At 41.4% G+C, this 72089-nt stretch overlaps 1 protein-coding gene across 1 annotated transcript; it reads right to left on the bottom strand.

Annotated features, from left to right (window-relative positions):
• Window positions 1-12634: 12634 nt before the first annotated feature.
• ELF5 (E74 like ETS transcription factor 5) lies at window positions 12635-26186 on the bottom strand. The gene is made up of 7 exons (XM_059819811.1): window positions 26060-26186; window positions 21600-21605; window positions 19370-19603; window positions 17019-17069; window positions 14600-14668; window positions 13344-13539; window positions 12635-12731 (listed from the first exon to the last, which is right to left on the bottom strand). The coding sequence occupies exons 1-7, from the start codon at window positions 26181-26183 to the stop codon at window positions 12635-12637; spliced, it is 777 nt and encodes a 258-aa protein (XP_059675794.1). The 5' UTR covers window positions 26184-26186.
• Window positions 26187-72089: the final 45903 nt, after the last annotated feature.

Genomic DNA, 72089 nt, shown 5'->3' with positions numbered 1-72089 from the left:
GGAAGACATATCGAAACATATAGAAGATAGGGAGGTGGTTAGAGAGACACAATATGGTTTCACAAAGGGAAAGTCATGTCTGACTAATATAGTGACCTTCTATGATGGAGTGATTATATTAGTGAATGAGGGAAGAACTATTGATGTCATCTACCTGGACTTGTGTAAGGCCTTTGATACAGCCCCCTCACAAAATTCTTTCCTCTAAATTGGAGAGAGACGAGTTTGGTGGGTGGACTGTTAGATGGATAAGGAATTGACTGGCTGGCTGCATCAAAAGAGATACAGTCAATGTCCAAGTGGAAACGGGTAAAGAGGGGTGTCCCTCAGGAGTCTGTACTGGGACAGATACTATGTCTATGTCTTCATCAAGGACATAGATGGCGGGATTGAGTGCACCCTCAGCAAATTTGCACATGACACCAAGCTGAGTGGTGCAGATGATACATTAGAGGGAAGGGATGCCATTCAGAAGGACTTTGACAGGCTTGAGAAGTGGGCCCATGTGAACCTTATGAGGTTCAACAAGGCCAAGGGCAAGGTCCTGCACCTGAGTTGGGGCAATCCCCAGTATCAGTACAGGTTGGGAGATCAATGGATTGAGAGCAGCCCTGCAGAGAAGGGCTTGGGGATACCAGTGGATGATACCAGACATGAGCTGGCAATGTGTACTTGCAGCCCAGAAAGCCTATCATGTTCTGTGCTGCATAAAAGGAAGTGTAGCCAGCAGATCAAAGGGGGTGATTCTCCCCCTCTACTCTGCTCTGGTGAGACCCCACCTGGAGTACTGCATCCAGCTCTGGAGTCCTCAGTACAAGAAAGACATGGACCTGTTAGAGGGCCTCAAAAACGATCAGAGGACTCAAACACCTCTCCCATGAAGAAAGACTGAGAGTTGGGGTTGTTCAGTCAGGAGAAGAGAAGGCTCTGGGACACCTTCTTGTGGCCTTTCAATATATAAAGAGGGCTTCTAAGAAAGACTGAGAAAGACTTTTTACCACAGCCCATAGTGACAGGACAAGGGGCAACAGTTATAAACTCAAAGAGGGTAGATTTAGGTTGGACATAAGGAAGAAACTTTTTCTGATGAGGGTGATGAGACTCTGGGACAGGTTGCCCGGAGAAGTTGTGGATGCCCCATCATTGGAAGTGTTCAAGGTCAGGTTGGATGGCATACGACGTACTCTCTGGTGGGGGAGTTGTCTCAAAACAAAGGGCCCACCAGTGTTGTCTGTCTGCCCAGATTCTTCCAAGTGTCCTCTGGGCCATTCAGCATCCTCATGGTGTCTCTCTGTGGGATCTGGGGGCTCCAACTACCTTTCAGTGCACCCCAGTGGTTTCTGAGTATGTTTGGTGCTAGCAGAGCATTGTGGTTTTCTGTGCATCCCAGGGTGCCCTGAATCCCTTTTCCTGTAGCACCAATTTCCTTGCTGTGCTGTCTGTGGCCATCTAAATACTCTCCAGGGCAGTTCTGTGTCCTCCAAGTGCATTTCTGTGTGCTTCAGGGGCCTCCGAGTGCCTATCGGTACTGTCAGAGCAGTGCTGAGTGCCTTTCGGTTGCACTCCAGGTTCCCCAGGTGCCTTCCAGAGCAGTCCAGGGTTCCACAGGAGCCTTTTTGTGTGACCTGTACCTCTGAGTGCCTTTGTGTGCAGCTCTGGGAAAAATAAGTAAGTGCTGTCACAGTTCAAGAGCCTCCAAGTGCCTTTCTTGGGAATGTAGAATGTGCAGTCCAAAGGAAGTTCCAGGTGCTTTTCACACTGTCAAAGGGCTGCCGAGTGCCATCCTGTGCTATCCAGGGTCCTCCAAGTGTCCTCTGGAAGAGTTCTGCATCCTCCAGGTGCCTTGTTGTGCCTTCTGGGGACCACCGATTGCCTGTCAGTAGTGTCAAAGCACCGCCAAGTCTCTTTCTCTGAATTTCAGCATTCTCTGAGTGCCTTTTTTTGTGCAGTAGAGGTTCTCTGGGTGCCTTTTGGAACAGATTAGGGTCACCCGCATGACTTGTCATGTAGCCAGCAGCCTCTGAATTAATTTTGCTGGTGTTGAAGGCTCTTCAGTTGCTCTTTGATGGCTTTGGGGAGCTGCTGAGTACCATCCTGTACCGCCGGGGTCCTCTAGTGTCCTCCAGAACAGCTCTGCAATCTCCAAGCGCCTTTCTGCATGCTCCAGGGGACTCAATGCTTGTTGGTACTGACGAAGTGTCACTAAGTGCCTTTCAGTGCAATGCAGGGCCCCCTGCATGCCTTTCAGTGTAGCCTGTGGCCTCTGAGTGCCTTGCTTTCCAATTCAGCAGCCTCTGAGTGCCTTTCAGTGCAGTTCAGGTTCCCTGGGAGCCTGTCGCAGCAGTCCAGGGTCCAATGGCAGTCTTTTCATGTAGTCTGCAATCCCCCAAGTACATTTCACTGGTGTCAGTGAGCCATCAATTACTTTCTGGGTGCCGTTCTGTGCTGCCTATATTCCTCCTAGTGCCTTTGTTTTCTATCCAGACTCCTTTGAGTGGCTTCTGGGTCTGTTTGGCGTCCTCCAAATTCCTTCTTGTGAGAGCTGCAGAACATACCAGTACTTTTTGGTGAAGCCCAAGGGCCACTGAGCGCCACTGCATGCTGTCTGGGGCACTCTGAGTGTCCTCCAGGACTGTCCAGCTTCCTTTGTGTACCTGTCAGTAGGATATCCGAGTGCCTATGGCACTTGCAAGGGTGCTCCTGGTGCTACTTGTTGCTGTTACTGGGAAAAATAACAGCCCAAGAGAGACAAAGTGCCCTTTGAGGGAAGGTAGAACATCCAAGTACCTTTCAGGGCATTCCAGCTTCCCTGAGTGCCATTCAGTAAAGCATTGTCTTGAGAGCATTTCATTGATGCCAAGTGACCCCTCTACAATTCACTGTTACCCATAACAACTGAGTGCCTTTCTTTTCTCTCTGAGGACCTCAGCATGTCCTTCTGTTCTCCAGCTGACTGAATGCCCATCCCTAAACCTTACCATACACCTCGTCCTAAACCTAACCCTAACAGTAACCCACCTCCAGTGGTCTATAATGGCCCTCTGACATGCACCATGGTCTTCCAAGTGCCTTTTGTTGCCTTCAGGCAAAACCCTGAGAAATCTGAAGGGTGGGACAGGCATCTGTGTACGTTTTGCTGCTGCACAAGGCTGAAAGAGGGCTTTCAGCTGTTCTCCAAGTGCCTTTGGTGAATGCAGGCACCTTGCAGTGCCAAACCATAACGCTAACCTTGGCAGGGAGGGGGAGGACGGTTAGGTGAGGGTGAGTTAGTTGTAGAGGAAACGCAGAGCCCCAGTGTTGGTGGATCTGCCAGGGAAAACTAGGAGTAAGAAAAAGCTTTCAGTTCTGCCTGTTTCTGTGTCAGAATCCTCACTGGAGGTTTCCTCTTTTGGACCTGTGCTCTGGCTAGAGCAAGGCAGTGTGACTAGTGACTAGCGACAGTGTGACAGCGTGACAGCACTAATGACCAGCGACAGTGTGACAGTGTGACTAGTGGCTAGCGACAGAACAAGAGGAAATGGCCTCAAGCTGCGCCAGGGGAGGTTCAGGCTGGATATTAGGAAAAATGTCTTTACTGAGAGAGTGGTGAAGCACTGGAAGAGGCTGCCCAGGGAGGTGTTGGCGTCACCATCCCTGGAAGTGTTCAAGGAATGTGTGGACGTGGCACTGCGGGACATGGTTTAGTGGGCATGGTGGTGTTAGTTGATGGTTGGACTTGATGATCTTACAGGTCTTTTCCAACCTTAGTGATTCTGTGATTCTGTGAAGGCAGTAGGTGAGGGATATCGTTAGACGTCAGAACAAGCACAGAGCCCCGGTGTTGGTAGGGCTGTGAACTTGCTGCCAAAGAACATTGAGTGCTACAAACAGCCGTTATTAGTGGCCACTTCCGTGTGGGAGCCCTAGGTGGTGGCTATCTGTTCTGTTGCTGGGCTCTGGTGAGGGACAGGGTTAGGTGGTAGAGCAAGCGCAGAGCACCAGTGTTGGCGGGGTTATGAATGGGCTGCTAAAGGAAGGGAAGTGCCAACAACGTATTTCAGTGCTTGCACCTTCTGTGTTAGAAGACAGGACATTTTGTCTTTTGAACTTGGGCTCTGGCTAGGTTAAGGGAGTAAGGTTAGGGTGGGATTTAGAGGTTTGGTTTAGGAATAGGGCCCTATTGATTTTTGTTTATTGTTAGAGTCTATTTTGTTTAGGATTAATGTTAGGTTTAGGGTTAGGGCCTATTAGGTTTTGTGTTAGGGTCGCGTTTAGCGTTATGGTAAAGGTGAGAGCCATTAGGTTCAGTTTTACGGCCATTAGGATTAGGGTTCAGGTTTATAAGGGTTAGGGTTACTGTTAGAGCCATTAGGGTTAGGATTAGCCTTACGGATAATGCCTGTTAGGGCTAGAGTTAGGTCCATTAGTGTTCGGGTTAGGTCCATTAGGGTTAGAGTTAGGTCTAGGGTTAGGGCCCATTAGTGTTTGGGTTGGGGCATGTTGATTTCAGTTTAGTGCTAGGGCCTGTTAGGGTTAGGGTTACAGTAAGGTTACGGTTAGGGTTAAGGTTAGGGGAGAGTAAAGATCTGTATTTAGAAGTTTGTCTTCCTCTTCCTTCAAGATAGCACTGATGGGCCAGATTTAGTACATACATCTGGATGCAAAAGTATTGCTTGCGTTAGGGACCGTATTCTTTACAAATATAATCTCTCTACCCTTTGTAAAAAGGAGCCTAGAGAAACCGCTATTAGAGCATAGCAATAGGTAGCAGAGTCTTTTAATCATTAGTTAAGTACTTTAAAATGGTTTGATTTAAAAAACACTGAAAGATCACAGATTTTGCATGTTATTTTGAATTGGCTTGTTGAGCTCTTAAGTATGGGTGAAGTGACCTAATTTTAATCTCTCTTCTGTGAAAATTATTCCCATATATATATATAAATATCAAAAGGGATAATGAATGGGTACTATAAGGCTTGAGAACCACGTTATTTGCAAAATTTAATATTTATATTTATATTTAATTTGTGTTTGTTCAAGAATTAAAGATTATTAAATATCAACAGTAGAAGACTTCATATAACAGTGTTTAAGTTATTAAAATTAAAGGGTAAACAGGAAAAATATTCTATTGGTAGTCATAACATTTTTAAACATACAAAATGCCAATAATTGTCTTAGCCTTAGAATTGTCATTTTTCATCACTGATATTGTTACAGCTATAGAAATAGTGAAATACAAGTAATCGTGGACTTGGACCTGCTTGTGACAGGCATTGTGGAGTCTTCTTTTTTGCAATTATTGTTTAACCATCACTTGCCTATAGATTATCTTTCCAGAAGTGGTGTGGAGAGAGCACTGGTGTGCTATGGGTGAAAAAGTGTAACTGCTGAAAAAAAAAAAGCCCAGCCAGAGTTTTCTCTCAACTACGTAAAGATTGACCTCCTGCAATTTACAGTTGTTTAGAGGAACTTTGCTGGAGTAAAAGCTAAATAGGCTAAATGATGTGTGAGGCTTTATGTCTAAGAAAACACTGTTTTGAGAAATGCCATGTGAAAATGTTTTCCTACCTATAAAATTTAGCAGGGACTATTTAAATTTCATCTCCTTTTATTACATTTTAGTCATAGCACGTAAAGATCTTGCAAAATTGAAAGAAGAAGTATTTCCAAACTAAACAGGAGGAGAACGTGTAAAAAATGCTATAAGCATCCAAGATTTTGGTAGAGATCTGAGCTTTGCCCAGCGCGTAGCTGTTTTAGCTCAATTGTAGCCTCTGCTGGAGTATCCCAGCATTGCAGACCACCAGCTGATTTTTAAATAGCTGTTAAGAATGTGAAAAGACAAACTGTGCTTTTATTGTCCCAGTGGAATACCAGAGTAAATTGAGAAAAAATTAATGTCTGCATCCTTTTAATGTAAGGAATGTTCAGTAAAATGCAAAACAACCCAAAATTCTTCCTATCTGATGTCATGTTGGCTATCACACTGTGCGTTGCTCACAGATGCAGCCTAGGAACTGTACTTTCTGTGTTGAAGAATGTAATAGAAGTCACTTGGTGATATTTATTTTTGGTTTTTTTTAATGGATGTGGATGGAAATAGTTTCTTCACACATCTGGAAATGCAAAGCATTTGTACATGCTCTGTGTTTGAAGTCATGACGTGGAAGCTCACCTGTACTTCTCAGACTTTCACTTCTCTTGTTCTCAGCTTTTCTGTGGGTGAGAGAATGATTGCTTCAGGACCTTGTCTAAGCATCTTCTGACAGAAAGTGCACTTGGCTGAGGAGTGTGGAAGCTGTGATTACTGTTGAGGTTTCAAGAGCGGGCAGAGGTTATCCATACTGAGTGGGCAGTAGGGAGAGCTGAGTGAGTTTAGTCCTGGAGACATTCAATGGCAGCAATATGGAGATCAGTGGAAGTAAAATTATCCTGCTGAGAAACAGTATAGACAGATCTTCATTTTCTCCTTCTCTCTTCCGTGCAAATACTTGTGCAACTGTGAACTTTATTTGCTAAAATCAAGGTATAGACGAGCATGATGCTTCACTGGGTCTCCTGTACAGCATGGGGGGTTTGGGCTGGGAGAACAACCAAGAGGGTATCTGGAGCTGAGAAATTAAATTCTTGTCTGTTCCATGCTGATTTGGCTTACCATTTCAGATGAAAATTTCTCTAATGTTTACCCCAAAACAGTACCTATATCAAGCTCTTTGGAATAGTGCTGAAAAGGCCACCTCAGGGTGCTGCTAAGGGAGGCATCTTCCTCCTTCTCAGGATTAACACTGGATAAATACCATACTTTATTCTGGGACTGTTCTCTTTAGTAATTTTAATATTTTGTTTACATAAGAAGAAATTAGTATTTAGAAAATCATCAGTGTGAGGATGTCCCTCTGAATTCAATATTCAGTCCAAATTAAATCTTGCTTAAAAAACTTGGTTTTAACTGTTTTATATTCTTGGAAGTGACAGTACATATGCACAATACTATAATTAGGTTATAGCCTTGATTACTAAAATGCATCAAGAGAAAGGGAATAATATCGCAGTTAAATTTTTACTTTGTCTTTAATAAGAACTTGCATAGTTTGGAAAATGTATTAAGAATTGTCCTATAAAATAATTCTTCCTAATTATTTTTCTGTAACTCAGCTTAGAGACAATGTCACTGGATGTTATGATGCCATTAGAATATGTGCACATTTTTCACCTTGTGCCTCCAGGCAAAAGGGCTAACCTTTCAAAGTATGCTGCTCAACATCGGACCACTCAAACTTGCTGTCTGCTGAGCTTGTACAGAGAATTTTCAAAGACATTACTGAATGGAGAAGAAGTCTATTTTTTTTTTTTAAGCTCGAATCAGCTTGTGCAATCCTGTACTGAAATTTGTAACAGAAAGCAGCTGAGTAATAACCTACAGCGGGGCTCTGTTTTGTTAAGGTTTGCCAGAATTTGCCAGAGTGGGCTGGCAAACAGGCCATGAGAGCTGAGGTTCTTCACGCTAGTGTTTGTTGGTGCTGCGGTTTGTAACATAGTCCTCAGCCTCCAAATTTCCACTGGGCTGGAAGCAGATGGGGGTGGGAATCAGTCATTCCTATATTACATAATTACGTTCCTTTATTTATGTGATGTCTAGAGGCATAAACAATTAGCTGAAATCTTTTTTCCAATCAGTAAAATGTGTATCTTTTATTGCTGAAATACATTAAGGCACTTCTCTGGCATGTGGAAATTCTGACATCTGGGTTCAATTCTTGCTTCACACCTGACAAAATGTGGGCTGAATACAGATTTTACTGGAGAGCATAAAATTCTGTGTTGTTACACAGTATAGCCAGGATTTTTCTTGAAAAGTCATGATTCAGGATAGATGCTTCTCTGCAAGAGAAAATCCCAAATGACAAAGATGCTCTGGTGCAGAATTACATGCTTTATGAAGGAATTGTAGTCTTATGTGCTGCTTGTCCCTCACGTATCTCAGTGCTTTTCATCAGCTTAGGATGGTAGCCATCAGTATGTAAAAGGTGGAGTGTTTCTCAGTTAAGCGCCTCAGTAATGATGCTGAGCTTGATTCCAAGTAAAACAGTTTTTGCAATCTGTTTCTAGATTTAAAGAACTGTCACGTGAATTGGCACTTTCAATGTTGGTAAATGGCTTCCACAATTAGAGACATTTAGGATCTTCATTCTGTTGTGCGTAGATGCCTCAGTGGTACAGGGAGGCACTGTATGAGAAATGAAGCTACATGGTTTTCTGCGGTAATTCAGTCTTAGAAATAAAAGCAAGATCTGCTGTGGGAGGACTGAATTTGGTGTTTGTACACGACATTCATGAGCATGGGGGAAACAGCTGAGTAGCTTTCGTTCCTGGCTGAAATCATGTGCAGACCTGGTTGGAATAAATTATCTTAGCTCCATTAGAGTTGCTACACAATAGTTTACACCAGTTGACCCTTTTAAGACTCCTTCACTTTTTTATCAAGTTCTCTCTAAACGATACTGAAATAGATCACTCCCTCCCAAACTATTCTATGCTGTGTGCCCAGCCTAGTAGTTAATAGTATGGGGAATAACTTTGAGCTGAGTTAATCCAGTGTGTTCTGTGGCTGAAGGCATTTAGGCCAGGGGTTTCTGTGTGGTGGCAGCTGTGACTGGGGGGCACCTGGTCTGCGCTAGCTCTGGGCTACTGCTGCCCAGCTGGGCCATGTGGGGAGAAGATCAAGATGGGGGATTAGATTTTGTCCCGGTGGAAATTGTTCTGCATTATCTGCCACGGAGCTGTCTTTTGTGCTTTTGTTCTTGGCACGAAGCAAGAGGTTCAACAAGGCCAAGTGCCGGGTCCTGCACTTGGGTCACAACAACCCCATGCAATGCTACAGGCTTGGGGACGAGTGGCTGGAAAGCTGCCCCGCAGAAAAGGACCTGGGGGTGTTGGTCGACAGCCGGCTGAATATGAGCCGGCAGTGTGCCCAGGTGGCCAAGAAGGCCAACGCCATCCTGGCCTGTATCAGAAATGGTGTGGGCAGCAGGAGTAGGGAGGGGATCGTGCCCCTGTACTCGGTGCTGGTGAGGCCGCACCTCGAATGCTGTGTTGGGTTTTGGGTCCTTCACTACAAGAAGGACGTGGAGGTGCTGGAGCGTGTCCAGAGAAGGGCGACGGAGCTGGTGAGGGGTCTGGAGCACAAGTCTGATGAGGAGCAGCTGAGGGAGCTGGGGTTGTTCAGTCTGGAGAAGAGGAGGCTGAGGGGAGACCTCATCACTCTCTACAATTACCTGAAAGGGGGTTGTGGTGAGGGGGGTGTTGGTCTCTTCTCCCAAGTGACAAGCGACAGGACAAGAGGAAACGGCCTCAAGTTGCACCAGGGGAGGTTTAGACTGGATGTTAGGAAAAATATCTTTCCTGAGAGAGTGGTGAGACACTGGAATAAACTGCCCAGGGAAGTGGTGGAGTCACCATCCCTGGAGGTGTTCAAGGAACGTCTGGACAAGGCACTGTGGGACATGGTTTAGTGGGCATGGTGGTGTTGGGTTGATGGTTGGACTTGATGATCTTACAGGTCTTTTCTAACCTCAGTGATTTTGTGATTCTGTGAAGAGCCAGTTATAATAAGTTTTTGAAGAACAGTTGTTTAGTGTCCGAGGGCCCAAGGGCGTCACCAGGCGTGACTGTCCCTGCCTTCGGCCTACCCTCATCCTGCCCACAGCCCAGGGCCCTTAGTGATGACCCAGCCTGGCCTCAGCCTGTCCCTGTGCCCACGGCCCTGCCTGACCATGGGGCTGTGTCTGATCCTGGTTCCCTCACAGGGCCTGATCCTCACCCGCACCTACAGGCCCATGTCCCTGGGGAGGTACCCCGTGTCCGGCACTGGTGCTACCCACCCGCTGCCTGCTCCCTGTTGGTGCACTAGGACAGGCCATGACTGCCAGTCCCTGGGGAGCTGCTGGAGCCCTTGGCCTACAGTGCGCTAACGGCAATGTAGGAATTGGTGCACTCTTACATCTTCTTCCTTGTACATCTTACAGTACGGCTAACCAGAGGTACCCGCTACCTGCTGCGTGCTGCATGAGGAGACTGCTGCATACACATGCTTCAGAGGCTTGAGAGTAATGTGATCCATGAGTGCAGCTTTTCTCTTTAAATCAAGCCATTATGTGCAAAAGAAAAACACCAAAAGATGGGCTGTCGAAGCATTTCTGACTTTGGGTCATAGATAGCTGTTTATAAAAGGGCAGAGGTGTCCAGGGCACCTCTGCTATGGGTTAGGAAAATATGAAGGGAAAAAAGCCATGTGACCTGTGTATTATAGATTTCATTGACATTTTTAACAAATTGCAGCTAGCGGGAAACTATAGAAATCCAGAAGTAGGTATTTTACAGTCATTCACGTTTTAAAAACACTTTTAGAGTAAATCTGCATAACTGCATTAGGGCCCTGTGGTTGATGGATCTCTCTTTTACTTGGCAGAGAAGGGGTTGAAAGGAGGGCCACCTGGGTGGGTTTTGTCCATGATGATGGCTAAGCAGCATCAGACAAGGTAATTCCTGCAAATTTTCAAGATTTTAAAGGTTTGACTTTAATTAGCAGTCCGAATAGAATATATTTGTAACACATCTGTGCATTTTAGGTAGTAAAATATATTTTGAAAGTGCTCATTCCTCAGTTCTATGTCTTGCCGTAGACTGAGAAACATTTTTGTGGGGGGTTTAGTGCCCTTGTTTTGGCTGCGGCTGACAATTTTTCTTTTAGCAAAGTCATTGTCTTGTATTAGGAAATAGGCAGCTGCAAAACAATTAGAGCATTTTTCACAGTACGCCCTTTATACCTTATTCATATCCTCAAGGGGTTTATGTCTCAGGAAGAGTGTGTGTAGTTGTTATGCAGGTAAAAACAAATGGTTGAAAAACAGGAATAAGAGGAGGATGTCCAAACAGATATGTATAATTTTTGGAAGAAACCTCAGTGATAGACATCTCTAATCTGAATTTTGCAACATTTGGTGGGTAGAGATGAAGCTGGGACACGATCTAGGTTGTAAAGTCAGTAACAGCCATCCTATATCCCAGCCAGTGCCCACTAACCCTGTGTAGTATCATGCCAACCTAAAATGGTATTGCAGCAGCACTTAATTTGATAACCCCAGCTCTTAAAACAAATGTTTTCTGCAGACACTGACATAGTTTTCTGAGTTGCAAGAATGAGAGGTTTAGGGCTAAGGAATAAAGGAACTCAACAGTGAGCTGAGGTTATGTAGAATAAAATGCTGCAGAGCTGTCCGTTGGAAAGCAAGACCAGAGCCCCATCAAAACTCCCTGAATGCCACTTGCGGTAGGCCTGAACTTCTTGTTGATGGATTTACACCTGTAGCTTAAATTCGTTTTGTGAAAAAAAAACAATGTCCGTAAAACTACCAAACAGCTATGATGCTTTCAAAAACTGCAACTGAATTCTTATATACCACCTTACATTCTAACCAATTTACTTCTTCTAAAGTTGATGTATGGAGCAGCTGAGGGCACTTACTGCACATTAATTTTTATTGGTATATGTACAACTGTATGTCATAGGCTGCTCTGAAGAATGAAACCTATGTTTGTAAAGATGTGGGCAAAAGCTTTATAGAAACCTTTCCACAAATAGTAATTTGCATTTCAAAATCAATGTGTTTCAACAATTGCTTGTACCTTTTCCAGAACTACTTCTTCCAAAAGCAAAAGTAACTTCAATTCACATTTATGAAGGTCAATAGAAGGAAAATTCAAACTTCCATGCATGAGAATTTGTAGAAAGTGAACTTGGATTTCACAGGAGTGACTATTTTCCCTCAAAATTCTTTACAATAAAAATAATATTCATTCTGCCAAATAACAGAATTGATACTGTGTGATCAATTGCAGCTCACCAATATAGCTCAAGGAACAGTGATCAATAATTGCAGTGAACTCTTTTTAGGTTCAAAAACCCAAATACATTAAGTAGATATGGATTAATATATTTGCCTAGGTGGAGACAGTAGCCAAAGGAGGTAGCTGCTTCAAGCAATTCAAATAATTCAGAATAGACTTTTATTTCTTTGTTAACTAGGTTGACTGGACATATTACATCCAGACAAATAGACAGGACTGAACTGTTCATTTTGGACAACATACTGATTTCTAGCATATCTGAGAAATGCAATGGTTTAGGGTAAAATGGATCCGAAAAGTGGTTTTCGTATGAAATGAAAGAAACTTTTCTGTGTTCTTCTGAAGTATAGGAACCTAACTGGGCAAGGTGGTCCCTAAACAATCTTTTTTAATTGCAGTGAAACGGGGAGGAATTTAATGCTTTGCAGTGGGCATAGTGGCTGAGACAGAGAGAGACAGGGAGGTTTTAAATATAAAAATTAATCCTAATTGCTTGAGCAGCAGAAAGGATATTCCTAAAAGTGTAGTAGGAGTGCTTGGCAGAAAGCACAAAAGGGAAGACAACTCCAAAATTCAAGTGCTGTTTTTTGTTGCTCTAGTCTCTCACTTGAAGTAGACTACAATGAATTCGTCTAGACTGCCAGAAAGGAGAGAGCGAGTGGAAAAACTCTTCCTCAAGTGTCCATTGCAGCTGGATTATTCAGGCTGTGGAACATTTTGTGCTGAGGAGGAAGCATGGGGCAGTTCATATCTTGTTCTCCTGCCATCCATGGGCATTCTTTCCAAATTTGTACACCAGCCTTCTGTCCACTCGTTCCAAAATGCCGGTTTTATAATAGTAACTGCAGAGGGAAAAAGAAAAGAAAACAATGGAGAAAGTAGTAGTAAAAGTCACATTAGAGGAGTTCTTTACATGGGCTTCATGGCAGGAAAATAGCACATGAGTCATTGTGTTCTTTACAGTCAGAGTGCTCCTTTCTTTCCGTTAAATTGCTTTTGTGACTTTAAGAGCTTTAAACTTTCTCACGTGCCTTGCAGTATACCTTCTACTGTTTGTAAGATGGAGGAATTACAAAGAAATGTGTTCTTTGGTTAGATGTATTTTTTCCCTAAGATTACCACAGTTCAGAAGAAACCATCAGTGTTAGTGCTACAGCAAAAAGGGTCATTTTTGGGGGTCATCTAGCAAACATAGTCTAAAATTTTCAACTGAGGTGAAGTGTGATAGCTTTGTTGTCATCAGTAGAGTTACAACGCTTTACATTTAGCCCTACAATACTGTTTAGAAGCAAAGGAGGCCAGGTGCTATCTCATGACCTAGAGAAAAAAACATGACAAAAATAACCAGACACCCTGCTACACTCCCCTCCCCCCAAGTTTTAGGATAGTTATGAAAAATAGATGCTGAGGTAGAACTCAACTGAAATGAGGGGCCCTGCTGCCTGTTGACTCACCGGAGAGCTCTGCTCAATTTTTCATACGTCATTCTGTCATTTTTCTTCCTTTGACCCCACATCTTCGCCAGAGCTTCTGATTTAACAACCCGAAAAATGCCTTGTCCCCTGTCCTCCCATTCCAGGATGCCACCATTTTCTTCAGGAGAAAGGAGCAGATCTCTTACAAATTCCCACAAATGAGAATTCTGCAGATCTTGAACAGGAAGACGACAGCTATTTAGTAGATGTTTTCTTACTCATGCCAAACTACTAGGGCAGCATTCTCAGTACTGTACATTTTGTTATTGGGTTATCAGCCTCACAAATCAATTGCACTCATCTCAATTTAGCTTTCAAAATTTTAGTGCATTGCCTCTCCTTAACTGGTTTCAAATGACTTGCTCCAGAAAAAATAAATGAGGGTCATGCAAATCCCTATGATGCTAAAATCTGGTTTTTACTCCAGAACTAGCGATTTTTACTGTCTTGCAAGATTTATGTCATTCATAGCTTCTGTTCCACTGATCATCATTGACTTCAACACAGTATTTAATTTCATGTTTTAAAAGCAATTTTCAAATTCATTTAGAGTGTTTTAAGTGAAAGGTTGTAACAAACATTGGCTTTCCTGAAGATGAGGCAATAGCATGAGGAGTTACAAAGCCTATTGCCCAGTATTGCTGGACGCTATTATTTCCACTCAGTTCAAACATTTGTTTGAGCATCAGATGTGCTATAATTAATGGCACTCTACTAAAAGAAGCTGGGAGAACTGTTATATGCAGCTATTGCTTTAACTTCAGATTAGTTACTTGCTAATCAAGGTGCAGGGGGATGAATGAATGTTCAATCTAGACCCTGACAGCAAGCATTTAAAAATCATGAGTCAGACCCCCCTGCAAAGTTGCGAGAGCAACATAAGAATAATGACAATTATAAAAAAATCTAAAGTTTCTTATTTGTTTCTCTGCATTTAGAGCCTTTAGCTTATTTTTCAGCTGTGTTTTTCCAGTAACTCTGCCACTAAGATAGCTAGAAGTGCTTTAAAAAGGTAAACAGAAAAGGAAATGTGGCTTTAAGAAAAATGCCAAGTACCTCAAGTCTCATGATAGAATTGTGAGAGCTGGCAGTACTTAAAAGCCAAACCTCAGTGAAATTTTATTTGTTTGTGGTGTCATTAAAGTTTCTTTTGATAGCCACATGGAGCTGGAGAATTAGAGCAACATACCCTGCGTAATCTTAACTCCAGTTCTGAGTTTCTGATATGTACTTACTTGTTCTACCATGACTGGGACATTCTTGGCCGTTGATGCTACCTGCCCTCACGCATGCCTTATCACAGGCTGGGACTGAACTGCAGAATAACGTGAGAAGTGAAGAAGGAACTCCTGAATCTGGTGGCAACTTGGTCAAAAGGTCACCTATTCAAATGCCATGCAACATTAAGTCAAAGTGGGATTGCGAGCTACTGACTTTATCTCTTTAATAAAACTCTAGCACAAAGTTAAACCCAAGTGAATAATTAACATGCAACTGTACGTATTGCAGCACAACAAAACATGAAATTTTTTCAATGCTCTGGTCAAAATATTTGGATTCTGCAGACATGTGGAAATTGGTGCATAGTGTGCATTGATGAAATGTACCCCTCCGTGATGTGCAGCCTGAAGATTTCTTGGCTTAGTGCTGTGCAGTGTTTCTAAAACGTCAAAGCTGCCTCAGCAGTCAACATGCTTGCACAAGTGACTAACACTTCAACAACGTTTGTCTCAATACTGTAGTGGTGCAGAGAGCAATTAAAAGAGGATAATGAATGAGTGCAGCTGGAAGGATTATCAAAGCCTGCCAACAACATTCGTAAGCTATCATAGAATCATAGAATGGTTTAGATTGGAAAAGACCTTTAAAGGTCATCTAGTCCAACACCCCTGCAATGAGCAGGGACATCTTCAACTAGATCACAGAATCACAATCACAGAATCACTAAGGTTGGAAAAGACCTGTAAGATCATCAAGTCCAACCATCAACTAACACCACCATGCCCATTAAACCATGTCCCACAATGCCTCGTCCAGACGTTCCTTGAACACCTCCAGGGATGGTGACTCCACCACTTGCCTGGGTAGCTTATTCCAGTGTTTCACCACTCTCTCAGTAAAGAATTTTTTCCTAATATCCAGTCTAAACCTTCCCTGGCACAACTTAAGGCCATTTCCTCTAGTCCTGTCACTAGTCACTTGGGAGAAGAGACCAACACCCACCTCTCTGCAACCCCTTTCAGGTAGTTGTAGAGAGTGATGAGGTCTCCCCTCAGCCTCCTCTTCTCCAGACTGAACAACCCCAGCTCCCTCAGCTGCTCCTCATCAGACTTGTGCTCCAGACCCCTCACCAACTCCGTCGCCCTTCTCTGGACACGCTCCAGCACCTCAATGTCCTTCTTGGAGTGAGGGGCCCAAAACTGAACACAGCATTCGAGCCCCGTCCAACCTGACCTTGAATGTTTCCAGGGGTGGGGCATCTACCACCTCTCTGGGCAACCTGTGCCAGTGTTTCACCTCCCTAGTGGATATAAAAAATTATATCTGCTTGGCACACACCCAGTGAGAAGGGTGATCCGTGAAATCCAGCAAGAGTAATTACAAAGTGAAGACCCACAAATCCATTTCACTGGATAAATAGTAGTGGGCTAAAAATAACAAAATAGGGAACTTTTGTGAAGGTGGTCCACAGTTTTATATTCTTATATCCCATTGTGTTTATGTTTCTAAGTGCTGACCTCCAAGAGTTTATTTTGCTGCATGTGAAACCATGATAGTCACATAAAAGATGGAAAGAAGATCACTACGAACATGCAGGGCTATCTGAAGGGCTCATGCTTTCACTTATGAAGGTTTCATAGCATATTTGGAGTCTGCTGCTGGCCCAAAAGAGCATCAGCTAGAATTGGTAAGACAGTATTCTGGAATGTATTTTTTTCTGACTCCTTCTTTTCACTGGAGTCTTTCATGTCAATGAGATTGTTCAGTATTCTTTTACTGGCTGAAGGGTTTGACCAAGGGAGTATCCCACATTGCCTAAATCCTAATGGGGAACACAGGTCAAGGCAGCCAGAAGCACTAACACCCCAGAGCCGACTGAGAGTTCTTAGCTCATAGAGCTGGTTTTGGTCAGAACTAGAGTGATTGCAGAATATTCTGATTGTGCTTAGACATAGTCAGGCACCTGATATTTTCTAGCTTTACCCATTTCCCTCCTCAGCAGATAAATAGCAGGCTCTGCTGTGTTTAGGATCAACAGGATCTGTATTTCTGACTGTATGTTAGTCCAGCAGCTGTACCACCTCCTGCAAAAATCCAAAGTATTCTCATGGAAATGAAGCCGTGCTTCTGCCCTTTTGGAATCTATGCACAAAAGAGAAGCTTTGCTCTGCTCAGTGCCTGGCTTGCAGTCTCAGTGAATGTACAAAGGCTCCTGGGATCCTGCTTCCCTTCAAAATACCAGTTCAGAAATGTTGGGATCTCTGCTAATCTTCTCTGCATACTGCACCTATTTCAGGAAAAGCATTAGAGAAGAAGTACATTGCCTGGAATTCTTCATTTTTAGAAATCTCTTGAACTGCTAAATATTGTTCATCTGAATACAGAGTGTTTCCCATTGAATTGAGTTTCTTATGTGCAAACAAGTTTACTTACAGTCCTTAAGGGATGACTTTGTTTCTTCTGCATCAGTAAAAAAGGAAATGCCTAAAAGGGAGAAACATAACACAATGTTCAGTTCTTTTCTTCACAAGAATAACTTCTGAATTGAAATTTAAAGCCAAGTCCTGGCTTTTTGCATCATTGCTTGTGAATATAGCTCAGAATAGAAGTTGTGGACAATGCGGACTGTAAAACCATGACATCATTTTTCAACTTACCTACTGCTAAAATGATTTTTCCCTCCCACGACTCTGACTAAACTTTTTTTTGGGGGGGGGGGGGCGGGTCTTAACGCTTTGCATCACGTCTGTATGTCTCTGTTTACACAAGTCATGGCCTCTTTGCATTCTGTTTTTGCTGTCATCTCTATCACATTTTCTCTCCCTTTCTTTTCACTTAGATTAGTCCTTTCTCATTCAGCCCCTTGTCCCTTTAAAGCTACTCCTGCAGTCTTCCCTCCCTCCTTCCCCTAAGTAAAAATCATCTCTACTGCTGGAAGTCAGATCTCCACAGGGCTGGAACTTGTCTGCATTAGTAGGACAGTATCACCTTTGTAAAGGAGTAATTACATTCACAAGACATAAATAAATGCATTGCACATACAAATCTACATTCAAGGAACTTAATTCATGTTGTGAGTCTGGCATGCAAATATGGGAAAAGCTAGAATTAAGCCTGCTTGTGCAGCCATAGTTTAGTCCATTGCTTAAGTGTGTTGTGGCAAGGTCTTGCATTACTGGACGACATACTGCCTTTCCTCCCAGGCCTTATGCAATTCGTAAAGATGGATATGCATGATCTCTTCTATTTCATTTACTGCCAAGTGTTCAGTCTCTGCACTGGCTATAAAAAGTTGACTTTCTTAATGAGCTTTTCTTCCCAGCTCTGTATTCTTTAATTCCTTTAATAACATCCTTATCTCCCGCATTTAATAATCTCCTTCTGAACGGCCTGTCTGACATGATACACGAACACTGAGTGGAAGACAGAGATGGCTGTCAGTCCCACAGGAGAGCAGTGCCAACCTAAAACACAGGGTTGTTTTGTTCTTCTGGCAGCCTCTAGTCTTGCTCACCTCTCGCAGTCTTACCCATCCTATTGACAACAGTCTCAGTCACTGCACAACCATACTTCATTTTGATAAGGCTTATCTACGTATTTTCTTATGCACTGCCTTGTCTCCAGTCTTCCCAGTCTCTCAATGCTCCTGTTCCTTTCCGCTTCAGCCTGCCTCCCCCATGTTTGTCATGTACTCAGGTCACCCTCCGCTGCTGCCTTCTCTCTTTCTGGTCCCTGTGCCTCACCAGACACTCTCCCTGCTGGGCAGCTGAGAGGTGGGTAGGGGACCAGCGAAGGATGGCGAAGCTCTAGCACGTTGTGACCCAGGAGCTGCTCACTATCAGGATCTGCCAGCAGTGTCAGCTTCCACGGGGCCCTCCAGGACCTGCATGCCTAAGCCTTTCCTCTTTCTGCAGCAGCCCTATGGCTCCAGTTTGGTCAAATACTCCACTAAGCCAGAGAAGGCTTCAGCCATTGAGGGCTCCAAGCAGTTAAAATCCTCCTCAGTTTCTCATTGCTAGGGCATAGAGAAATGACCTTCTGAAATTCCCAGTTTAGTGGAAACTCTTTTGCTCATATCGTCACAATGGACCCTGGTAGAATTACCCTAGCTTGGTGTTCACGCTAATTAATCTTCGGGAAGTAGTGAATGTAGAGAAAGGGTATTTGCAGCAGAGATTTCACTTTTATTTCACTTAGACAAAACTCTCAATAACTTAGTTTTTGAACCTCAGTTCATTTAAGCAGTAATAAATCTTCCAAGATAAGGTTGAAAATAGTAAATTAAAATGGTTTCCATTCAAGACTATCATTAAGCCTACTACTAATGAGGTGGATTGTCAGTGCATACTGCACTGATAATAACCCCATCAAACAAAACTTCTTGCTTACTTTTTAAGAAGCAGAGCAACCTTCACTATTTCGGCTTACAGGGATGTATGTATTATGTCTTTCTATATCCAGTCAGGATGTAAACCTCCATTGGATTATGCAGGTTGACCAGTTTCAGTAAAAAGGGCAAAGAGAGAGCAGTACTGGGTCTGTTTGGAGGTATGATGGGCTCACAGAGATGAACCTGGTCTGCATGTGATTATGAAGCCCAAAGTCGCATTGAGCTTGTCTTCTGCCTGCTATGTTTCTGTATAATCCTCAATGCAGTATCTGAGGCCTCTGTATTTCGCCTTTCTTTAGTGCTCCAGGCTGTGGATCCCACATTTTCTGTTAGCATGAAATTAATACAAAAATGTAATGCTTTTTGGTTTGTGTTTGATTTCTGGTACACTAACCGTGCATCCTGATATTCTGTAAGATGAAATACAAGTATTCGCCACAAATGCCTGCAGCATCTAGGAACTCTTCCTGGGTCATGTTGCACAACTGTAAGCCATTGATATTAAAGTGGGAAAAGGAAATGCAGTTGGCATCTAGTTTGTACTGGTCACAGCAAAACTGCAACCATTCACAGACGTTGTGTTTACTCCAGTATTCTGGGAGGATGGATGTCCATAAAGAATAAGAATCTGCAACATATTTGACAAGAGAGAGGAACATTGCAATGCAAAAATCATGGTGCACTTCATTTTAATAAGCATATTTCAAGCAAAAAAAATCCCTCTTCCTTCTTCTGTTATGACTGCAGCCTTCCTTCCTTACTCCTCTAGAACACATCAAGTCCTGCCTTTTTCATTTTTCTGTCTCCTATTGTCACAGTCTTTGGTATTTCAAATATTCATATTAATTGTGTGAGATATTTCAAGAGAAAGTGCTTACTTGTGGGAAAAAAAAAAGAAAATGCACCTCTTAAAATGGCAATTCAAAAAAATTAAAAAAGGTCAGAGTACAGAATTTGTGAGAACTTAGCACTCTGGGATAAAAAGGAGTGATGCATTCCTAGACTAAATTAACTTTGGGTCTTAGATGAGAAAGCACTCTCATTCAAGGACATCTAGCTACAATCTGTGGCAGATGGGTAAATACCATTAATTTATTATTATTTTTCTTATAATTCCAGCAAGTTCTTTCACTACTTTCATTGAAAAGAATGTTGTTAATTGTGACTCAAACACTTTTTCTCTCAAAAGACAGGCTCCTATTATTGAAGCTGATTGGGCTTATATTGATGGGCACACTCTTTAAAAAGCTCTACTTTTTCTTTCTGTGATCTCGACTGCTACATGCATGCAGAAGTCTAGTCTTGCAGTCGTCTTCTGTTGGATGTCTGTGCATATGCACATATTTGTCGGTGATTGGAAGAATTATAGGCAATGGCAAGAATATGTCCTTTCTGTATCCATTCAGATAACACTTAGGAAAAACAGAATTCAAGTCTGCATCTTGGAATCATTATTTACATTCATTACTCATTTGCTTCTATTATTTTAAATTTTTCAAAGATGACTAGTAATGTCTCTCAGGTGAGATTCTGACTCAGTTACAGGAATCCCAGCCTTAAGAGATTATTGCTTTAGGAACCTTAAGGATTCTAAATTGATTTTTAATATATTATCTGTAATATTTATTATATAACTGGAGTGGCGCAGTTGCAGAACAGTAAATATCAATAGAAAGGCAATCAAACATGTGAATGAGAGTAGTGTAAAGAAATCAGAAAAGGCTTAGTTTATTTTTACATCTCACAGCAGCTTATATATTTCACAGTTTCTTAGTCCAGTCATCCCTTATTTATTACTTCTTTTTCAAATGAATCCTGAACATTTGATTTTAGGCATTGCTTATATGAAATTGTAATTCAAAATAGTTTGTGATAGCACTGCAAGCCAAGTGAATTGTATCTGTCATTTGTCTAGACAGCCAGTTCAGAGTGCAAAATGATGCAAATAGGCTGGATGAGTTTCCATAGTAAAATTAATTTAAAGGGTTCGAAATTGTGACAGAATAACTGAAATATGGATCTTGCATCCTACGTGGCTTCTGGAAAGTAATTAATACTTCTAATTATAAGTCCTAAAAGTTTACAGAGAAATTTGTGGTTGCTTTCATGAATCATTCCCATGCTATAAATATCTTCATATGTATGCACATACAGAATTAATGTAAAACTGAATGCTGTGTTTTAAACCCTGAGATGCTACTGTGAATCCTAGCAAAGCCAAGAGGTGGGCGCAGAAACTCTGGGTCTGACTTTTGGGACCCATACCTTGGGGATATTTGAATCTCAGATTTTATTCAGCTCCTTATTTAAAAGGAAAATCAGATCAGCCTGACGGTGGATCGGCTTTACGAACCCTGGAGACTGCATGCTCCTGGCTATGTCAGAATCTGAAGGCTTCCTTGGGGGAGAATAGGAGTGCTGGGATCACCAGGCTCACAAGGCTTCTGCCAGGAAAACAAAAAAAGCTTTAAAATTAGACTTGAGCTCTGCAGGAATCCCAACTTCAGAGGCTCAAGAAAAGCAGAAGATTGAATTCATCCCTTTCTGGACCAGGCATACTTTTTTTTTTTAATCCTCTGCCAACAGCCTCCAGCCCCCCTTAGGAAAACTGGAAGGAACATCACCACATCCTCAGCCAGCCAGATTTGGGTGGGGAGGCAGAGGGGCGTTTCACGGGCCGCTCTGTGAGCTGCTGCAGCAAGCCAGCCCAGACCCTTTCACTGTCTCTTTGTGCACTATGCAGCCAAGTGACAAGGTCACAGCTTTGTTTTTCTGGCTACAGGAGCGCTGGATTGCTCATTTTTTTCTATCTTAAGGAAACATGAAAGAAAAGCAGAACTATTTATTCTGCCATTCCATGGGTACAGTGAATAACCTCAAAATATTTTGGCCATTAGTCTTGAAACTTTGACTTGATTGTCGATAAATACCAGCTTCGCTGGCAATATTTTTATTGCCATATAAATGGCACAGTATGTTTCTTTCATGGAACAGCGCTCATCTGGTCTACTTTCCTTGTTTGCTTTGGCTTTGGAAAGGCTGAGGGGGTTTTTTGTTGGGTTTTTTTTTTTTTTAATATTCCAGGGCCCCCTGAAACGCTGTTGTATATGATGAGCATTTAAAAGGCGCTGACACTAAGACGTCACCTTTGCATGTGCTCTCTTATCAGAGTTAAGCATTCAGGGAGCTTTCCCCTCTTCTAAATGATGGACATGACCAAGGTATTATACGACTGTGGAAGAAAAGATAGGCCAAAGGCCAAGGCTCTACGAGAGATTTTCAGGTTTTCTTTTAGAGAAAAAGAAAGAAAGGGGCAGGTAGAATTTCATTCCACCATACAAAAACATAAGGGCAAAGCTGGGCAGTAAGATAAGGTGTGGGCAGGTAGATCCCCCAGTGGCAGGAACATGCCAGAACTGTCCCTAAAATGACAGCTCAAGGGCAGGGGACAGGATACCTGGCAGGATGACGGTGGGCAGCTGAGGGTAGAGAAGAAAGCACTGAATTCAGACCTTGCCCTTTCCACCATTTTAAGGTGCTTTCCACTGCCCATTTGGCTGCATTGACTATCTTCTTGTACTTCTCCTTGAGCCTGAGTGTTTAAACCCTTTTGTGCTGGGCAGTGTCCAGCCTCAAGGAATGGCTTTTGTTGACATAATCTTCCCAGAGTGCATAGGTTGTTTCAGTCAATAGATTTGATTTATGTCCCCTGGCTAAGGTGACACTGCTGAAATGAGTCTCCTGCCTTGTGGGGGATGTGGTTTTATCAGTATCACAGAATCACGGAATCACTAAGGTTGGAAAAGACCTGTAAGATCATCGAGTCCAACCATCAACCCAACACCACCATGCCCACTAAACCATGTCCTGCAGTGCCACGTCCACACATTCCTTGAACCCCTCCAGTGATGGTGACTCCACCACCTCCCTGGGCAGCTTATTCCAGTGTTTCACCACTCTCTCAGTAAAGAAATTTTTTCCTAATATCCAGCCTGAACCTCCCCTGGAGCAACTCGAGGCCATTTCCTCTTGTCCTGAGTGACAAGCGAAGCTGTGGAAGGCAGTCAGTCTCAAGTACGTTCAGGAACGCAGGCCAAATAAAAGACAGCTGTCCAGATCTTCCTGGGATGCCCTGATTTCTGCATAGCATATGCAGGCAAGCTAATGTAGTACCTGTGCCTACAACAGGGGGAAATACTGCTATCAGCCATAACAAAACTGGATGGTCTGTTTATATGTAGCCCAGTTTTAATATAGGGCAGGCAGATCATTCCTATATAATTCATCCCACCTTTTTGTCAGTAGAAAAAGATATATTTCATTTAAGGATAATGTTTTAATTTTTGGAGCTAGAATTTCTGTGTTTTTTCTGTATTATTTTCCCTTTTTTACCCACTGCTGGAAAACAAAGAGAAGAAATTAAAAGGACACAATATTTTTAGTGTCACAGATTTTAACTTCCTCCATTTTGTATTAAAAAAAACCAAACAAGATGTCCCCCAAGTAGAAATCCTGATATATTCTGATTGCCAGAAAACTAGAACATTAAAATGACCAATGTGGGAACCCTAAAGGCAAACTAACCCTATAGTTCTTCTCATGGGAACATGGGGATGGCTGCACTGTCCCAGACTAAAGTCCCTCTAAGCCAGGGTCCTGCCTCTGGTCGGGTTTGCTGGAACAATTTTACATTTTTGGTGAAAATGGTGTAGAAACTTACTTTGGGCTCATACATAAACAAACTAGTCCTCTTTCTAGCACAGGAGCTGAACCCAATGACAGCCTGTAAATCACTGGTCTTCAGCTGTTTCTTTCTAAGCAGTCTTGCCATCCCTTTTTCATCTGTTTAGCCTTGAGCTTATACTTTGTTTTTAGCAAGTAGGTTTCCAAAAGACGTGGGGATCACAATCCTTAAGCCTATTGCTGTCACCAGAAGAAAGTGTAGGTTGAATGTTATTATGCTGACCTACATTCTCCTCTGCCTTCAGAGCAAAGTACTACTTTTCTGTTCAAGGGCTGCTTGTGCGATGCTGGTGGCACTGCAGTCGTGGTTTTATTTGTGTGTGCTAGACATGTTAAATGTACTCCTTGGCTGCTGTGGAAGAAATGATAAGGGAACTCACAGGTTGGTTTAAATTTGATTCAGGAGAGCAATTGTTGTAACCATGAAGGACTCCTGGAAATCCTAGAAGCATCAAAAATTGAGCAATAGAAAACCTGTGGAGGAAGAAACATAGCTCCTACCCTGGTCAGAAAAGGCTAATTATGTCCTCAGCTCAGCTTTGCTGAACAAGAGGCAGTCTGACCTGATTGTTGCACAAAGCTCTGCGTCTTAAGAGCTGAGGGAGCTTTGCACTTAGCTGCAAGCGGAGTTCAGTTTAACAGAATTGCTGGGGTATAGATGCTGCACCACTGTTCACCTGGATGAATTCAGAGCTGCGCAGCTGTAGAGTCATGGAGCTTATTCTGTTAACAAGTAACAGACTGCAGTAAAGCTAGAAATTGTCAAAATGTCTCACATGGGCTTCTTTACCTTTGGCAAATGCTGATCTGCCAATACCAGAAGTTCCCTTGCGATTATTTCAATATCAGTGTTGTGGGTTTTGTGTTTGGGTTTTTTTTTTGTTTAAAAAAGTGGAAGAAGATTGACTAACAGGCAACTTGATAATAAAAATCAAGGCAAAAGAAGAATTATTCTGACTGATCCAAAATTAACTTTAAATTGAATTACACCAGATATTTAAAAATGCATGTTTAAATTTTAAAACAGAATACTTTCTGTGATTTCTGTAATTTCAAATGAAATTTAGAATTGTGTTCTAAGTTGGAATGAAAACTAATATTAAAACACTATATTTAAAAATAAAAATTCAGTTCCTGCAGGGCTTTAAATACAGCCCTTTAGTTGAAGCAAGAAGATTTATTGTCTACCTTGTATGTCAAACTTAGCAATATAGAAACAAAACACTATGTCCTAAGCAGTCGTGGATTAGCACTATCAGAAGCCAAGTGGAAAATTCTGTTCTTTATTACTTAAACTGTGCCTTGGCAGGAAAGGTCTTTTCCATAAGACCAGCAGTGTTCTCACATAAAAGGACAAAAAATACCTTGGGAAGAGAAAAATGTTGCATAAAACCATAATTTTTTCCCAGTTCTCACCAAAAGTTTGGCTCAGTAACATGAGTGGCTTGTGCTACCTTTCTTTTCAGAGCCTTTTGAATGATTCAGCCTGAGTGCAGAGAAGAGTATCAGGTCTGTTTAGGAATTTAAACCAACTGTTTAGAAGGCAGAAGAGTTCTAACAAGTAACACTTACTTAAGCTTCTGAACAGGGACCTGGCCTAACACCAGGACACTTGGAATGAATTCCTTCAAACAAATTTGGGATACCCACATGAGATGCAGGGTCTGATAAAGAGTAGGGTTTCCACATGCACAGTTAGAGGATTGCATGCTTAACGTTGGCAAATTCAGCAGTGGGGAATTCTTGCATTATTAAGGATGCATTTCTAGTTCTCTGGTGGCTTTCAGAATCCTAGTTTTTGCCAGTTTAGTGTGTAATCTGTCACTGATATTCATTACAAAGTTGCAGGAGGAGGATTTACAAGTGAGGAACTGTAAATCTCCCAAATTAAATTACTCTTCCATTATATAGCTGAAGTTCTGTATTGTGGTAATGCTTTCAGTGACAAATGCAGATGGGGGTAAACAAAAGGAGTCAAGAATCTGAGGCCATAGTTGTCCTGCCCCCTTAATGAACCATGCTGTTCTTTGGAAGCTCCTGCCTGCGTTAGGTTTATCAGCTTTTCAAATGAGGGGAAAGCATCAGTTCAACACAACGCATAACAGAACTAAAGCCGCTACTTGATACTACTCTTCCTGTGCACCTTTCTCTTGCACGGCTGGTGACATGCTTGAAAAGGTCAGTAAGACTAGAAAATAGAATGCATCTAATAGAAGGCTCAGCAGTAGGTTCAGAATCCATAGCCTGTTTGTTGCATGATTAGTCTTGAATGACTTAAATTCAAATCACCCTTGTGATTTTGACATTGTACTTTTTTTTCTATTGGAGTCTACGTACATACCTCTCTGATGATCACAGGTGGTATAGTCATCTTCGGTTGTCCCAAATAACTCTGTCCAAGACATCAGGGGATCACAAACCATTGTGTTTGACAGAAACGTGCTCTGAGTTACTGACTCCAGCATCACCTTATGATATTAATACATTAGTTGAAGATGAAAAGATAATATTAAGGACTGAAGTTATAAGGCTACAGGCATTATTCCCTTGCTGTGTATGTATAGACCTATGAGGTACCATTGCCCACCACCACCTAAACTTCAGCTGAAGCTAATGATGATCTTCTGAAAAACTGCAGTGAAGGAAGGAACTCAGAAATTCAGGAACAATGCAGCTGATGAATATACCATAGGTAGATTTACAGTAAAAATGATTGTAATGACACATTCCTAAGAAGCTGATAATGCAATATATAGAAATAAAAATAAGAGTGAGGAATAAACCATGAAATAGTTAGAAACATGTAGATGAGATTAACATTATGGTTTAATGCAATCATTGGCAAATTTTGAGCAAGTCCGCATACAAACATAGGAGAAAACATCATTTTGGCCATAAAGATACTCACTTTGTCCGTAAGACACTGCCACAGATGTCAGCCAGTCCAGAGTATGACGAGATTAATAAAGTCTGAGAAAAAAATGTGTTTTCAAAGGAGATTAGAAACTGAGACTTTATACAGGAAACTGGTTGTACACTTCAGGGAAGAAGGCTCTTGCACCAAAAGTGAGATGACTGACAAATAAAGTAGTTGAGAACTGGTGATATTTCAGTGAAAGAAATGAGTGGCTGAGGAAAAAATGATCTATGATATGAACTGAAGTATATACAGAAGAAGAGTATTTTTTGCCCATCCCTTTCTCTTATACATGTATCACATATGTACACACGCATGGATTTCTCTGTTCTTTGTGACTAAGACTCACAATGCCCGAGACCCTACACCTCCCAGATGAAATTTAGCAGAAATCCTGATGGTTTAGGAGACTTGAAGAAAGAATTAAGTGGAATTTAAACCCACAGTTCTTTACGTTCTAGTTCACATCTGCTTTCCTGTTTGGGAGAGACTGGAAACGTTCCTTTGACTAACCGCTATGAATACATAAATGGACCTGATTGTGGCTCTTGCCTTTCAGACTTCACACAAAACTGCTCAAGCCAGTTTTGGCTCTTTTCTTCAGACTTAAGCTGCTTCTGCCTTTGATAACTAATTCCAGCTTGGGTAATTTCTAGCAGAAAGACACCTGAGATGCTTAGCAGGGTAATATGATCTTGAAGATCAATGCATAGTCTAAAATTATTATAAAGTAAAAAATTTTCCAAATAGTTGCATATACTGAGGAAATGTGAAGGATTCAGCAGTTTTCATGGACAGATTGCAGAATTGAAAGAAAACTCCGACCTTAGTCTAAATAAAGCAATCATGAAATATGGAACATGGAAACATTTGGGAGGGTCCTGAAATCCTTTGATATACTCGAATTCATATATAGGGCCAGGTAATATTTCAAGAACATCACATTTCCACCTAATCATACTATTACAAATGGAACATATGAGAATATAAACTATCAATCATTTTAGTCAATATAGTCAAAAAGTCTATGCTCTATGCATTTCTCCCGAAGGATTTCATCTAGAATACCTCATACATGTATATCTGTGTAATTGTGCTTTTGGATGAACATCATATATTCAGTGAGCAATATAGAATTTATACAAAGTGATCCATATGAACCTACCAGATCCTGTCTCAGGTATAAGAGGATTACCAGAATCTGTTTGTGATGGTCCTAATATGATTTTTTTATTCCTCTGAGTGGCCCACACAGAGAAAGGTACCCAATGTCATAACTATTTACAATTTAGAAAGTCAAAACAGTGGCATTTTTAGCACTTCCAAGTTGCTGCAGAATGTCATCCAAAGCTATGTAAGTACAAAATACTTATTTAATTGTTTTCTGCAGTTGCTTTAAAGCTTAATTCCAATACTTTGATGAGATGATGCCCGCTTACTATGTACAGAATTCTGAAGTTCACAGGGCCAGGTAGAAAGAGGTTAACCATTCTTTACTACAATGCAAATGTATTGACCCAAGTATCTCTGAAAAACAACAAATTAGAGACTTACTCATGATTACCATTTATGCAAAAGAAAATAATTGTTTACCACAAAGGAAAAACAATTTTGGCCCTCTTGAAATCAATGGGAATTCTTTCCACAGAAGAATTTCACCGCTCATTAATCACCAAAGGGTGGCAGAACAGAGACATGCAGAAGAGCTGGAGAGAAAGTCACAGAAGAAGACGGAGAATTACGAGTCGCTGACAACCCACTTCCATAATGACAGGACATTGCCAGACATGTACCTATATATCTGTGCAGTAGATGATCCCATTTAGCACCTCTGAAAAAGGCGGAGACCTCCAGGACCGCCAGGACCTTCCCAACCATACTCTCTGCAGTCAGCATACTCCTGTTCCTGTAACAGTCATCCCCCCAGAGCAATGAGCAGCCCACTGTGAGTACACCCCCGTACCAACTCACTGGGCAGAAATCAGCTGCTGAAAGCTAATTGCCATTTTGGAGAAAACAGAATATCTGCACAGATCATTGGAGAGACATGTTTTAAGAACGACAGCAAAGATAACCTGTTCATGGTATCTCCCCCACTCTCTATACCTGACTCCCCGTATGTAAGATTTCACACAGATAAACGTCTGGAATGAAATCCCAGTCCTACTCAAGACAGAGAGAATTTTCCCATCAAATTCGTTAAGGACAGAATTTCACAGTTTATTTCTACTGGCTGTCAGCAGAAAATAATTTCTCTCTGACAGTTTCACAAGTTTAAGAGTTACTTCTTACTAGAAATCCGAATGAAAAAAGGTGAGAGGAAGGTGAGTTCACGTTCAGTACAAAAAAATTCTCTGTTGACTTTTTTTAGGCTTGTGCTTTTAGTGAAAAAAAAATCATTCGGAAATATTCACGGCTTAGGTAAAATACTATGTTACCTTGCAAGATTATAATCCTTCCTCCCTTGGGTTAAGATTTAGCTAGAAAAGTAACAAGTTATTAGTATGCGCATCATTGCTAGCCGAATGGTAACGACAAATTAGTATATTCAGTGCCTCGCTTGTGAATTTTGATGATGATTTTTTGAACGTGGAAAGTAGATTTGCTCAAGGTGAAATGATACCTGGGCAGATGGATGAACTGTTACAAGCCAAGACAGGCGTGAAATAAAGCCAAAGCCATTGGATTTGGAAAAATTCAGAGCTAGGCACATGCTTGATTTTGCAGTTTATTGTGAGGAAGACTTATTTCTCCAAGCTGGGAAACTCATTTTGTGAAGTGGGATGGCAGCCTCAGCCCCTGCCAAGGACTACACCAGGACTTGCAGGTGTGGAGCAAAGCTGCCAGCTTCAAATCCTACTAACAGGCTTGACCGCATGCTGTGACAGGCAACAAAAGCCATTTGGGAAGGAAAAAATCCTGGTTTACCCATATGCAGTTTATACTGCTGCTATCATATAGAGCTATGGATGTTCCAGAAAATAATGTTAATTATTAATATCGTTAGCAAAAATAATCTCTTTTCAAATATTTTATGCAAACAAGATCTTGGTTTGGGTCACATCAAATAGTATTTCACTATTAGCTGGTGCTGCTTATGTACACACAGATACATATCTGCTTAAATACACTTGGGGAGATAAAGGGGAAGAGGCAGGCAGTCTTTATAAACAACGGGAGAGCTTTACATCTCTCGGTTTTACTCCAGCTGGTGCTGGGTTCGAAGAAGCTGTTAATTAGCTGTCACATTACAAACAATCGCTTATGATTTAGTGAGACAGGCTTAGATTGTTAATTTATTAAAAAGTATTTGTTCAGGCTCATACTTGTCTTTTGTCAATTTTTTGTCAATTGTTTATCATTGAGAAAACTGGGGATGCACAAATGAGAATGGCAGGCAGCACATCAGTTGGATGCCTGATAAAATCATCACAGCAAAACCACTTTGACAGCCTACAGCTCTTTTAAAACACAATGACTTCAATAAAGAAATGGAGCTTACTTGTAGGTAGGTGATTACTCCTGATGCAGCAGTTAAGTCCAGAAGTAGGTCTTGGGAGCAAGCGGCAGCAGGAGGCTCTAAGAGCAGCACAGCCCGGCACTTTGGAAATAAAGCCACCTGCAAGACTGTGATATACGGAACACCTTACAGACAGGTTTGTTTGGTTTTTCAAGTTCTTATACACACCCCTTTTGATGACAGTGATAATATATAGTATAACATAGCCCAGGGATTGGGGAAGAAACATTCTCAAGTGTGGAAAGTTTACCTTTATCCTTTATTGTTTTTTGCTCTTTCTCTAAAAAGTGTTGATTTAGGTAAGTGTGACTCTTGGACCACCTTAAGGAAAGCTGGTATGTTTAAGCACTGGATTAAGGAGACTCTCACTCTCTCTTTCATGACCTTAGCATGTAAGAAGGTCTATCCATTTTGTTCAGAGCTTTCAAAGCCCGGGAAGTGGCCTTCTCACTGTTTGCGTCTGGCAAAGGCTAGGATGCAGAAAAGTGACTGGCTTAAAGTCATGCAGCAAACCACTGCGGGTGTTGGAGAAAAGGCAGTGCTCACCTGATATCAGGCAACATCTCTGTCTGGCTGAGCACAATGCCTCTGAGATCCACAAAAACCTGCTGGGTTCTAGCCCAGATGCAGCTGCCTTTAGGTGTGAAATGACTGTAAAGTCATTTGAATGTTCATGGGTAGGATGCTTGACATTATTAGAAGCAACAAATCAGAGACACCAGCGGTGGAGAGAATGAATTGGAGAATGAAATGAGTACATCTAAATGATACTTCTTTTTAATATAGATTAAGAAGAGCTTTAGTCAGCCTGGATCAAAACATTTCTGTGCCCCAGGGGTCCATGTTAATTAGTAGTCTCTTGAGGATGCATAAACAGCAAGAGTTAAAAATTTAGGCACATATAACACCCCATTTCTCCTGAGACATACTCTTTCTAGTACTAAAAATACCTTGTATTTAATATGTTTTAGGTGGGCTTTGTACTAAGATTTTCCAGACTTCAAAAATTTCTCAACCAGAATTGTCATTTGGGATGGGGAGAGGGAGGAGTGATTAAATGAGACAAATAACAGAGGCAGAAGCTTGTAGGATCCCTGTGGTTTGGTCTTCTGCTTTTCTTTTATGCTCTCGCTTCAAGTGAAGGCATTTATTTACTCCATTACTTTGGTGTCAGAGTGCCTCATGAGCTTCACCGTACTGCTCTCGTGTGCATCTCACGTGAGTGGTGCTGCACAGCACGACTCTGAAGTAAGGCAATGCTGTTGCATGGTGTGAATACAAGAAGTGACTCAGGGGGAGTGCCACGTTTTATACAATATGGACCATGCCAAGACACGGTGCTAATGAGGCTGGTAGAGGGCCACCCACGTGCAGCGTCCCGGCTAGCCATTTCAGAGCAGCACGTTGTACCGGCAGACTTAGCTTCAGTTACCCAAGGATGTTCTGTAACAAGATGATGTCTGATAAATGCATCTGAGGCTTTGTCTGCTGGCTTCCATGCGACAAAGCCTTAGCCCTAGATGACCCTTCCTTCCTTCTCTACACCACACTCTCCTTGCTGTCCTTTAACTAACTAAATTCTATCTCTCCCTCCCTTGTTTCTTTTTTTATTACCTTCTCTGCTTACCTTTCTTCTATCTTTCTCTCTCCACATTTCTTTCAAAATGGCAGAATGATGGATTTTGCTTCTACCGATGGGGAAAACGCATATATGCTGTGGCAGCTCTGTTGCAAGCAGATTTTTCAAGCAGATTTTTTTTTTTTATGAAACCCAGTCCACCAGGTGTGAGGCCAAACAAATAACTTTCTGCAATAGCTTATCACTTTCTCCAAAGCAACAGTCTGATTTCCTGTAATGTGGCTTTTGCATTGATAAAGAAGTGTACAGACTGAGAGATCGTCCAGACAGGAAATTCTTGGTAACCTTGTAAACATCAATAACTGTTTAAATAATGAGTAACCGTTACTGTACTGTACAGAAGGGATCTCAAAGGCTGTGTAAACACGATGTGATAGGTATAGCCCTAAGAAATGAGTCACGAAAAATAATTCCTCTCCTTTCTCTCCCACTCAGTGAAGATATTTAAAGAAAATTTTCAGTTCTCAAGGATGTAGCAAAAGACTTCTCTTTTGATGCAGGCTTGTAGACATGCTTTCTGCACTTGTGAATTCACAAGGCAGCCCCAGTCCATGCTATGGACTTTGTCTTGCACAGAAGTGCCTGAGCTATGATGCTCAGCTCATGAACAAAGACTTGCAGGTTTAAATAAGATTGACTGATCTCTCAAGAGTAGCAGGAAGAAGTTATTATTGGATTAGCACATGACACCATCTTTCACAGTTTTTAATAAAAGTGCCAATCACAGAGCTTTGCAGACCGATTGGAGAAGTATTGCTGATGAGTGCAAACGGACACTAAAGATTTCCACAGTGAGATGTTTCTGGTTCAAATGCGGCTTAGATTTCAACTGGCTAAAATGAACTTTGTTCACAGTCTATTATACTGGGATCATCTGATATTTCCTTAGTTTATGGTCCATTATTATTTTTTATCTCTCCTAATCATCGGAGTGACTCCAAAGAGACTTTGACTTATAATATATGGTCTGGAAAGTGTGGTGGTGATAATACCGTAAATACTAATCTACTTTTTTCTTTCATCTACAGCAGCAGAAACTTGATTAACTGTGTTTCCTCCACTCACTCTGAACTGACCAACAGCAGAAAACACAGGGTCAACTGTCCTGTCATAACGGAGTACGCGATGGATGAAGACACTTCTGTGTAGCATGATCAAACTGTGCGCGTCTTGAGCATTACATCTCCCAGGCTCTGCAGCCCATCCCAGTGAGCTCTGAATTGCCTGTAGCAAAGAGCCAGTGTTTTCCTTTCAAAGCACCGGTCAAAATGTTAGTAAAAACGTCAAGTACCAGTGAACTACCAAATATCAGTGGAAAAGTCCTTATCAGTGAGTTCTCCTCCGCATATCTGATAACGACCTGATGTTTTCTTTCATCCTTAAACAAAACTAATCTTAGTGTCTATCAAAAGGGGGAAGTTCTAATAGCTTTTTCAAAGACAGGCAGCATTAAGGTTATGTGACAACGTAACAGACAGTACACTAGAAAAAAAGCCCCACAACTCATCCCTAAAATGAAAGATAGGCATTAAGTTCATATTTATAGTTAATACACATAATGGATGAGATTTCTTGGAACAAGTTGCAGGACTCTTTTCAAGGGACAACGCTTATGGTACATGCTAATCTACTTTTTTCTTTTAGCCACAGCAGCAGAAAACCTGATTAACTCTGTTTCCTCCATTCAGAACTGACCAACACCAAACAACTCAAGATCAACTCTCCCCTCAGAGCAGAAGGTGTGATGAATACACTTATCACATCTTTACCCCTGTACAGGTAGATCCTCTAAACAAAACTCATGACACTTTCCCCAGAATAGCAGAAGTTTCTGAGACATCTATCTGGAAAAATATTTAGTGGAAAAGACATCTTACTTAACCAAATGATGGGCTGACTGAATTAATTAACCCTTTTTCTCTTTCACAGAAATGTCCCCTGCAAATGCTGACATACCTCTGAAGAACTGTATGAGAAAGAAAAATCTGCATGAAATACGTTAAATATTCCATCGCTCCATTGTTGAGTGTGCATCACCCCATGGATCTCCATCAGGAGTCTCACCTTGACATCTGCAGTGAGGGTAAGTTAACAATGCTCCAAAAATCTAGGTGAAGTAGACTGAAACATTACTGTGATAGTATTGTGAAGTGACTTTGTTTTGGATTTCTCAGGCACCTGGGCTGGGACAGATGTTCACAGACATGACTCTCTGTGAACTTGTTCTATGGCAGCCAGTGGGGAGGGCAAATCAGAGCAATAACCAGGGCCTCTCCCAGGCTTTTTTCCAGCAAGTGGGAGCCTGGGCCAGGATGGCATGAACCTTGGGGCCACCGATGAAACTGTCCTGGACAAAAGAAACTTGCAGATTCCTTGCACAGCTAAACCCCATGGATCTGACCCCTGGAGAAACCAGAATTTTAGATATTTCTCACATTCCTGCATGTCTAAAAAGCCTCAATGTCTTCCTGCAATGATCTGCTGATTAGTGATCCTGGCAGTAATTCAGTGTGCCTACCTTCGGCAGCACTGCAACCTGAATGTGATCAGGCCATAGATAGACACGCCTAAACTATCATACTTCTGGTAGCACCCTGGTGCTCAGCATTTACCAGCAGCATGAATAGTTAGTTATCCAGGCTTTTGCTGGGTTTTATAGCATCTCCCACAAAGTTTTCTCAGTCTCCTGAAAAGGTACAGATTTTCCATGTAACCCCATGCAGAGAGGGTGCTACTGATTAGAGGCAGAAAAGTCCATAAGTGTTAACACAATTAGTAACATGTTTAAACAAGGTCGCAGCATACCACAAGTTCCTAGTATCTCTTCTGACATATCATTCCCTTGCATCCTCGAGATTGTCTCCACCAGACAGGGTGGGGTTGGAGAATGACAATCTCTTTGACATTATGTGGGATGATCATTGTATGTTAAAGACTTACATGCTGCACATGTTCTGCTCTAAAAAGTTTTTGTAAGAAGCCATGTTTTCAATATTAGAATTAAAACTGGGGGCAGAAATATTGAGAAAAAACAAAGCCTTGGTGGTGAAGAGTAGGCAGCGCTTGAGGTTTTTGAGTTTATCTGGCAACAGCTGCTTGCACTTGCAGCTGGAGATATGTCGGAAAGGAAACATTGGTTCTGCAGCCAGTCCAGCAGCATGGCTTTGACTTCTCTATAGAAGAGGCTGCTTTGTCGGATTCACTTTGGTGCAGAAAAGGCTTTGTGCAGTTTTTAACTCAAGCAATGGGATTTACTACATCATGGGAGAACTTGTTGCTTGTTTCTTGTCTTCTGCTTGACAGAAAGGAAGCAGGGCCATAGACTTCCCACAGGCATTGGTCTCTTAGGCTGCAATCCGGTTCACCAGGATAGTGAAATGGTTCTACTTTTAGCCCCCACTCTTCTTCTAACTACATTAGCCTCCTCCCAGTTTTAGATGCTATGAGTGGGCAGCTGCTCCAACAAAAACCAGTATGTGGCCGTATCCCTGCTAAGGAATGTCAGGTGGAGTGAGAGCCATTTTTCTCATGTCGACAGAAATGAGGGTCAAAATGCTTTAGACAACCTTCTGTTTTTTTTTTTTTTTTAAAGGGAGGAAAAATCAAGGGTGTGTCTTTGACCTTTGAAGTATGATGGGAATTCCCCTAGAGACTAAGCTCAGAGGGGTTAGGAAACAATAGCGTTGATCAATCTGAGACAGCTTAAGGGATAGAAAACAGTAGGAGAGATCAATTCAGTTCTAGAAAAATTATCACCCTTTAAAAATACCTTTCATCTGTCAATTAACAAAGCCCATAAAATAGGCAAAATAAAAGTGCCTATTTCTCTCAGAAGTCTAGATGGCCAATATTCATGCAGAGGTCTACACAGGAGATGTCTAGACTTACCTGAAAGAATCTCAAGTAAAATCAAGTAAAAGCAAGGATAAAGCATCTCAAATTTATTCTAACCTGGGAACCATCACCTGTATGTGTTTGGTACTAGTCATCATTTGGTGCCCCCTGAAATTTTTTTCACTTCTCTGTTTCACAACTGTGGGACAATAAGGAGGGTTGATTTAAAGACATGCTTACGCACACTAGGTTTCTTGGTTTAATGAATCTGTCTGTTTCTTGGCACAATACATTTAATCATATTTAAGTTGAGGCCAATTTTCCTTTCCTACTCACAGGAACCTAGAAAGGCTTCATTCATGAAAGTGGTGCTTTAGGTAAGTCTGAATAAAGCTATACCTTTCTTCACACCTTGTAGATTCTGTAGCCTTGTAAGCTTGAGTGCCCTTTATTTAAGGCCAGTGCCCTAAACTGTAGGGCTGTAAAAGCAATCCTCCTCATGCCTTGGCTAAGAGAATTATTGCAGCTTGATGAATTACCCCATGCAGTGTGAAATCCTCTTAATTGGACTAATTAAAAGAACATCACCCTACAGCATGGCTGTCTCATAAGCAATAAAGGATGTGGGGTCTTTAGGCAGAGGGAGAATTTGAATGTCAGATCCTGCATCCAGCGCCCTGGACTAAAAGGCAGTTTGCCCTGTGGCAGACTTGGCTGAATCCCTCTCTGCTAGGCAAGTTTTGGAGACATTGGTGGGTTTGGATGCCTCCAGCGAAGGGCGACTCCGTGGGTCCTAGTGAGGCTAGGCACTGTGCTTGGAACCTGACATTTTGGTGGCTGGAAAATATGACCAGCAGAAATGAGGATTTTGGATAACTCCTGAGTAAAATCTGTGAGTGATACTTCTATTTTGGGCAGCATGACAACTATGTGATTTTATGTTAGTCTGTCTGAAATTTCTGAGTGGAAGTTTACTATGTGAATTATTAGTTTTTACAGGCCAGTACAGGGAAACATATTGTATACTATCTACCCTGGCACAAAGCAGAGCCTGATGCAGATCACATCTTTTATCCCGAATCTACCAAGCCAGAACAAACCAGAGGGAAGGGCAGTAAATATATCCTGGGAAGGGGAAGTCCCACAGAAAGCACGCAGCCAATTCTGAAAGTTGGGGGGAAAAAATTCCTCTCTTGACTCTCAAGTCATTAGTTGATGTCATGAGCCATGAGGTTCAAAAATGTTTATTGCTGTCTTTCTTTGCATAAGTGCAGTGGGTAATCATGCTGCTGCAGTTGTTGAAGCCCAGCTGTCCATTTGCCTCGGTGATAACCACCTGCAGCAGCAAATTCCACAGGCAGCCCTGCTGTAGAAAACGTTTCCTTTTAGGGATCACTGTTGATCATCCTCATTCTTAAGACACATCTTCAAGAATGCAGTGTCCTAGTATCATAGCAGCAAGGAAATGGAACCTTTTTCCCTCCGGTATGTTTTCAGTCTATTTTTGTATGACTCTTTGCTGAAGTCAACTCTAAGAGAGCTCATGTGGGTCAAGCCCTAACCTGTCACTATTGCCTCCAAGCACCGTAATTCAAAACAGAGCTGCACTCCTTCCCCTCCTTGCTGTTGAGGAAGGCCCTCTTTTCCCAGCAAAAATAGCAAAGGGAGGGGAGGAAGCATGAAGGAGGAAAAAGCACAAAAAGAAGTTAGAGCTTCTGACTGCAGCATCAGAAACTGGGCAAAGGGAAGGAAATAGGACCTGGGACAAACATTTCCGCTGCTGTGTTTGGAAGATGGACAAAGCAACTGGAGCCCTTGCTCAGCAGGGTTTCCACAGCATGTGGCAGCATGTGGGGCATGGACCTGCTTTCCCATCTCTTACTGCTTCCTGATGACCAGTCCAGAGCCAGGCTTGAGTACAGACCATAGAATCACAGAATCATTTAGGTTGGAAAAGACCTTTAAGAACATCAAGTCCAACCGTAAACCTAACCCTGCCAAGTCCACCACTAAACCATGTCCCTAAACACAACCCTGCTGAGCATGCCTCATGGCAGTGGATCCCATCCCAGCCAGAGGACTGCCAGAGTGTGTTGTACTCCACACATAACCTCTGAGTGCAGGGCTGCAGCCGGGGCATCAGAGCCACTGGCGGGATGGGCACAGGTCTTTCTGTCATGCCCAGCAAATACACAGCAGGACACATAAGCAGCCACCAACTTCACTGTGCTACTTTGGGCGGGGGGGGGCAGGCTGGTAAGAGCGGGCAGCTTTGCTGCTCCCCTAGAAGACGAGTAGAGCAAGGCCCCAGTAACTCACAGCTTATGCTGGTGTAAGAACACCATTTGCCTGTTGCTCACTGAAGTGTTTTGAGCTCTGTCTCCTCTCCACACTTGCTGTTCATGCAATACAGATTTCTTCCCCGTGGTTCTGTAGCGAACCAAAAAGCCAAGCTTTTGGTGAAATATGAGATCTGATTCTTTGCTAGCACTGTATAAATGCTTACCTATATTAACAGTTCTAATTAATATCTATTTAAAACGTAAGGGTCATCTAACCTACAGGGACTGATGACATCTGCTCAGGCATTGAACCTTCAACATCAGATCCTTTGCTTTTTATGACTGCTTTGTCTGTTATAGCTCATGAGTATTCAGGCCCGGTGACAAAACCTGCAAAGCTAAAATCAACTACTATGGATGTGATCAACCTCACGTAGTGTTCATGTGCATCTTCCCTGCCCCTCCCCTGCCCAAATCGTGAGAAGCAGCTGGAAAAGCTGTAACAAAACTCCCAGCTGCACCATCACTCACAGCCTCGGGTTTAGACAAAAGGTCAATGTAGTTCTCAGGTGGGAAACTTTAGATTAAAATATAAACAAATGAGTGAGAAATGGTGCCAAGCTTGGGGGGATTAAGGGACTCAATGAAAGATGAAACTTCAAAAAGTGTTTGAGCCTGTTTCCTAATCCTTGAAACTCAAAGGCACAGAAAAGTAACCTCTTAACTGCTACAGACATGTGCATGCTTTTGCCATTGCCTGGAAAGGCAGCTTATATATGTTTTAGTGACCAGAAAGGTGGCCATCTTTCAAGCATAGGGCTGTACAGTTCCAGTTAAACAAACTCTTCCCTCTGTATCCATGTACGAGAAACAAATTCTCTCTTACAAGCACAAAGTCTCTCATGCTTTTCTCTTGATACCAATCTAACCTCATCAGGCAATGTTCGTGACCTGAGGCACAAGAATCAGAGAGTGGAAATACTCAGGACAGCCTTAGTTGGAAAACTTTATTATGAGAATCATTAAATCCTGCAGGACCCCATGGCTCTCCTGGAGACTTTCAAATGAATGGAACTAACCAAGTAAGTAGTTGGATTTCTACAAAATTTTTGTCCTTCAGTGGTACAACATAGAAGGGCAAAATGCTCACTAATCCTGATTGAAATTCGGCTGGAGGATACAGACAGGAAAAGAGCAATGGTTCTTCTACCCAAATTAGGCTTTCTAGACTGTGGGTCAAATGGGTAGGCCTTTTTCCATTGGAAGACTCTCTTCTTTCTAAACCACTATACCATTAATATTGCACACTAGTTTCTTAGCAGAAAGTGTTGCTTCAAAAGTCCTTTCAAACCATGGTCTGGAAGTTCAGTGGGCTACGTTGGTCCTTTGGGAGACAGTGAAGAGCAGCTCAAAGTGCAGCCCAGGGACTACAGAAAGCAGCTAGCAACAAGGACACGACACCTGTGCTTGACTTCTTGTCTTGTTATGCATTTCTTTGGAGAAATGCATACATTTGATCTTTTGCTTCAGTTTAATCCTGAAAACAGGGGTAGCAGTAATTCCTGCTGTACAGAAGCACAGTGGGTGTCCATCACTATTTGGAAAGGTCACTTAAGCCTGTTTTAGTGTTTCATTATGTTGAATTTCTCCTTCAAATGACCTTGTAAGCTGTCAGCACAGCAGCCAGATGAAACTAGCCCTTAACTAGATGGCTTCCAGAAAGAAATTAAAATTTCTGTGCATGTTGTTTCTCGGGAACTGGGCAGAACAGAAAGCTTAATGCTGCCAGTGCTGTTGGCTCAAACAATGTTTTTGACATTTCAGGAATTAAGCATGAAGGATTAGCAGATAAATGGCACATTGTTGTGAATGAAGAACAATCCTTAACCCTTCACACATCCCAAAAGTATACATGCATGATCTGAATGGACTGGGGAGAGGGCATTTGGCTTTCCTTTTGTCATTACAAAGGATTCATAGTTGAACTAAGAATCTCAGGGAACTTGATGGAAAAATTGTAAATATTAGGGCAGATGAGTGATGGAGGAAGGATTGCAGGAGTGGGCACGCTGCAAAGTTTTGTGTGCATGACAGGAAATGGATCAGACGAAGTGTTGACATGTGCTGAGTTTACATGCTCCAATTTACAATGGGGAGGTGGGAAAGTGGCTTTCAGGCCACTACTGCAAACAGGGAAACATCCTGGAAAGATTGCCACTGTGGTGCCGCTCAGGATTTTGCAAAAGCAGCAATGGAGCCGGTCTTTGCCTAAGCTCAGGAGTTCCTCATTAATTCTTCATTAATAAGGCACATCAGCATTCTCAGTGGAGCCTGGGAGCTATGTTTCTGGTCAGAGAGGAGAGTAAGAGGACAAGCAAAGGGGCAGGGTCTGTGGAGGATAAGTATAGAAGCATACCAGTGTAGAAATGAGGAGACAGAGGAAAAAAGTGATAGCACACATAGCAAGACTTACCTAGAAACCCTGGGAGTCGCTGACCCAGTCCATTCTTCTGTTTTGAGGCAGAATCATCATCTAGATAACACCTGAGAATTTTTCAGCCAACCTCTTAAAAACCACCAGTGGAGAAGGTCCCTCACCTTCCCTAAACAGTCCATTACCATACTATTTCAGACACCATGGATCCAGGCTGGAAGGCCGCCAGAATACCAGGAACACCTTCACTCTGTAAAAAGTGTTGTTCAAACTTTAACTATTACAAACAATACCAGTTTTTCATTCACACAGAAAATGAGAGCAATGCAGCATCCTCTGTTGTCATGCCCTGGTACTGGGCCAGAGCTGTTCCACTTGCAGGGTCAATACCTGCCAAGAGCAATCACCCTTTTGGCCATCTCATGTCCAATTAGTCATCATATTTGACCTGGACTTGTGTAAGAGCTCTGAATAGATCAGAATGCAAGACTATGTGACTACAGCTCTGCAAAAATTTGATGGAAGATAGGTTGAAAGCTAGGCTAGGCTAGGATAAATAACCCTTACTAAAAGGAAAGTTAAATACCATCATCTTACTCTCGAGGATTAAGCTACAGTGATTTAAGGCTATATGAGAGCACTGAATTGGAGGTTTAACATGCTTTAGCATATATGTATCAACTTCACACACTTAACTAATTCACATTCACTTTCCTGAATAGATAAATGACACTCAGAGGTCAGCCAGAAAGCCAGGGAGCTGAACTGGGAGCTAACAAGTATAATGTTAGTTTCTGCAACCATTGCTATGGGGTTTTTTCTTATAAGGATTAGGACATGCTATACACCTTCTATTACCACTCATTAATTTTCCATTATGCTGGCTTACAGATCTCTCCCAAACCAACTTTCAGTGAAGAAGTTTAGAAGGTGCGTCCTCACTGCACGTCCAATTCCTTTTACAACATTGAAATACTGTCAGGTCTTAACATGCTCAGGCTGTACCAAGGCCAAGTCAGATAGTAATCCATTTTCATGTTTTGAGAACATTTGCTTGTAATTTGTCTCTGCACATTTTTGCGAGGAAGAGCTGCAAGTGGGGTTCCCTGGGAAGGCAGAGGCGGGGAGCAATGGGGAACTGCTGTCCTGCATGTGTGCTAAACACCTAGAAAATGAGGAAAGTGTCTTTGTTCACTTCTGCTTTTGGGATTTGCAGTGGTGTTTTGAAAGCTTCAATTTTTCTTTTGGGATATCTCAGAATTCGCATTAGAACAGTATTAGCTGTCCTATAGATTAGACACAGCTTATGAGAGTGGGATACATTTGTTATCAGATAGTGCTTTTACAATGACCAGCAATGTAAGCTTTACAGCCACGAGGACTTCTTGCTCCATTTTTAGTCAGTAGTTCATATTATTCTTTGTGCTATCTCTTTTTTTCATATAAACCTGTGAACATTACATTTTTGGAAGGAATCTCTAGCGTCTCATGGATTTTTTAATAGGCATTTCAGTTTTCAAACAGAAACAGTCCCTTTATTTGTATGTTGTGCCTGGAAGAAGTCTTTAGTGCTTAAGCTGACTGCAGTCCTCATTCACCTAGGCACCTGACGAGGTAAATTTTAGCATGTGATTCCCATTAAGATGAATCAAATTCTTTAAGATACATGTATGATTAAGTATAGGAAGGTAGGTAGCATCTAAGTGTCATCTGTCATTGCAATATTATTCTTGAAATGAATACAATAACCTTCCATAACCTATAATTTTTAGAGGAGAATATGTTGAAAAACCTCATCAGAAAGCAGGTTTGGACAGTACAATTTGCTCACAAGTCCTGTTTATAATCACCTATAGAACAAGGATAAAAATATGGAGGAGAATTATCAATGGCAAAGGCTTCTTTCTGCTCATTCAGGATGTTGTTAAGTCTTCTGGAGCTGCAGGAGTTTGAATATGCTTCCATTAAAATTCTGTTCATGATTTACATATATGCCAATGCTTGTAAATACTTCACAAAATGGAACTCTGATCCAAAACCTGTTAAGCATCTTAATCAATCAGCTACAAATGTCATCAGTTGACTGTCTGCAGTAGCCTTACATGAGAAACATAGACTCATTTTGCAATCATCTGTCTTATTAGCTCATTAGGGGAAAAAAACCCTAAACAACAAACAGAAGAATAACAGCGTGATCAAGGAAGGAATTATATGTCTTGTGGCACTCAGAAACCTCAAATTCACTTCAGGCAGAGAATTTTCAAGGAAGCACATCATTAGGAAGCAGTCTGTGTTCATCTAGACCATGACATTGTTACATACAAATCTCACAATCTTTGTAGTTTTAAACTAAAATGCAGTTAACTTTAACTTATGAAGCCTTTTTATTTGACTGCAGGGTGGAAAAAGTTGGCTGCTTCTTTGAAGTCTACTTCCATAAAGAAACCCCAAAATATAGGAAAAAAAGAGAAAGACTCTGGAAGGACACATGCACATCTGGAATCCGCAACGGTATGTAGGAGCAAGATCACTGCATTAAATGTACTCAGGCAGGCATCAGTCCCAGGCTGAAACAAGGAGCAGACTGGACTGATAAAATAGATTCAGACAGTGAGTCAAATTGTTACTTCTCTTAGCATTGGCTCCAGGTCTGAGTTCACTAGTTCTCCTGGAAATTTTTCCTTGGAATATGCGGTTACTGCTTGGCAGATGTAGGGGAGGCTACGTGGGCAGGTGTAGGGGCCATGTATACTGCCTTCCCAAGCAGGTAGGAGCTGTCAGTGAGGAATGTAGCTCATGGGCTAAGCCCCCTCTTCATGGCTCTTGTTGAGAAGCAAGATCCAAGTCCCTAGGCAGAGGCTAGGAGATCTTTTTTTAAGATACTAGTCATTGCATTTTCTGATAAGTACTTGCATGCAATGCTGGTGAGGAATCTGCCAGGGCAGCATTTTTTCCACCAGAAAATTCCCTTTTGTCAAAAATTGAAATATTTTGTGAAAATATATCAACTTCAAGAGAATATTACTTGAAATGGCAATCTTGGTCAAATCAGACAGTGAGGAACACTACTTGGTTCAAGTAGGTGAAGCTATGTGGCAATAGCAGGATAGATACACAGTTTCTTTATAGCAAAAGGTGTCCAACATTATACTCAAGTTAAGAGAATACTCCATCCATTGAATTGTGATTTGCTAGTTAAAGAAAAACAGAGGTCTTGATTTGCTAGTGAAGGAATACACAAGTGCAAAAGAAACATCCCTAGAAGGAATTGGAGAGTACATTTTAAAAGAATGCAGCTATCTGTTGCCCAAATTATGAAAACACACACACACCCCCCGATGCTTGTTTCCTTGTGCAATTACTGCTGTTGTGTAAGTGGTTCCCAGCATGGTAAACATCGAAGGTGAGACAGTGAGACAGATAGCTTGGACAAACATGTATTTATTTGTCAATGCCATTTTGGTGACTGTAACTACAAATAGATTTGATATTCTATATCCATTGTTGGATATTGTTAACATTTATCAGCAAATTCAATAGTGAGTAGCAACAGCAGTCCTTTTATCAAAGACAAGCATCATAAACTCTGTATTTTTCGGTGTGATTTGATTATTCCTGAAACAGCATTGTGCTGGTTTTGGCTGGGATAGAGTTAATTTTTTTCATAGTAGCTAGCATGAGGCTTTTTTTTGAATTTGTGCTGGAAACAGTGTTGATAACACAGGGATGTTTTATTTATTGCTGAGTAGGGCTTACACAGAGTCAAGGTCTTTTCTGCTTCTCACCCCACCCCACCAATGAGTAGCCTGGGGGTGCACAAGGAATTGGGAGGGGACACAGCTGGGACAGCTGACCCCAACTGACCAAAGGGATATTCCATACCATATGATGCCATGCTCAGCAATATAAAGCTGGGGGAAGAAGAAGAAGGAAGGGGACGATGTTCGCAGTGATGGCGTTTGTCTTCCCAAGTACCCGTTAGGTGTGATGGAGCCCTGCTCTCCTGGAGATGACTGAACACCTGCCTGCCCACGGGAAGTGGTGAATGAATTCCTTGTTTTGCTTTGCTTGCGTGCACAGCTTTTGCTTTACCTATTAAATTGTCTTTATCTCAACCCACGAGTCACTTTTACCCTTCCGATTCTCTCCCCCATCCCACCAGAGGAGGAACTGAGTGATCGGCTGTGTGGGGCTTAGTTGCTGGCTGGGGTTAAACCACCACAAGCATTAATCCTCTCCCTGCAACTGCTGTGCAAGGGCTATAGGATCCATTGCTGTCATCTGTTCTCTCCCTGATACCTTTTATCTTATTTCTTTAGCAAGGCAAGCAAAAATAAAATAGCTTGGAAGAAACCACAAAGCTGACAGTCATCTCCCACTAAATTACACAACACTGTACTCGACTTCTCAGATGCTCCATTAGTGCAAGACAGCTAAATGCTGTTAAAATCAAAGGGAGGAAAAGAAACTGTGACCCCCATGTACAGAAACAACTTAAAGACTCGGCACAGTCTGCCACTAAGGTAGTTCTCAAAGCTGCTGCTTTTGGAGTTTCTTTTCAGGTGTCCCTTGGATCCTCTGTACTGCAGAAACATTAAATGGGGTTTGCTGACTCAATATTAAACTCTGAAACTACTGCTAGATGTTTTCTCTTTTCCAAATTACAGAATCATTGGCATTAACCTAAATCGTGATTCATCAGCTTAATTCTGCTGAATGTTGCACTCAATTCTTCTGAATTCTAATGAATGACTTGTGTACCAAATAGACTCAGATGCTTGGCATCTTTCTGTTCTGTTGCTGTGTTGTTGCAGAAATACTCTGCAATCACTAGACTAAGATCCATTCATTGCAAAACAATCAGATGAGCTAATGGCTCATATTTGGCTTCTTGTCTTGTTTCCTAAGAAAGCTTGTGCATGTGTAAGTTCATGTGCATCTTTCCTGTCTGCCTCCTTGTATCTTTTGAAGCTATTGGCTAGTTTTAAGTGTATTTGACACATGAGTAGCAGTCCCAAGGACACCACAGGTTCAATGGAAATGGCTAGGTGAGGAAAAAGAGGAGAGTCTTCAGGTCCCTCAGTAAAAGACAACATCTAGGAAGTGCTGCAACACCTACTAGACAGGAGAGAATCCAGACGAGACAGATCTATAGTTAACAGTCCTGCTGTGGGAATCTCTCAGGCACAGCCCACACAGGTTTTGAGAACTGTGCCTGAAGACCCAAATCCACAGGCAACCAGGATTTCTTGGTCTCACTGCTTATAGTGCTGCTCCTTCTGACTTCCCCCTTTTCAAGAAATTCAGTGCTTTAACAAATGAAGATCAGGGACTCCTCTGACTGGAGAGAGGAGGAATGCTTAAAAATGTATGAAGACAGAGTCTCAAGGATGCATTTTTCAGAGGAAACACTGAATGTGTATGGGCTGGTATAGAATTGCAACAGGTTGAATTGAGATAATTTGGATTTTTTAGAATTAAAGTAAAACCCTGATTTTTATTTTTATTTTTTTTTTTAAGGCATGTTGTAGCTGGATCTAATTCTGCTCAGGAATTTAAATTAAAACCTTCCTTAAACTCCAAGTTTCCCCAGACTCACAGACGCATTTTTTCCTTTATGTGATGAGTTGCACAGATTACATACGTCAAGTGAGACAGATCTGATCTTCTGTGAAGAATAAGTCAGGGGTTCCCAGAGTTGTGCAAAGTGAGTTAGAGGCAATAGTAACTCCTTCAGTCTTTGCAAGGTGATGATAAAAAAATAAAGATCGAGAATCACTGCATTTAAGTTTGGCTTGTTCTCCACCGGGTGGTGCTCTTTCCCTTGTCCTGAGGTAGTGGTTGTTCAATCCCAGTCAATTCATACCTAGCCATATTAGCCCCTCTGCATCTCTTTACCTGTCTCTACCCACACTGTGCACCTGGGTGACCGCCTTTGGCCAGTCCCGCTTTCGCAGGTCTGACCTGCAGTTGTGCGTGATTGCTTTACACGATGTTTGGAGTCTGTTTGGTTCTTCAAAACCTTATGTTTCATTGTGAAACTGTGATATTGCGACTGAGTCCAACCACATTGCATCAATACATCCCAATGCTTTGTTACTGCCATACGTATTCACCTTTATGGCACCGTCTGAGACAAGCAAACCAAGAAATGAGGTATCCTCTGGGCAATTCCACACACCAGCATGACTGTTAGAGGTCACGATGTATTAATCAAGCATGGGATTATGACCTGCGATGGAATGCGTTAGCTCTTTGGAAATCATTTATTGGTTTCTCCAGACTAGGTCTGTATCACTGTAAACAAGTAGATGACATGCCAAATTAAAAACAAAGTCTGAGTCAAGCAGGAAACAAATCTGATTTTACAGCGTCTACATCCTGTGATTTCCAGAGCACTTGCTGCACTTGCCTTGACACCAGGCTATCTGCTCCCTGCTGAGGGCAAGCTCTGATCTTGCATCGGCCAGAGCCAAGGCACTTTGGCTCACCCAGAGCAGCTCACCAAAGAGCTCTTGTAACTTCCACTTTTATCTAGTACCAGGAAGACAGCCAGAAAGGGATGTTGTAAAGGCTTCATTATCTCTACTAAAAGCTCTGAAAAGTACAAAAAGTTAACACAGTGTCCTGTGACATGTTCCCTGTCATTTTAGATGTATGGAGTGACACGGCTCAGAACAGTAAAGGCACTGAACCACAAATAACATTCCTGGGACCTGACAAGCCTCCAGCCTTAGTGGGGGCTAAAGAGCCAGCTGCATCCCTGTCCTTCAGGTGTCAGCATCCTCAGCCTGCTCACGGCTCTCCATAGCCCTCACCTCTGCCTTTTCCATGGATCTCCTTTTAAGAAAATTCCTGAAATAACTAAGCATATAGTTTGCTGTAAGGTTTTTCCTTTATTTCTTTCTCCCTTTCCATATATTTAGCCTGCTGTCAGTCCCCACCCTACCTCCCACCCCCACCGTGATAGTGTATTATTGGTGGTGTCGAGGAGATACACCTACCAGCTGGCTCAATGATTAACCCAGTGTCAGGAAAGGATGAGTGGGGGTTCCAACATCTGCTATAGATAGATGGAGGGCCGTAGGAGTTGCTTTTCTGTAGGACTGTTGTGCTTTTCTCTGATGATGTTACTGGACTAGGAAGGAGTCAGGCAAGAGATTGTAGTTACGGAGCGAGGCCTTTTCATAGGAAGTTCTTAAAGTATTTTATGAGACTGAAAATTATCACTCCCCTGTTCACCTTTTCATGAAATAAGACGGACACTTGCCCCAGGCGCACAGTAAGTTAGCGTTGAATAGGTATGCCTGGGCTTTAGCTTGCAACTTTACAGCGCATTTTGGGGCTCTGTAACAACAGCAGATTTAAAAAGGGAAAAAAATTATTAAAGAAAAACTTCATGAGACCAGATGACTGTAATGAACCTAAGACTTGTAACTGTTGAGTCCCATCCCCTCCTGTCAGAGGCTGCTAATTCACATAGGTCCTTTCATCCGTAGATCAAGCGCCATCTTAAAAACAGTTAGGACTTTTGTTAGAAACCTGAACTAAAATGCCATTCTACTCCTTCCTCATTTTTTCCTCCTTGTAGTGAAAAAAGTTTTTCTTCACTGTCAATAATTTTAATTTCAATTTTCATTTTTTTTTTCAGATTACATGACTTTTCATGACCTGTTTATCTTATCTATGTGCCAGTGTGGATATTTAGATTAGTTAAGCAGCAAAAAACATTATATTTTCCTCACTGGCAAGCAGCTGAGACCTACAAATAGTGTCTCCACACACTGACCATGTGCAGGAATGGTGACCAGTTGTGTAGACCTTGAGAGCTGTCCTGAGCTTAATTTTCCTTGATGTTTTACTGATGCATCAGAGCATGTTATCTGCTGTGATGTCTGCGTCCTGCTTATTGAAATGCCTAGATGCTATAACCTTCAAGGACAGATCCACTCTTAGTGGGAAAAGCAAAAGGGGAAAAAATATATGCCCATGGTTGTGATTATAGTGGTAGAACCATTGCATGTGTTTGTGCCAAATACTTCAAGGATTAATGACAGTAAAACCTATGGCTCAAGATTTTCTTGTTAGTATGGATTGGAAAGTCCATTTCAGTTTGGTCTTTTCCTACCTAGAAGTTTGCCCTCATTTTAGAACCGAACCATAAGAAAGGGCTTCTCATCTTCACTCTCCAGCTCCCTTAATAGTAGGATGCAATTATAGGAGAAGGAAAATTATTGGAAGAATTTAAGCTCTCATCTGATCCACTATCCAGAGGAAAAACTTCAGAGTATTTGTGGCTACATGGATTCCTTCTTTCCCTTTCAGATCTGCTTGATTCACCTGTCTCTGGGAATGATTTTTCCAGATGACCCATCTGAAGTGTGAAAACTGATTTGGAAACAGTCACAATTCTGATGAGGATGGGACAATAGGGCTGCCGGAAATACTTGCTCATGATGCAGAAATGCAAATTGTACAGTATAGGTACAGAAGAGTTAATCCAACAAAAAGTTTTTTTTATCTCAAGACAGGCACACAGTTTGAAACTGTACTGCCCTTCCTTAGACATTTAAATTACGAGTGCATAGAGATAGGCTAGCACTCAAAATGATAGTGAGCTGATATAATACTTTGTACTGAGACCAAAGGAACGAATAGGTTTCTCGTTACCAATCTCAGGCACGGGCAGGCAAAAGAAAAGGTAATGTTAAGATTTGGAAAGGGTCTAGAGATCCTGCTTCGTCCCTGCACCAGCCAACCAGGGGCAGTGGAAGGGTAGCTCCATTTGCTGGGCCTGGTGCAGTCTGTTTGGACTCCTGATGTTTAGCAGTAGCACTAGCAATAGCTAGTGACTCATTGGTCAAAAGTTACCGAGAGAAATTGCTTTTGCTGAATCATAGACTCACATAACATAATGAAGAAGATAGTCTCGCACTGACAAAGAGAGTGGTAGGTTGATCTAATGTCTTAGTTCTATCTCGGCTCTGAAATAAACAGGCTACAAGAACTAGTGCTCAGGTGAGGTGAAGCAGAACTGTCTGAGGAAGGAGCGGACTCTGCCTCCCAAAAGTTATCAAGGAACTGCCATGATTCAGAGTTTATCAGAGCTGAAGTGACAAAACAAGAATGTGCCTTCCAGAAAGTCTCCAGCTATGCAGCTCAGATGGGCACTGCTCCTGGCATGGAGCCATGGTATATCGATTGCCGGGCTAGCAGTATCTGGTGTCCTTGAAGTTGATGTCACATGTCTTCTGACTTTGTCTTCTGCATTTAGATTTGGGTGCTGGGTGTTAGAGGGCTCTTTTTTTTTTTTTTTTCTTCTTTTTTTTCCCTCCATAGACACTATGGTAAACACTCTGTTTAATTACCAAAAAGAACTCGATGTCTAGGCCAAGTTCTCATCCACCACTAAAGTCCTCAGGAAAAATTTTCAAGGGTGGAGTGAGGAGTATGAGGCACTCTGCAGCACTGGCACTGGCAATGACAGTGCCCCTTGGCACCCACTGAGATGTTGTAGCTCCTGTGGCTGATGCACCCTTTTCAGAGGCTGGGAGCATTTCCTGGGGAAATGCATCTATTGAAGGTCTCTCAGCCACATCCCTTTTTCTCTCTAGGGCATGAGAAGAGCCAACAAAACTGTACTGCATAGGTCCTGCATATTAGTGAAGCAATGATGAGTTTCTCTCTCTGTGCCTTTCTCAAGGGAACCTGGAAGAGTGATTCAAAGAGCTTTGGGAATGTATGTTTTAATAACAAACCTGGACTGTACTTGCTGGTCTTTGCATTTGGCTTGACATTTTGTTTACTATAGTGTTTGTGAAATAGGGACAAGCCATAAACATCCATCTAGCTGCACCTCTGCAATGACATGCTCTGACATGCACGAGTATTTTCAGTGGAAGTGTTCCTGCAGCCATCTTAGATCTTTGTGGGTTCTCAAGTCATCCAGTTAGGGAGAAAAACAACCATAACGTGTTACTGAGGTCACAGGATGAATAAGACTATGAATAGGCTTGCTGGAAACAAAAGCTTTGGTGAATACTTGGTGAGAACTGTGGGGGTTGACAAAAGTTTGCAGAGCAGTTCAAAATAATGAAGCACATGGAAAAATGTTAGCTTGTGGATAATTTCCAGGCAAAAAGAGTTTCTGAATAAACTGTTCTATGTGGGGATTTCTCTCACCCTTATTTTCATCTGAGCTGTGAATCATCCAGTCATTGTATTGAAGGTAAATCATTAAGTAAAAAATTTAGGGGGGAGGCAATCAATGTGTCAGGTTTACCCTATGTCCCAGAGCAATGAATAATTGCTCTGTGTTGCTGTAGCAACTGATGGCTTAATCCCTAAGCTCCTCACCGGCAGTGTCAGAGTGGGTCATAAATAAACGTGAATATATCTTCTTTGCATCAGAAATTTTGCCAACAGATAAAATACCTTTCTTTCCTATGCCCTTTAAAAGAGGGCATATACTAACATGCCCACATAATAACTTGTCCATTTTTGACAAAGCTTTTCTCCATATCACATCTTACTGTTGATTCACAACTTCCTTCATGAACTGCTGCGATTTTGTCTGGAAGTTTCAATCAGATGTGTGTATAAGCTTATCTCAAATATAGATTGTGAACATTTAGACATTTATTCTCCCAGCATCTGTATAAATTGATATAATGTTTTACAGGTCTGGACCTGAAAGATGGGTATCATATAACCTGCCTATAGTCTTGCAGAAAATCTATGGTAGAAAGAGAAATGCACTCCAGATTTCCTAAGATCAACCCCAGAGCCTTAAATACACAATCATCCAAGCTAAACATCAACTCTGCAATGATGGGTCCAGGCACATCTGTCCCTAATATGATCAATGGCAGAAATATATTGGCACAAAATGATGGGGTGAGGTTGAGTGTTAGAATATTTACTTTTCTAAGGCTTATGAAATCCTAGCATGTCGATCTGTTTTTCCTCCCTCTGAGGTAGATTTTCAGATTTTTGTTAAGTGATGCAGCTCAATTCACGTTCACTTTGGTCTTTCAGTCACTTATTTCCCCTTTCTTCCACAAAATATGAAGAGGTTTGCCACCTGTCGGGAAATTTCCAAGGGAAGAACAGAGTTGGTAGCAAGCAATCAGCTGAAAGGATGAACACGTTTATTACACAAAAGTGCATGCTTAGCAATTAAAATATTCTAAAATAACATTGTAGTTGTTTTTGTGCTTTATATACAGTATTAAAAATAAAATAGTCTACCACAGGTAATTTATGAAAGCAGCTAATAATGAGTTCATTATTGCATAGCAAGCCAATGTTGCAGTCGTGGTTATAGGCCTAGCCAAGGTCTTTGATCTTCTGGTTCATTAATGTATAAATGAAAAGACTTTAGCTTTCATCTCACATTCATCGGCTAATTATCTCAGTAACTGGTCTCACTCAGGTCTCAGTCAGTTCTTATTCAAGGACTTACCCTTTCATTTTCCATCCCTCTATACAGGGAGTGAGTCACCAGAGTCATGATTTATTGTCCTTTCGTATAAGAGATTTGTTATTTTCACAGCTCTGTCCAAGAGACTCATCTGTCTATAAAATTTGCAGTTGAAACAATCTGAAAAATACCAGGTGATGTAGCTATTTGCAGTGACACAATTGGATATTAGTTAGGAGGAGCTGATTTTAAATAGGAAAACACAGCACTTGAGAGTTCAGCCAACCGCAGGGCTGAACTGAGTATCATCAGAGCACTACTGTACTCTTTGGACATCTTCCTCTGCTCCCAGTTGATCAGGACACAAAACCCATGGCTGTGAATAAGATTCTGTGCTAAAAGGGCATTTAAAAAACCCAATGAAGTTGAATTCTTGGATCTGCTAGCCTGGGTATCAGAGTGCACTCCGTCAGGAGTGAACAGCGCATAATTTCCTCTTGGAAAACTTTGTGTGTTTCCCATCAGCTCTAGGATCTCTACACAAGAACATGGTATAGTCTGAAGCTTTCGCTCACATCTGAATTTTGCAAATGGCCACTTCTATTCAGATCAATTTCAGTCAAAATTTTATATATATGATATTCATATATATATTAATATTCATTCTCAATTCTAAATTAATGAAATCTTAGCTGGATGGTGATTTTAAGATGTGGTCTTTGTTTTATACACAGATTGTGGGTTTTTCACCTTGCATCTCAAAGAATATTAGGAGTTAGCAAATGGTGCTTAATAGATGATTGCCAGTCTCTCTCCCCCCCCCCCGTCCTTCCATCTTTTTCATTATTTTAATACAACAATAATAATAATAGTAATAATAATAATAGTAGTAATAATAATAATAATAATAATAATAATAATAATTCAATGTCACCAAATAGGAAGATTAAGTTCTTGACTTAGAACTTGCGTACTAAATGTTTTATGCTAGGATGCTAAGACATATATCCTGTATTTCTTATTACTGTAAACGAAACACATTTCTTGAAGAATCATGTAATTAGAAACTCACATTAAATTCATATGTTACAGTGTTAAGATGATGAATGCTTGGAATGGTAAGACCGCTGATATGCCTACAAATTCTCGTACGATTTCTTTTTCATCGTATCTTTCAACGAGTGATGAATCCATGTATGAACACATGGCTTACCTGCCTTGACTGCAATTGATTTTCCAGGGATGAGAGCTGGTGCTGGGAATGGAGCTCATTCTATGCAACTATGCTGCATGGAGAAAAATGCTGAAGGTGATATTTAGCAATGGTTGGACTCACGTACAATTAATCATCATTTTCAGGGGAATTTGTTTTGGTTATTTTTTTACTATACACAATTGCACATGAATGGGGGCTGTTTTCTTTTAACTTGTACCCCTATGGACAATGGATTTCACAGTGCCTCAGTGCCTCTACATATAGCATTACTGGAGATGTGAAAAGGGATATGATGTACTGTTTAGAAGATGAAGTGACATGGCAAGAGGACTACGACAGTGGATTATAACTGGAGCATATGGCTGAACATGAGCAGTGCAAAAGCAAGCCAGATGACTAGGATAAGCTTCTTGCCAGAATGTGATAAATCATTGAATAGTCTTGTAAAGGAAGAGGTACAAGTACCATGCTTAGGAACACTTAAAACTAGTCTAGATGATAGACTAGTTACAATGGTAGTTATAATAGTTTCAATTCACAGAATACACCTGATTGATCAAGGAACTGATTTAGAAGGACAAGTAAAGCCCTAAAGCCTACAGCAATCTGGTCTGATCACTTATCTGACTGTGGTTTGAGCAGGAGGTTAAACTAGAGGCCTCCTGAGGTCCCTTCCAACCTGCATTATCCTATGAAATAAATACAAGGTGAAGAAAAGAAATATGGAAAGTGACTGTACCATTTCCTATACAGTCCATAAGTTGAAAGTCCCCCTTTCCCCCAGCTTTCCCCCTTTTTTCTCTCTTTCTTTTTCATCTCCTCTCATTTTTTTTTTTTTTTTTTTGGTAGGTCCTGGGCATACTAACATGCTTTCCTGTGTAGCTGTGTTGTGATCCAAGAACATGCTTTTTGTGCACTTTCTGTCCATACCCAAGAATGCTCAGATGTAAGCATGTATTGCCATTCACCATTTAGATTAGACCATCAAGACCAATAACTAAATTATGTAATTCACAGTAATGGCAGAATAGCCAGGTCGTTTTAGCAGCAACGGTGCAATCTCCTAGTACAGAATCAGAAACACAGAATCACTAAGCTTGGAAAAGACCTGTAAGATCATCAAGTCCAACCATCAACCAACAAACCCCACCATGCCCATTAAACCATGTCCCACAATGCCTCGTCCACACATTCCTTGAACACCTCCAGGGATGGTGACTTCACCACTTCCCTGGGCAGTTTATTCCAGTGTCTCACCACTCTCTCAGTAAAGAAATTTTTCCTAATATCCAGTCTAAACCTCCCCTGGCGCAACTTCAGGCCATTTTCTCTTGTCCTGTCACTCGTCACTTGGGAGAAGAGGCCAACACCCACCTCCCCACAACCCCCTTTCAGGTAGTTGTAGAGAGTGATAAGGTCTTCCCTCAGCCTCCTCTTCTCCAGACTGAACAACCCCAGCTCCCTCAGCCGCTCCTCATCAGACTTGTGCTCCAGACCCCTCACCAGCTTCGTTGCCCTTCTCCGGACACGCTCCAGGACCAGAAATCGACTTAAAGACTGTGTCCATTCTTTCCTCCAGACATGGCTGCTCCCTAGGTGTTTCTTTCAGGTACGCTCCTGAGAGGCATTTCTGCAACGTGTGTATGTGTGTGGAGGTGCATGATAAAGCCACATGATAAAGCCACCTACCTGCTTAATCAGCAGCTCACTTCACTCTTTTGGGGGGATTGACTCCCACTACTAGGGTGATTGCAGCAGGCATTGATGCCTGTTAATACATCCTGGAACTTAAATAAAGTTACTTTCACACAAAACAAGCTTGTAGAGTTCTGTGGAAACTGCATGTAAGTAGAAGGATTGCCTGCAGGGTATGAGACCAGCGATGGAGTTTCCTGAAGATCACAACTCCAGCTCCAAGGCTTTCGCTGGCTTACTAGAAGAATAGGGAGCAGCTCAAGGAGAGACTCACTCCTTTGAAATTCAGAGCTGTGTTGCTGTGGGTCACTGAGTCTAGTTTGCAAGCCACAGAATGAGTCCTAGTAAAGTCACTACAATTTTTTCATTCTTTCCTCCCACAGATGCACCACGCCAGCTGCTAAAAGCCATTTCAGAAAGGGCATGGGAGAAACCTGGGAGAAGGTTTTTCTTTCTAAATAAATCAAGTAATTAATTCTGAGTAATGCAATGCTGCATAGTAACCCTGTACAGGGGTGATGAAGTGCCAGCTTCATGCCAGTGTACCTCACTGCAGTACCTGCGATACTGTTCACGTTCACTTTCCACCATCTAACAGCCTGGTTGGTAAAAGGCAAATGCAGCTTTTCAGTGCTCACTGATCAAATAACCACATAACTGAATAAAATTGGCCCCTTCTGGCAAAAAGGATGTACATGTACTTTCAGCTGGGAACAGTGTGCCAAATGTAATGATCAGAAAAATGAAATCTTTGCAAAGTAAAAGGCATCTCGATAATATTATAGCTATCAGACATAGACAGCCCATCTCAAAGACTAATGCAGCAGAACTCTAAGTACAACGGCTGAACTTCTGTGACCCTCAAGTTTAGTTGGTGTGAAAAACGCTAGTACAATAGTCTGGTATATGCAAGACCTTCATTTATGGGGTCCATGCTTAAGTCTGTAGCATCTTCATGTGTAGACATATCCACTGCAACTTGGAATATCGCACAAAAAGGAATGCATTCATCTTTATAGTATTGCATTTTTTCAAGAAGAGTTACCTCATTAGCAGCATAGACTAGATAAACCTAGAGAGACAAACTTCTGAAAGGCTGTGGGAGAACCCAGAGGAATAACCCAGGCCTCTGAAATCCTATCTATGTCCCACTTAGCAAAAGTATCTGCTCCACGGTGCAAGTTTTGTAGTGAGAACCAGCTGACTTTCTCTGAGGTCAGTGTAAAATATTTGCTTAGTCTATCCTCCATCTCCAGTAGAACAATATTTGCCCTGGTCATGCGTGCATTGAATATGCATATTCCCGGGCAGATAGTGTACTGTTATGTCCAACTAAGGGATGTGAAGAAAACTCTTGGGACATAAAAGGGTATGGCACATATATCTACTGAAAGATTTCCTTTTAACTGCTAGCAAAGTGAAAGTATAGCAAGGAAAGGGTGCATTGTTTCAATTTCATTATACAAACAAATACAAGTACTTGCAGTTCCATGGAATTTTAACACAGTTAATCATAAACCTGATATTTGCATCTCACGGGCACCGAGCATTGTGTAGATATTGGAGTTGGGATAAACTGGTTTGGAAATATTTGCCTGCTATAGCTATGTTCAAGGGTTAACCCTCGCTCCCCCACTCAGATGCTGTCAAAGGAAATCATCTCATAATCACAAAGATTGGAAGTTAGCCTGTGAATTGTTCACACCTCATGCTATCTTGCTGGTAGCTGCTTGCTTTGAGATGTCCCCAAAAGATCTCTTCTGGTATGATTCCTAAGGCTAACTTGAACCATGAAGGGTTGGGTTTTTAATGTCCTTTGTACCTATGCGGTTCTTAGACCCCTTCATTAATTTCTGTGAAGCTATTCCAACTTTGCCTTATGGCAGGTGCGTCCGCTCCCTGACTCTAAATGCTGAAATCTTGGAGGCTTCTTTAATAGCCTTTCCCAAATACATGAATGCACCCATTTGAATGCACTCAGCTCACATTTATGCACCAAGGCAGACATATGCATAATGAGTTTCTTTATCCCCTCCTCAGTCATTCAGTCCTGCAATGCTCACCCACATGCATGAAAATGCACTCATACAGACTCTTATTACTCTTCAATGTCATGAAGAGTGAGAAGCCTACATTGAAGAACTTGGTCACCCACATATTCATGCTGCTATGGGTCTCTGTTGGGTGTATTCCTACTTGAGCAATCCAGAGGAGCAGCACTGGTGCCATAGATTCCTCATAGCTAATCAAATCCATAATCTCCCAGTCAGACACTCTGCACCCCAACCTGTCTGTCTCCGTATTCTGTTAGGACCTGTGTTATGCCCTGAACTGCTTTTGATCTAAATCTGGATGTGGGCATTTGTGTCCAGGGCTGCCCTTTACTCCTCATCTTTATTTCATTTTGCCCAGCCGTATGGGTTACAAGGATGACTACCTTGAAAAGTAGCTGATTACAGTGTGAAGAATTTCCATTTTCACATAACTGGCCCTGCCATCCCTTTTAATTCCCATTTTATTGGGTCCTTGATCTGTCCTTATGACATATATCTGGTCTTTTGGCAGCCTGTTGTCCTTACTTTTTAATTTCCTGCTTTCCCAGCACATAAAACAAACAACATGTGCTCCTTGTAGGTCTCTGCTGGAGATAATCTCAAATCAAATCCTCTACTCTGAAGAGCCTCTAAGTTTGGGAATGTTCAAACTATTTAGATTTACAAAAACTTCAGCAGGCTTTTAGGGAATCCAACACCCATAAACGGGGAAAAGTTTAATTTGATATGAAACACTGTTAGAACTGGCGTTCTGCAGCTGGGAGCCACTTACCCATTTGTAGGTTTCCTCAAAGGTTTGACATTATATCCTGTGTATAAAATACCATAGCAAAATACCGATACAGAGTTACTGATGAGGACCTAAGTGCAGGAATGAACTTAAACTCTTGTCCAGCCAACCTACATTGCTTACCCCCACTTTTTCTGATATTTGTAGCTCAATAACAATGTATCCACATGACACAAGACCTCTTCCAAGCTCTATAGCTGTGCTCCAGTTCCTGTCTCTGTGAATCAGTGGCACCTGTGGGATTGCACAGTGGTTTGTAGTTACAAATGGTTCTAACACAAACATAGATCTGTATTCACCAAATTTGGGAGCGAGAGGTGCAACACTCATAGGAATGGTTGTGCCTTTCCTGGCCCCTGTGGTTTTGTCATGTCCTGGTTTATGAATGTAACAGGGAAAGTATTTGAGCCCTGCTAAAAGTTTATCTCACCATATTTGTGCTCCTTTGTTTATCTTTGTGCATTACTTTGTGTTTGCATTCAGTGAAAGATAGTTTTATGTTCTCAAAAATCAAAGGTTTTGTTTTGCTTTGGTCCTGGCAGCATCAAGGTATTTGCTAAGAAATTCAAACCACAACAGATAGAAAAGACCCATTAGGTCATTTTGCCCTGCCTGTTGTTTAACACCTACTATTGCGTATTTACAAAGCTTTTTCTCTGAGAGATCATTGCATGGTCAGTATAGCCTCATTACAAATTTTTTCACTCCTGAAAAGGCAATATACACAACTATATTAAAAAACACTGGTAGATATATATTGCCAAAACCTCACGGAAATCCGTGGAACTGTGTCGGTTTGTATGAGCAGAAAATACTCTTATGAATAGCTTCTTACCAATTGGTGCTGTTGACTCCTTACAAATTTTTCACATTTTTCTTTCAAATAAGAAGGAAAAGACAACTGATTCTGCACTGGATTTAATGGTCTCCTCAGTGCTACATATGTTTTTATTTGCCCCAGACATTATTTACTAATATTAATCTCTCTCTCCCCATTTCTCATACCAGTTTACTCCCAACAGTTTGAGCAACAATGGGAGCTCTTGCACAAAGCAGTGGCTGGATGCCACTGCACTGTTACATTGAGTTGGCTTGACCTGCACACTGAGGAGACCAAAACAAACATGTAATTAATAAGAAGCCTATATTCTCTCTAGGTTTTGCATTTTTTTCTTTCAGTGTTTGTGTAAGCAATTTGTGTTTGCCCTGCTGATTCATTCTAGCCCTTTGTTACCCTTATTTTTTCCATGGAAAACTTAAGTTGTTATTTATAATTTTATTTGGTTTCTACCCTATCGGCATTCTATTTCTTGGTGCAGGTGTCTGGTTTTTTTGCGGACAGTTTTGCAGTGATCCTTGCAAAGATTCTTGCATTTTTTTTTTCCTGCAAGTCCTTAAATTAACAGATGCACACTGGATTTTGCCTTTTTTTTTACCTTTAGACTGCCGTGATAAGAATAAACCACTGTGACGTTTTGAAGAAAATGTCCATCCCTTGAGCTGCAATGTGTGGAGAGGAGGCCAAAGGGTCAAGATGGAGGCTGCTCCCCAGGAGCAGGAGAAGTGGTGCTTAGGTGGTACTTTCTGGCTGGCAGCTGGATTTGCTGGAGAAGGAATTTGAGTGGGCTCGTTTTTATCCCTTTGTTCATCAGGTTGTCCAGTAGCCCTTTTGAGGCATATCTGCATTTGCAGGACATGTCCTTTTCATCGGGAGAGCCTACAGAACCAAAGGGCTTTGTTACTTGTTTGCTTCCAGTTCATCGGTTCCAGTTTACAGCAAGTTAGCATCTGTTTGGCAGCTGTGATGTGTGTGAAGAAGCTAAAGAAATACTAACATACATGTATTGGTTTAGAAATTGAACCTTCATAGAATTGTATGCAAAGCTGATAGTCTTTTGTGACCATTGCCTAGCTCCTCATCGTTACTATCTTTACTTATAATTTATCCAAATGGTGACCAGCAGAGCTATAGTGGGCTTTTGCTTGAGGTTGAGTATGTTTGGAAAAATACAGACAAAATGCTTAGGCTATTTTCTAGACTGATGCCACCATTTGTTCATATTTAAAAAAAAGAAAAAAATATCATTTTTTTTCCTTCTTTTCTGGGAGTAAAGGAGTCTGATTTACAGAACTGCTAAGTGCTAAGATCTGAAATGGAAGTGAATGGGAACTGCGCTTTCAGTTCTTTACATAACTATAGAATACTAAGTGTTCTAAATGCACGGTGCTTAGGCATATTAGACTGGATACCTTGAATTATTAAACACCTTTATCTTGATCTTTTTAGGATTCCCCAAATAAGTGTAATAAATTATTACCTTCTCACCCTACTAGGGAAGCATAAAGATAAATACATGTTTTGGTGCTAATACAGTAATATTAGGGCTAATGCATTAATATAATGTAATACACTAATGTACATACATTAAATGTTTATTTACATTATAAATAAATGTGTTACTCTAATACCTCAAATACCATGTGGATGAATACTATAAGAAAACTCATGAGGAAATGAATAGAAGTTTTCAGAGCAAGTTTGATTCATGTGCAGCAAATACAGCTCAGGGCCACTCCCTGAATGCATAGCGTTGGCTAGCTTCTCCTCGAATGAGTACCGTCTTGTCTGTGTCTTAAGTACAGTAACTCCTAATTTGTCACAATGTTAGTAATGTTCTTCTAGTTCTGTTTCTTGTATATGGTTTCTAGGTTTTGAATAAGTGATGTGCAAGGATAGGTGTTTCAGCATTGCGTATCTTGTGGGTTAAGCCCACGAATGAAACCTTTAGATCCCCTGTACAGACCTCTGCCAGTTGTACTGAGAGTAGCTGCTGGGCCAAATGGGGGACTCACTGGAAAATTTGCCTTTTCAGGAGGGTGGACATGCAGGAATAGCCTTTGTTAGCTGCTGGGAAAGCCCAGTAAAGCCAGGAAGCGGAGAATCTTCAGTGCAGAAGGAAGCTGCAGGGAATACGGCTCTTCATCATGGGATCCATTATGTGGACTATGAGTTATCAACAAGCTTTAAACTGGCTAATTTTGGTTGGATTTTATTGGGAATGGTAAATAGCACACCCTTAACTTGACAGCCCATTGAAATCAGTCCTTGCTTCAAACATAAATGTTCCTGAGCTTTCCAAAAAAAGAGTAGGAATATTTTTTACTATGAGTACAGAGAACAGCATTTTTGTCCCCTGTTTTTTTTAATTTGTCAGAAAAACATACATTATTATGGATGACAATTATAAAAAATTTTGTTGCAAAGCAAATGCCCATGATGGAAAATTTCAGTTTAGCCAAACAGCTAAGGGCTAGAATTTGGCAAACTGTAAAGAAAGAATTACAAGGTCTTGCAAGACTAAGTAATGGGCGACCTTAGTAACAGGTGGTTCTTGCCCATAACATCGAACAGAGTTTGGGAATAGCATCCATCCTGCTCCTTCTGGCTTCTCTAGTGATGTTTTTGCAGAAAGTGTATTAATTTACAGCAAACTTTATGAATCACTTCTGATTTTGCTGCAACAGAATGAGGGCAGGAACATCATACCCTGAATTCTCTGATTGCTTGGCATGCCTAACCTACATATCAGCCTATTACACTCTCCTTTTGATATTCCACTGGAATTTAACAAATGAAGCAGAGATTAATATTAATGGAAAAGTAGAAATTACCATACATTTGTTCTCTGTTTTCATCAGGTGTCAGACACTACAGTAACAGACGCCAATTTAAGAATCTAGACAGATTTAGATAATTTCCTCGATGCTTGATGGCTATAATTAAATTAATTCTGGGAATCTGCACTGACACTTCTGCCATACTGTGAATGTGACCTCCTAGCTCCTAATTATAGAGGTTTTCATGTTCTCTCTGCCACCTAGGATTGTGTGGGGACCAAAATCATGTTAATTTTGCGGCTGCACTGCCGGAGAAGGATATGCAGAGGGAAAGGTCTGCCTGTCTCCGAAAGCCACCCGTAATCCTCTCTGTGCTGAACCACATGTAAGTGTCAATAAGCATGCTTGGGAGCATGGGGGCAGCATAGCTGGCCAGGCAGGGCAGTACATTTAAGGAGCCACCACCCTGTGTGGCACCCTGCCTTTGAAAATAGCACACTACTAAATAATGCATGCTGGTGTGCCGGCCAAGTTAGCCTCACCTTGCCCAGACCTGTTGGTACAATGTGCTTTTTTGTCTGTCTGGAAATATTCTGGGTCTTAGCAACCAGAGCTGTCTCTGCCCTTGGGAGCTGAGACAGAAAAGGCTTACAGCCACACAAACAGAAAGTGCCACACCAGTCTAAGTAGCATATTTGAACCATATTTCTGCTGCTTTTGCTGGTGTTCTTTCTAGCAGTAGGAAAAGTCTGATTTCCTTAGCTGTGTTGAGATCCAGTGGTCACATCCTCCCGTGGTGCTTCTGCAGCGTATGGACGAGATGCATTTCAGTGTGACTCTTTAATCTCCCATGTTTAAATCAGTGGGACAATATAAGAGGTGGGTTCCTTGTTAAAGATGTCCTTCCTGGGAAGGGAAGTGCTCTTTATTGCTTTCTCATTCTTTGCTTACTTCTTAGCTTTTTCCTGTTCTCCTGCTCTGGATTGATCATTCATGCTGATATGATGATAAGACATTATTTTGAGGATGAAAGCTCTAGTATAAATACTCACCAAGACATGAACTGGTATGCAAATACTTAGACTCGGTGACATCAATGCTTAGAGAAATCTTATAGGAACTAGACCTACTTATGAAAACTCCAAACAGTTGCCTAGCTGTTTTCAGCGACATCCTTAAACCTTGGTATTGTAACTACAAGACAATACTGTTCTCCAAGACGGACATTTACAGCCTTCCTTCTTCCTCAAGGCCAACTTTAATAGGTGAGAATCAAGGTGAGCAGCCATGGAACTTGACTATAACCTGGGTGAAAAGTGACGGGATCTTCCCAAGCAACGCTTGTACACAGGTGCACTTATCTGTGTGAACAAAAGCAACTCAGGTTTTAATGTAATTGGTGTTACCGTGGATGATAGGAACAAAGGTGACATTCCTTGAGTCTGAGATCCACTATTTATCTTGAAATCGGGTTCAGCGTAAGTAACGTGTATGAAATGTTTCCTCTACACTGACAATAAGCCTTGATTAATAATTAATAGTATCTCTGGATGTTGAAGGACAATTCATTCCCTGTTCTTGGTAAATCTAACACTGAGAACGCTTGTCAGCATTTGTCAGGAGAGAAATTTATAATGATCCCTGGAACCAAAAGTGAACAAAGACTGAAAAATTCACTTCGCACACACCACTGAACAGTTACCGTATAATAATATTCATCACTTCTTGTGTTTTATGCATACAAATTAATGAAACCTCAGAACCTTCCTACGTTACTGCATTTTTTAGCTGTTTTCATGTTAGAGGCCTTTTCTGACTAGTGAAATAATGAGAGATATGCAGGTTCGTATTTTGATTGAGGCACCTCGTTTTCTGCTCAGGTTCATGGTTGCAAGCTGGAGGGGTAACTCACACATGGTCAAGGAAAACTTTGGACTCACAACTCTTAGAACTGTCCTGCAAGCACAGACCTTCCATGAGGAAACAGCCTTCCCTTGCTCTTCACCCCAGTTGACAGTTGAACTGTTGATTGAATTAGTGAAAGGCCTCGAATACAACGCCCAGGCCGTGGCGCAGAGGAACAAGCAAAAATATTGTGCCTGACTTCCACGGGCTGTGGAGCAGGTGCCTGAAGAAAAGTTTTAGCTTTCCCCTGTTGATCTGAACCTTCAGAATTAGAAGGGTTAAAAGCAGAGAAATGTAAAACTGAGCACTCGTCTGCTGATTTTCTGCCCTGCTCACCTGAACATAGCTGAGCTTTCACACTCAACCCCATATACACATACAGTGGTGATTTTTTACCTCATTTTGTTTTCACTTTCTTTCAGATACCCCGAGAAGCTGGAAGACCAAGAGATTCCCCTTTCTGCAGACTCATGCATTTCACAGGATGCTCAAGGCATGAAAAGAAAGAATTGAGCCCATGGTATTGGCTCACCCAGGCCACCTCCCTGCCAGCACAGGGTTATTCCATACTGTGCATCTCCTAATGTTATTTCCAGACTAATTTTAATTTAGACATTCCTGCTTTTCACTTCTCCTCATTCTAATTATAATCTCCCTATCTACCTGAAATAACCTCCATTAAAAAAAAAAAAAGGGATGGTCTTAAAAAAACAACTACAAAGAAATCAATCCCTCATCCATTACCAGGTTTTTCTTTTGTTCTGTAGCCACACGTGTAACCCGGTTAGACCTGTTCTCTTTGAATACTGAGGACTGAGCTGGCCTTATGCAAATGCTCCCAACCTCATCTTGGTTGTTGTCGTTGCAGACCCAATCAAACGAACAGGAAGTGACCTAAGGAATTTCCCTATTGGCTGCCCGAGTGCTCAGCAAAATGTTTTAAAATTAATATCACATCCATTTATCTTCACTCCTGGGAGTCTTTAGGAGACATAACCTAGTACCTGTGTTTACCCAACGTACTGTTCTGTAGACAGTCTTCCCATTGCCTCAGTTAAGGATTTCCACTCCAGAATCTGCAGCTAAATGAGGTAAGGTGTTTGGGGTGTATATTTATTTTTTTTTAATATACTTCCTTTAAATTAACACCAGTGAAAATAAAAAAAAGAGAAGTGTCTACTGGACTCATGCCCACCCTGTCGAGCCCCTCCCTTCCCACTTTGGAACAGCAGCTGAGCTCATTTGATCAAAAGGCTTTTTAACGTTACAATAAAGACTTCTGTTTTCCTGCTTTGAATTTGTATCTTACTTCTTTTTAAATATTTCTGTTGTGTTTATGTTTGATTGGGGCTAGATCTGCTGCCTTTACTTATCCAGAATGTCATTGACTTTGAATTGAGCCAGTGGCTTCATCAGGATTACTTAAAGTTTCCTGAAGATCCTTTTTATTATGATGTATCTAATAATATTCTGGGTCCTAAATTTGCTGTTTTGTCCACAGAGTGGTTATTTGTTCAATAAGGCAAGGGGCTAGAAAGTGGACCTTCTCAATACCGTTGAGAGTGCTGGTCTCGCAGAACTGGGAGACACTTTACAATGACGGAGTTTCTGTTGCTTTTAGTGATGAGGATGTTGATGGTGACTGTGCTGGTAATAAAAAATCCTAAAGTACATTTATAATTTGGCTCAGTTTTATCCTCAAGGCAATTTCTTGGCAGTTCCTGTGGTGAGGGGGGTTCTGCCGATCTTAGTCCCTTCTAAGATAAAGCACCGCACAGAACCCAGCTCAAGCACTGGGTTGGTAAATACAGTGTGAGTAGAGGCCTGTAGTGTCTTTGCCTGTTTAATTTGTTTCTCTTCCAATGGTAATTTTATTTGAATAGAACCAGAATTGCCCCTTAAGGTATAGACACAGCTGCTTGAGTAATGGTGGAAGTGAATGTAAAGAAAAAGTTGCTCAAAATCTATGTTGATTTTGTAAAATATGTGTAATGGGCTTAGTGATAAATGTTTGCATTTCACCACATGAGACATTTTAGGCACATGCTCTTGTGTATATGGTTATAAAGTTATTGAGTTTTATCAGTAATGTGCTTTTGGATTACTTCATCTAAAAATATCATATCTCACCTTTGCTTCTAAAGTACATCCAACTATCCTTTTTTTCCCACTCTTTAGACAATGAAACCAGTTCATAATGACAGAAATGAACCTTGAGGTAAAAGTTTCATTTAGTGATTTTATTTGTATTTGTGTCACATGGGACTGTGTTAAATATACCTATCTTGCATCAGTATTTCCTGTAATTTGTGAAAATTTTAGTGGAATAAAAAAATGCACTACTTCAAGTTTTGTTTTGATAGCAAATTTGCAGGTAGCAATTTAAGCCAGTTTTCTGACATCTATTTTGCACTGTAGAAAATGCCAGAGCTGGAAAATATAGCAGTTTTATATTTAATGCAAATGCAGAAACCAAAGAAAACAGTTCCAATTAAAACCAGAAAAACAACAGGATTAAGGTGTTTCACCAACAAATATCACAATTAATGACAGTTTAATTCCTGGCCCTTACAGCTTTCAAAACCAGAAGTGATTGTTGCGTTAACAACATAGGACTTCCCAGAATTTTTCCGAGTTTAATTAGATGACTTGAGGTAGAACTTATCTTCTAGAAAACTTCCAATCTTGAAAAAAAAAGCCCAGAAGTCCAACGATGGGAAATTCACCAGAACTTTTTTAAGTGCCCCAGCAATTAAGTGCCATTCCTTTAAAAATATTTTATCTCATTTTCAGTAAGACATGGTCTAGCTTCAACATTCAGCCACCTGATTTTGTTGTCTTTTGGTGGCTAGTGTGAAGTTCCCCTGGGTAGCAAATTTCTGTTCCTTGAGTAGGTAGCTGGGGACAAGTCCTTTAGTCTAGTCTTCGATAATTGTGGTAGTCCAAGCTCCATAGGCTATTCCCTCTCACGGAAAAACTTACACTACAGTGAAAACCTCTAGGACCTCAACCTGTTCCACTCTAAGCTTTTCCATCCTTCAATAACTTCAGTGGTCCTCTCTAATTTTTCAACATCTGCTGGGAAATTTGGATGTCAGGACTGGACACAGGATATAGGAACAGCAGTGCACAACACAAGGGTAATATAAATCAATATACTGGGACTTCAGGGTCAGGGGGTTTACAAAGTGTGTCCAAGGCCTTCTTAGAGTCATGACCCTCCAGATCCCCTTCTCACCTTCGAGCATTCATCCTACATGTGGAGGCTGGATTATGATTAGTAGAGTTGATGTTGTTTCTTGTATTTTTTTTTCATTTTTTTTTCTGGTCCTAGTGTCATTTGCAAAGCCTATAAGGATGGTAAAAGAGTATATTTTTCCCAGGTCATAGTAGTAAAGGATCTCATATCAGACCAGAATAATGCTTTGTTTGCTCCGGCACAAATTAGGTAGCCCTTCACAGCAATTTATAGGGTGATAACAATATGTATTACCCCAGTTGTGGTGAGAACAGGTAATAGAATGTGGTCTGTTTAACATGGGATATTATTACCCTCTTGTAACCTGAGAGAATACGCTGTGGTATTGCCATAGTAATTTCATATTACTTCGGATATTCTCAGGGTGTTGTGAGTTTTCAGCAGTGGTGGAAACAGACAATAGGACAGTTGGACAAAGACAAATCATTTGGCTCCCACTGAACTTCCTTATTTTTTTTTCATTCCCAATGAATTTTATTGTTAATATCAGTACTTGTTCTGTCTGGGAGGTACAAGGTAACAAATTGCAATGGAGAGAGATCAAACTAAAAAGGAAAAATCATCCAGAGACACAGATCAAGAGAGATTAGAGAGGAAAAAGGAGGATTTCTGTAGGTGCGTCTGTGTCCAGACAGGACTGACGTGTTAGTCTGTTGCCTGTCCCACAGCAATTTGCACCAAAAAAACCCTGCGAGGATGAAATTCTACACCTGCTGAAGAAGTGAGTATTTATGTACAATTCTCACAGAAGAGGATTAACGATTTTATTGCCTCAGTGAACTCAGAGAACTGTCCATGAGCCATGACACCTTTCCAGAACTGGTGCTTACCTTCCCTCCCTTGTTCACCCCTTGCACACTCTTTATAAATAAGTCTAACTTAGTCTCAGGACCAAACCATTCAGTCTTCTCCCAAGCAAACATTCCACTGACTGCAGTGTAACCTGGATCTATTCTGTGGAGTCTAGAGATATGTGCTTTCTATTGCAGTTTACTTGCTTAGATTCAATTCCCACACAAGTGTCCGAGCTCTTTCTGCAATACAATGAATACCATCTCAATGAACTGGAGCAATGACCTACTACTGTATGGAGACACAGGTTGGAAAGTGGGTGCTACAGGACAGACGTGTCTGGCTTAAAAATTGGTCAGTGTGCCAAGACCCAGCTGCGGATAGAGATCAATGCCCCCTTCTTATTCTGATGGCAATGTGACCACCCTTTATAGGATTTTCTGTGGTCTTGCAGTGCTCTCTTTCTCTTCAGCCTTCCTACTGTTGTAAAGTAGGTATTCTTGTTGAGGACTAGGCGTTCCTACGGCAAGGAGCACATAAAAAGAAAAGGGTCACAAACTTAATTGTCAGTTGTCATGGCTAATGACACATGACGTTAGGATGTGGTAGAACCAAATATAAAGGTTTTGCTGTACATGAGCAAATGAACAGAAATGCTAACGATTTTTGTAGCTTGCATTGTTTGTGATATTTAGTGAAATAAAGTCTCTGCCCAGTCTCACAGCTTAGTTACTATTGAACTTTCAAGCATAAACTCGTGGAGTTTTCTTCCTAATAATAAGTGCCTTGTGAGCACCAGTGAAGTCCAACACCATCTTCAGCAAAGCACGCTGGCTTCAACTGCTCAGCCAGCCTCGTGCTCAAGGGCGCTTCAAGATCTCTAACCACAAATGTCTGCTTCTCTTTCTCTCTGTGCCTGCCTTCAGCACACTCTGCAGCTTACATGTATCTTGGTCCCTGATGAACCACAGATTTATTTCAGTAAGTTTTCAAGAAAAGGGTACATTGCAAACGTGGTAAGGGTGAAATTCATAAGTAACGCTGCTGATAGAAAGAGTAAGAAAAGAAGGGTTTGTGCACACAGCTGGTATATGGAAAAGTAAGGATTAATTTAGTTTCAGTGGAAGTCATCAGGAGTCTTTTCTTAGTATAACACCTGCTTTGAGTTCTAGTGGGGATGCAGCTTGCACCAAATCCCTCAGTGAATGCCTAAAATACTTGGGACATTTGTTGGTCAGTGGTCTATAGACGGGTGAGAATGAGTAAACATGGAGTCATGTAGCCAGTGGAGCAATTAACTGGCATTTGGCATTTTGCGTGTCTCTCTCTGGGAAGAGTCCTCAAAGGCTCCCTTTCCAAAAGCTGACATCGCACGTGGTTATCGTTATCTGTTCCTCTGCTGATCTTGTGAAATGTGCTCCACAGGAAAGAGTATGAGAACTAGTAGACAAAACAGCTAGCTGGGCCTGGATAATCACTGGTTATAGACCAATAAGATGGGGTAATAAAAGAGAATTGCTTTGCAGTGGTGAAAAGAAAGTCATTCTACTTAAAGGATCTGCAAACACGTAGAATAAAATAAAAGTTCCTGCCTATTATGGAGGAAGGATACAGACATAAACACTTGAGGTATTTCCTCAGCTCACAATCAGATGTAGCCAGAATAGTCTCCGGAGCCCCTACAAGTCTGTAAGGATTAAGCAACTGTGTGTAAAAATAGGCTCTATTGTCCAAATTACTAGTGCCATCATCAGAAGAATTGTTTTTGTTTTTTAAAACCACTCTGGGTTTTCTTTCATCTAGCAGTGAGCAGGTAACTAATTTATATTACTATATAATTAATGAACCCGTGTAAAACTGCCCAAGATGCTATGGTCAGGAATCAGACTAAGTCCATGATATAATGATTACCCCCAAACTTTCTTAATGATTTTTACTGAAACGTATAATTATTATTACACAACCGTTTAGAAGCTTGCATCTTGATGATGCACTTCCAAAGTATGCTTGGTTAAGCAATTGTCTCATAGATTGGCATGGCTACGGAGGGGCTTTATCAGAGAGTCAAATTCTGACACATTCAAGGGCGCTGTTCTCATATCTTTTGCAGAGGGATCTAACACACCACTCACATAAACCAGACTTTACTTGTAATATTCCCAGGCAGCTGCCCTGACAGAGGAAGATGAAAAGGTTTTAGAAGACTGAATTAATAGGTGATTAGATGAGTAAGATATCCTTACAGACTTATCAAAGCGGGATGTACAAAATGAAATAGATCTAGTTTTTCCTTCATTTAGTGACTTGCAGATATCCTTACCCTCCCTAAGCCTTTTTTTATGGAGCTGTAATACTTTGTAAGAACAGGTAGAAACTTCTCTTCCTTCTTTAAAATCTCAAATGATTAAATGTTTTTGGATGATAGTCAAATTGTAGTCAATCCAGTAAATTTTTCTTAGTCTGCCTGTAGCCACTCCCAATACACATACACACACACAAACACACTGCATTAAGTACATGCACATGCACATCCCTTACCTCCTGCACAGGTTTTCTTGCTTTACTTTTTAAAATAGGAATTCAAATATTTGCCCCAATTTCAACCAATCTGAATAAATCCCTCATTTAATCCTTTAAAATGCAAAGCTATTTGTATTTGCTATTTGGTATATAGAAGTATTTTGTCGGTAGGTGTCGAGCGAGGGGCTGCTCATGCCAAGAGCCCTAACCCGAGCTGTCTGCCACTTCCACGCCTGCTGGTTTTGCCCTGTGCCGCAGTAGTTTTTCTTGCAGGAACACGTGCACGGCCTGAGAGCTGGTGTGCCCAGGGCTGCCCTTCCCCAAAGCCCGGCTGATGAGCAGCAGGCCTGCAGCTCCAGCATCAGCCAGACTCTTCTATGCTAGCATTGATATAATGGAGGGATGCACAGACTGCAAGGTGTTAATATAACCAGTGCTACTATGCATGTGAAAAGCTAACAGGGCTTTGGGTCATTTAGAACCAAGGTATCAGCTTGCCTTATGCTATGACACATCTTCAATATTAAAAATCTTATGAAGATTTAATCACTAAAGATAATAAGAAAAGAAGAAAAAGCACCTGAAAATAGCTGTTATAAGGATCTCTGCTAACGCTCCCTTCCTAGAACGATGTTAAAGTTGGTATAATTCACATGGTAATATATCTTCTTTTGAAGAAAATAGTTGTTTGAAATAGTCCGGAAATATTTTTATTGGTTTTGTTGCTGGAACCTGTTCCAGTTACCTTGAGGACTAAGTAGGACACATACCTGTACATGGGAGCAAAAAGAACTGAGGGAAGCGAACTTTTTTCCCTGTTTTGGACTCCTCCAGCCTCCATCCTAGGAACTAGCCACAAACTCCACAGTTGCTATAAGACCTGGCACTCTTGTGCCACAGATAGATCATCGAAGATGATGGTTTTGTCTCTTTTTCTGGTTACAGGTTTATGGTGGTGTTTGAAAGAAGCTTCCTTGGCCAGGTCAGCCAGTCTGACTTAGTAGAAGGCAAAAGATGAAAGAGAGAGGAAAAAAAAACCCAGAAATTTAAAAAAGAGAAATAAAAGAAATGAGAAAGAGAAGGAATAGCAGTGATCAGTGAAAGAGGAGGAACAGGATGGCAAACTTCGCATCCTAGGTAATGTCTGAGGCAGTCAGATGTGGTAGTCCACAGAGGCTGCATTTCAGGATTACCATGGTGAGGCTCTGCGGAGGGTTCTCTGGTGACCATGTGCACAACAGCCATGTTAGGCAAGTTTATTGCTTCCAGCGCAGCTGCTCTGTGGCGACATTACTGCCTGTTTGCAGTAATAACTTAGTTTGGTATTTGACATTTTCTGTCTTTTATAAACAATTCTACGTAACAGGCTGAGTTGCACTTTTGTTACTTGAACAACTTGAATATAGGCTTTTACACGTCAGTTGACTGGGATGGGGATCCTCCCTCTCTGTTACCAGGAAACTTGCTTTTTAAAATTCCTTTCTTTCACTGTGATAAAAAAAAAAGAAAGGAAGAAAAAAACCCACCTTGAAATAGCCACAGTTCCACAGAACAGAAATTTTGAATTTCAGCCAGCTCTTCTTAGGAATTTCTAGCTCATTTTCAGGATCATACATAGGTCAAGGGCAGCTTTTTTGATTTAGTACTTCAAGTGTAGATTTAATTGTTTTGCTAACAACATTCAAATCTCTACTAGGCACGTAATAGCCATGATGCATAGAAGAATCTTGGTTTCAGTCTGAACAGGTCTCTTTTTTATAGAAAATTCTTTCCCTTATTTAATACCTTCTCTTTGCCCTCAAAACCCCCAAGATCATCCTAACTCATCTGTATGTTGAAATTTCTGCTGGCGACGTGATGCAATGGATAGCAATGGAGCTTGAGCTGGAAGATATGAGTTGGACTGACTTGTCCATTGACTTGTTATATGGCTTAAGCAAATCATTTCGGCTCTGTGCCTCAATTTTCCTATTTGTAATAAGGAGGTAATGCTAGTTCCTTCCTTCATTTCTGTGCTTTATGCTATTTACTGCCTTCACTGTCTGTGGACTCCTCCTTTTCTGCTCTGTGATTGTCAGTGTTTCAGTTCTTCCATCAGCATAGATGCTTTTACAGTAGATGAGCCCTGCAGGCTTAATTTTCAGAAGAACTTAAAAGTAGCCCAGTTGCCAGCTGAGTACCTACTTCTCATGGACTTAATTTTTTTTATTTTCTTTTTTTTAGATAGTAGATTAAGGGTTGGAGTGTGTCTAGGTTCATATGGGAAAGCAAACCCTCCCAGTGCTTCAGGTTTCCTTTATCTCTCAAGAAAGTTCTTTTACTGCTTACACTTAATTTGTTGCCTTTTCCTGCTAATTTTCAAAACGCTGTGTCTCAGCTGATTTTCCTTTATGCATTTTGTATGACACCTCTTCTGACTTAAGTCTTAGAACAGTCTGTTACTTTGACCTGTTGAGGATTCAGTTGATGGAAAA

This window comes from Gavia stellata, chromosome 7, assembly GCF_030936135.1.
Source record: "Gavia stellata isolate bGavSte3 chromosome 7, bGavSte3.hap2, whole genome shotgun sequence".
Taxonomy (NCBI): domain Eukaryota; kingdom Metazoa; phylum Chordata; class Aves; order Gaviiformes; family Gaviidae; genus Gavia; species Gavia stellata.
This window is presented reverse-complemented; position numbering and strand designations above follow the sequence as displayed.

Coding starts and splice junctions, on each gene's coding strand:
- ELF5 (XM_059819811.1), bottom strand. CDS start 26,183: ATGCTGGAGTCAGTAACTCAGAGCACGTTTCTGTCAAACACAATGGTT. Junction 14,669..17,018: donor AAAGTCATCCCTTAAGGACT/GTAAGTAAACTT, acceptor GTTCAGTCCCAG/CCTGTGATAAGGCATGCGTG. Junction 12,732..13,343: donor AAATTGAGCAGAGCTCTCCG/GTGAGTCAACAG, acceptor TTCCCTCTGCAG/TTACTATTATAAAACCGGCA.